The sequence below is a fragment of the Lactuca virosa genome, chromosome 5, assembly GCF_052849685.1.
Source record: "Lactuca virosa cultivar CGN04683 chromosome 5, Lactuca_virosa_CGN04683_v6, whole genome shotgun sequence".
In the NCBI taxonomy this organism is placed as follows: domain Eukaryota; kingdom Viridiplantae; phylum Streptophyta; class Magnoliopsida; order Asterales; family Asteraceae; genus Lactuca; species Lactuca virosa.
The window spans coordinates 168,280,339-168,352,427 of record NC_136430.1 but is presented as its reverse complement, the minus strand read 5'-3'; the positions used below and the strand labels follow the sequence as shown (position 1 = coordinate 168,352,427).

Genomic DNA, 72,089 nt, shown 5'->3' with positions numbered 1-72,089 from the left:
TTCTTTCACAATTTTCGATTTTTCAACCCATTTGCGTTGTGGTTTTTGTCTTTGAAAAACATATGAATTCTTTGTTAGATTATTTTCGACAGTGCTTTGATTTGAAAAGAATCCTTCGTCTGTTGTTTTCTTGTTGTCATCTTTGACCATTTTGTTGAATTCTGGTTTAATGTTCTCAACATTTCCAGTTGTGACAAACACTTGATTTGGAAATACAACATCATCGGTACACTTGAAATTTGGATACACCACTTGATTTGTTTCCAAATAATGGGCTCCTTTTTCAGACAACACTTTATCGAAGTTTTCAGTGTTCCCAAACACTTGATCAACAACAACACGCGAAATTTCAGTTTCTTTCAAATCTTTTTTTGATGAGATCTTTTTGTGCGAATCGTCTTCATCATTTTCATCATCACTGCTATCCGTTTGACTGTCTCGGATATCCACAAACTCGGGATCACAAACTTTCGAAGTTGAAGGTTTGTCAGTGTCAATCTTAACCATCAAATCCTTAAGTTTTTCTTTTCCTTTAGATTTTGATGCAACATTAATGACAGACAACCGAGAACAATCAACATCCTCAATATCACTAATTTCGCTAATATTGTCAGAGTTATCTTCAATATCGGAAAATTTTGATTGAGAATCAGATGTTGAATTCTCAGTCTTTTTCAAAATTTTGATTTGTTCTGATTTTGTCAAAGTATCATTCATAATGTTAACTAATTCACTTGAATCAAGACATTCGTCAATTTTGACAATTCCATAAGCATATCTATCATCAGAAATTTTGTCAAACTCAGCAATATTTTTATCACAATCATACGAAATATTATCAACCTTCACTCTCTCATATGCTAGAAAATGTAATAATTCCCTATGTTGTTCCTTGCTAATTTCACACGAATGATGCAATGCGGTTAACTTTCCATATAGACGTTTAGCAGAATTGCAGTAGATATTTCGTTGAGCTAATAAGAGTTTTACATCACTAGACAACGAATCTCGATCACACATAATGTTTGTTATTTGCAATTCTAAACATTATATCTTGACAACTTTCGAATCTAACTTCTTCTGAGTCTCTAACAATTGATTGCTTAATTTCTTAGCTTCATTGATAGCAGAAACAACCAAATTATCAAAATAAGCAACAGTATCATGAAAAGAAACAATTTCAGAATCATATGCACTCAAAGGAATATTGAAAGATTGAAGAATATTACGTACCTTAGTTGTCATTGGAGACTTATCAGCAGACTTTGACACAAAGCATCGGCCCGTTACCTCTTCGTCCGAATCTTCCTCCAGCTTCGCATATATGGCTCCATGCGTACACACCTCTTCCAATCTCTCCACATAATACGCTTCATCCTTTACTCTATTCTTTTTCTCATCCTTCTTTCGAAGCATGCAATCATTTGCTAGATGATTTGCTCCATTGCAATAATGACAATCCATACCAGAATATCCTTTCAGTTTCTTCTCTTTCTTCTCCTCAGTAATTTTCCCATCATTCTTCTCATACTTCTTCTTCTCCTCTCCAACAGCCTTGTTTACACAACTTCCTTTTCCCACACTTTGCTTCACCTTTAGATTAAACGGTTTCTTGAAAAACTTTTTGACTCGGTTGTTTGAGTAAAAAACTATTGCCTCATCATCCGAATTCATAATAAACCCCTCTTCATCATCAGAATCACCTTTTTCGACTGCTTCCTTTTCAGACACTTTAGAGACAAGTGCTAATGGACCTCCCATACTAAGCTTCGACTCTTCTGCCATTTCGTTCACTTCACTTTCGTGAGTTTTCAGTTGATTGTACAAATCATTTAAAGAAGATGTGTCGAAACTCTGTTGATTTTTCACCATCATGCTAACACTCCTCCATTCTTTACGAAGTCCCATAACAAAGGTGAGATTGAATTTCATGGCAGACCTCGTGATTCCATAACGATTGCATTTGTAAATCAGCTCGTTCAGCCTATCATAGTAACTTTCAATCGTTTCACCATCTTTTTGCTTGAAATCCTTCAATTCAATCAAACAGTGCTTAACTGAATTGATTTTCTTCTTCTCACTACCTTGAAACTTTTCTTTGAGATCATTCCAGATGTATTTTGCAGTTGTACAACTTCTGACATAGTTATACACAACTGGAGGTAATGCACCACGTAACTCCCTTATGCATCGTTTTTCAAGTTTCTTCATTCAACCAGTTTGAGCATCCACACTCGTAATACCAGACGACGATCCAATTGGTTGAAGATTCGTCGGAAGAGTAACATTCCCTGATATGCAAGACCAAAGCTCTTCATCGAGTCCATTCAAGTAATCTTGCATACGATCAGACCACTGATCATAGTATTCCGAAATAAGCATATGAATCTTAGTTGAAGATCCTAGCAGATGAGAGTATGAAGTCATCGAGTTGAGATTGAAGTTCGCCATTGATGTACGGAAGAATATTTTTGATAATTTTTGAGAAATCAAAGAGAATTTGAAAGCAAATTGCTGAATTGAATAGAAATATCAAGTAGAATACTCGATTCAACAAATCAGTTGCAGAATCAAATCACAACTGAAGATCTAGAACACTTTTTCACGTCAAAAGGTGCGGAACATTTTGAACCAGAAATTTGATTCAAAAACCTTTTGAACCAGAGTGAAAATTAGATCTCAGATTATGATTCCTGCTCTGATACCAATTGATGAAGTGTATAATCAAGTATGAATCAAATCAGAGTTAAACAAATGTAGATTGAACACACGATGTAAATATGATCTGGTTGCAGCTCTATTATGCTTTCAACTGTTACAGAGAGTATGTAGACAAGTTCATACAAAGACCCTTTACTAACTCTAAGTAATGTCCCTATTTATAGGAAACATGAAAGCACACAAAAAATTACAAGGACTAGACATCTAAGCTTTGTTACATAAATGCCTTGTAAAATAAACTTATGTCTTCGACATATTACAACAGGTCTTCGACCCTTACACTTTGAGAATGCAAATATCACAATTGCTATCTACTTAAAATCTACTTACTGAAAGCGTTTCCTCACCATCATTTTCATGAATCGAAGAGAAACCTTATGACACTTAGATTTTATGGTGTATGTGTTCCTATCCATGTGAATTTTTCATAACTATAATCACAAGACAAGGTTAGTGACAAATCCAGACTCATATGGATTGAACTTGTTTAATCTTAGTTTTCTTGCCACCCGACAGCACAAGGACATACCATTGCTTCCAAGTAGTTATGCAAACAACTGAGAACTCATAGAACTCACATGCATAGTCAACTTTAACTGGAATGGGCACAGAAACAAGAATATGTCAACACGATAGGCTATAAACCTCAAGTCGTGTGCTAGTGTTTAACAATACCCTTGATTAGTTCTTGAAACTTTTCAAGATCTTTAAGACTCCCACTAACCTCTTGACATATAAGATTATCTTATCAAGAACCATTCCTTGACAAAGAAAATATTCAAAAGTTAGTGCGGATTCTTATCAAGACAAACACTTCATACAATTGGCCTTAGTTGGTCTTTGTTTTATCCAAAACATCACAACTCACCAATTTCAAATGTACAAGAGTAGAAAACATTTTACTCTACATTTGATAATTGTTTTAAACCTTCTTAACACTATGTCACTAAAGGCTCGATCTTGGAGTGTTACTCTAAGACTCAATTTTGGAACGAAGTATGATTCATCTTTTGATTTAACCATTTCAACAATTCACGATTCCTCTTCTTAGTCAAACAAATGCACCAAGATGTCCTTAGAGGATCAATTGTGATATGGTTTTTCCTAATCATTAAGATGATCATAAAACATGATACTGAAGTACTCTCCCATCTTTTCAGATTGGAGAAACTTTTATCTTTCTGCCTAATTTGATTCTACTCATTCGTCCTGTCATACATTGACACTTTTCCGATGTTTCAGAATTACACTTAAACTTGTAAGCATAACCATATTTACTAAACTTTAGTAAATCATGACGAATAGCCTTATCGTTCTTTGTGGTGGACCTGATCAGCGCACAACCAAGTGTACCCGATCTCCTAGTCCTTCACTTGACTCACATATGCATGTGAACAAGGAATTAGTCTTAATTTCCCAAAGATGAAAATTCTCATTCATCACACAACACAAGTTGCATGATTCCAAGTTTCTATCGAACTGAAACGTGGGTGATGAGAATCTTTCCTTATTTGGTAAATTATGACACTACCACAAACGAAAGAATCAAATCTATTTTCCAATATTGCTACCAATGGAATCATATAAACAATAATTTTCACAAATCTCATTGTAAGGATACTTTAAATAAATAAAATCAAAAATTTTCCTTTTATTTTAAAATTGTGGAAAAACTTATCCTTACAATGCAAATACATATGAAAACTATGTTGTTATCCATTCCTAAACAATTTATCATAACTCTTAAGCAACAACTCAAAATTCTGATCTTCGAATCATGAGATCGAAATCCATCTTCACGATCAGATTCAACATACTCTTCTTCTAAGCTTCCTCTCCTTTTTCGATTCTACAAAACATCAAAATGCGACCTAGTCACATCATGTAATACGAATCTCCAAATAGGAACTTAATAGGGTTAGATAGTGGACTTTACCTGACTTTTACCATCCTAGTGAACTTTCAGGTAAATAAGGCAGTTTCGCAACCAATGCCCCTTCCTTTGGCAATAGAAACATATGGACTCTTTAGTAATGGTACATGAGACTATCTCAGACTTAGCCTTTCTCTTTACCATTTGATCAACCGGGTTGACTATGGCCGATCCCTTTCCATTGGGAAGAGAAGACTTTTCTGGACTTCCAATGTTTTCATCCCTACATCCACACAATAATTAATTAGAATACAATAACCTAAGCCTATATATATATATATATATATATATATATATATATATATATATATATATATATATATATATATATATATATATATATATATATATATATATATAAGGCTCTCCAATTAATCGCCGCCAACACCGATTAATCGTTTGGCACCAGACACCAGTCGACTGTTGAGCGTCTGCCGAACGCTTTTTACAACCTTGATATATATATATATATATATATATATATATATATATATATATATATATATATATATATATATATATATATATATATAGAGGGTGAGGTTCAATAGAGAACTATAATTAACCAAGGAACCAATCTTTTTTTCAATTTTTAGAACTTATTTTTTATCAAAAATAAAAACTAAAAATACAGAAATTCATAACTTTTTATCATTTTTCCAATGATATCAAATTCGATTTTTTTTTTTTTTTTTACGTCAAATTCACAATGTGAATCTTTGAAAATTCACAATGTGAATCTGGATTCACAATCTGAATCTGGATTCACACGGTGAATCCGAAAAATATTTTTCACATTCACAATGTTAATATATTAATTTAGATATTTTTAGATTTTTTTTTCGACAAAGAATAAGCTCTAGAAATTGAAAAAAAGATTTGGTTCCTTGAAGAACCAATAATTATGGTTCTCTATTGAACTTTTATATATATATATATATATATATATATATATATATATATATATATATATATATATATATATATATATATATATATATGAGATGGTTTTATGGAAAATGCATGATTAGAGCAACAACTACTAGAATAGATTAATTCATGACAACACATCACAAATACGCACTGATCCATGTGGTTTGATGCAATTTGTCTGGTTCCTAAATTTTTTTTAACATTGAGCAACCCGGAGTATTATTTTTGTTTCACTTTTAGTCATTGGTAGGCGACAATGGACTAATTAAATGGCCGTTCAGAAAAAGTAAAACTCAATGAATTTAGAATGAAAATTCTTGAAATGAAAAGGAGTTTCTCTTTAAAAATTGATAAAAATCATATTCTGTTTTATTAAAATTAAATATTCTATAAAGAATGATACGTAAATCGAAACTTAAATTCTTGGTTGATTATAATTGGATGTTCGTGTCTATAAAAGTTTGCAATTCTCATATAATTAAATGATATGGTTAAATGAAGAGTATACCAAAAAATTAATTAATGTTATAATTTTTAAGCGATTGGAAAAAAAAAATGATATTGAATAAAGAATTGATTAAATATTTAGAAGTTTCGTTTTATGAAGATCCGTGAAAAAAAGTTGGTTGGATATACGGTTATCTATTGAAAATTTGATTTTTTTTGTAGTTTATACAACTTTTCGTCATTCCCTACTCCATCAAATGAATTGTTGTCGGTTGAAACTGATAAACACAATAATACAGTTAACTTATTCATGTTAAATGAAATGCAATTAAGAAATATCTACGATCATCTTTTGCAAAAAAATCACTTGAATCATAACTTATATTCTAATACATGTGTGTGGCACTAAACCACTTATTAACGATGATATTTTAATATCTAATTATAGATCAAGGATAGGACATGCCTTAGACAATCCAAGTGATTTATTGAGTAATTAGTTTATAATCCGTGGTTCATCCAAGTGATTTATTGAGTAATTAGTTTATAATCCGTGGGAACCACGGTTACAAAATTAATTAAACTTTTATAGTAAAAGATTAAAATTATTAATCAATTATTTTAAATAAATTATTTCAAATAAGTTATTAGTTAAGAAATATTTTTTTAGTTATATAAAATTATAATCGTTGATTTAAATAAATACATGACCTTATAATCTGTATTAATTTTATTTTAAATTTTATTCTAATGTTATTAATTTAATATAATTAGAATAAGAAATTTAAAATTTAAAATTTGAAATAAAGAATCAACAGGTAGACAAATAACATGGCATTAATTAGAAGACGTACGATTATAAATGACAAAAAAAGAATAAACTTATTTTTTTATTAGAATAGAGACCTTATTCCCCACATCTACACGAACAACACACAAAAATTGTTTGAGTTTTGCTTGTTTGAAGTTAAAACTACTATGGTATATTCAACGATAAGTTATAACACTTCAAACTGATTATCAAAACCCTGCACGTTATTCTAGAGAATGTTGGCTATTGATTCTTTATTTCTTAAATTTAAGATAAGATCTACAAAACAATATCTCCTTCAAGCAAGTGATTCGTTATTTCATTAGTTAAATGATAATCAAGTCAACTATTTCATTAATTAAGATAATGACATCAGTGGACCAAGTAATTTTTAAGAAGACGCCAAGTGTTGTGTATTGCTACCAGTTTAATAGGGTAGGTAAATCATTATTTCACCAAAGTTAGATTGGTTATAGCCCGGTTAAATCTAAAACCTTATTAAGAAATACTCATTTCCTGAAACACTAAGGAAGCATACTTAAAAGTGGATCTCAAATACAACAAAAAAAATAACAAAACCCAAAAAGGACAAACTAGCAAGGCACTAGTTATGTATCCAGATATGGGTACTATACACCGACTTTAGGACTACTACACTAGCTAGTTTCACCAATTATAGATCCAACCAATTAATCCTTGCAGGTCATATTCTTGATCCACTGAAACGAATACATTTGGATTTCAATAAATAGCTGCTTACTGTTTCGATCAAACTGGTTTGCAAAAGAGATATTTAGATTATTGTTTTTGTACATGATTAATTAATTTCTTAAAATGTGTAAACTTGGACAAAAGAGTGATGGCACACGCCATTATAACTTATACTCGAAATTACTCAATTTGATGAGTTACCTAACTAGTAGGATTTGTCTATTTTACATCATCTTTTAAATGAGGTAGCTTTATTAGAACTAGGCAGATTATGTATACCTGCTGTATATCCATAAAAAATATTGTTTGGACTTCTTGTGCAATCAACTAATAAATATTATACGGACCATTGAGTTTTATGTTTCTTTTATTTCACAACGACTTCAAAGTGGATCGTTTAACAGGAGGCTTTAATCTATACCATGTGTGTCATGAGCATCCTAAAAATATCGACCCAAATCAGTTGACAAAAAGTAGTATGAAACTACCACCAAAGCCCCAACCATACCTTCACAAAACACAAGCTTCACTTTGCTTCTTTCCAAATTCTGGTAGCCATGGGATCGTATGACGCCACATCTCCTCCACCTGCCACTGCCGGACCACCAGGGAAGCAGTCAGAACCACCACCAAAATACAATGTAATTAATTCAAGTCTGGTGGTCGTTGTTGTTGGTTTAAGGATGTTTGTATTCACGACAGCTTTAGTTGCAATCATTGTTATGGTCACTTCTAAACAAACTAAATTGATTCCAGTTGCCCCAGGCGTGGCAATACCATTGTCTGCAGAATTAAATTATGTCCCATCTTTCATGTAAGTATTCAATAAACTTTGTTTGTTGAACCGATGTTTATGAGTTCGAGAATAACAACAGTTAATAGGAAGTGTCGTTATATATGTAACATGTTGCAGATACTTGGTAACAGCGCTCTCAGTTGCTTGCTTATACAGCATCGTCTCAAGTGTGCTATCCGTTTTGGCACTTATGAAGCCAAGAGGAAGCTCCACAAAACTGCAGCTTCATTTTGTGATGATTGATGCTGTAAGTTGACTACAAGTTGTATCAATCTTTCATAAAAATGAATTTTTCTGACTTAAATGTACATAATTGTGAATCCAAACCTCCTTACTTAAGCTTTAGTGAACTAACATAAAATCAATTCTTGTGGTGCAGTTGCTATTAGGGATTCTGGCTTCAGCAACAGGAGCAGCAATTGGAGTCGCATACATTGGATTCAAAGGGAACTCTCATAGCAGATGGAACAAGGTGTGTAATACATATGATTCCTTCTGCTTACGTGGTGCTGTCTCTTTTATTCTATCACTCGTGTCCTCTATAACACTTCTACTACTCGTTTGGCTCTCCATTCAAATGCTTTACAAGAAGACCACAAGGAGATAATTCAATCAACACCAAATATATTTACTTCCCATGTACGTACCAGTTTCATGTTATTTGTTTTGCGTCAATAAAATTCAGTATGTATATGTTTTTCGTTGTGGCCGTTTGGCTTTAGGAAGATGATACGAGACTGTTGATTACTTTTTCATACCAAGGCCTTACATGTCCTATGTCATTGTAGGTAAGCAATGTGAATGCATGTAGAGATGGTCAAATTAAATCTTTTACTTCTTTTATTTACCTATAGGTATTACGTATAATATTTGTTTAACTCCCCTACTTCATATGATAGCTTGAACGGTTATTTTATAACGTAAGCAACTTTAATATATAATCATACTACAAGAAAAGAGGGTATTAGATGATGGGAAAAACGCAGCCACAACGGTAAATAACAATGCGGAATAATACTTCGTTTGACTAAATTATTCCCGTCTTGAATGAACCTTTTAGGATGCAAACAAATATGATAATTTCAATTGCAACAAATCAACCCCAATGCAAGTTATATGATCAATATAATCAACCCAAAACAATAAGTAATCAACCAATAAAGACACCGAAATTTTAGCGTGGAAACCTCTCAAGAAAAGAGAGTAAAACCACGGGACTACTAGAGCTGCTTCAAATCCACTATCACCAATATTAGAGCAATACAAAGTCTTCTCTAGATGTACTAGAGACATACAATAATCATCATATACTTGGAACTAAATCACATCAAGCATATGGAATCCAATAAGCAAAGACAAAGAAGAATATCACCAAAAACGTTACTGATTTCCAGCAGCAAACAGAAGCGACGATTCCTGAGTCTCTGGAGCTGATCTTGACAATCAACCGTTGGATCTGAAGGCTTCGATGTTGGGAAGCTGCTGTCCAAAAATGAGAGAAAACCGACCTCTGGATCTCCGGGAAATTACCAAACAATGCAGGTGTATCTTCAAAAACGGGAATTGAGAAAAAACTCTCTTTTGCTTCTTACTGTTTCTAACTCTCTTGGTGGCTGAAAAATATTGTGTGTTGTTGAAATTAGGGCATGTAACACACACACATACATATATATATATATATATATATATATATATATATATATATATATATATATATATATATATATATATATAATGGGCTAAAGAAGTGGGCTTTCCTCATGGGCTAAAAAACCCAAGAGAAAACCCAACAAATCTCCCCATTTTTGGCCTATGAGGAAGAGTTCGCCATCCCGGCGATTGAGCAACATATCTTCAACTTCTCCCTTGCTAAAGCTTTAGTCAACATATCGGAACCATTATCATCAGTATGAATTTTCTGAAGTTCAAACAAGTTGTCTTCAATAGCATCTCTAATCCAATAATACCTCACATCGATATGTTTTGTTCTTTTGTGAAACATAGAATTCTTAGCAAGGTGAATGACACTTTGATTATCACAAAGAACCACGTAGTGTTTTTGTATAAATCCAAGCTCTTGCATAAATCTTTTTAGCCACAATAACTCTTTGCATGCCTCTGTTGCTGCCATATACTCAACCTCAGTGGTGGACAAGGCAACACACTTTTGGAGTCGTGACTGCCATGACACAGCTCCCCCTGCACAAGTCATCAAATATCCAGAAGTGGATTTCATGTTGTCCTTATTTCCTGCCATATCATAATCTGTATAACCAACAAGCATAGGTGCTCCATTTCCAAATGTTATACCCAATTTTGAAGTACCACGTAGATATCTGAAAATCCACTTAACAGCTTCCCAATGCTTCTTTCCCGGATTTGACAGAAACCGACTAACAACACCAACTGCATGGACAATATCTGGCCTTGTACACACCATGTCATACATCAAACTCCCAATGGATGATGCATATGGAACTCTATCCATCTCTTCAATCTCCTTCTTAGTAGAAGGGCAATCTCTAGCAGTCAACTTAAAGTTGGTAGTTAGAGGCGAACTAACCACTTTAGCTTTATCCATGTTGAATCTGCAAAGCACCTTCTCAATGTATTACTCTTGTGACATATGCAACTTCTTTGAAGCTCTATCTCTAATAATCCGAATGCCAAGAATCTGTTTTGCCGGCCCCAAGTCTTTCATAGCAAAAGACTTGCTCAATTGTTTCTTCAGCTGAACAATTCTCTCCGCATTCTTGCCAACAATCAACATATCATCAACATAAAGCAACAAAATGATGAAATCATCATCACCAAACCTTTGGAAGAAAACACGGTGATCTGAAGTAGTCTTGTGGTAGCCTTGCTCACCCATGACTCACTCAAATTTCTTGTACCATTGTCTTGGTGCTTTTTTTCAACCCATAAAGACTTTTCTGAAGCCTACACACATAGTCTTCTTTGCCTTTAACCTGAAAACCTTCAGGTTGCTCCATATAGATTTCCTTGTCCAAGTCACCATGAAGGAAAGCTGTCTTGCAATCCATTTGCTCAACCTCAAGATCAAGGCTAGCAACCAAACCAAGAATCACCCGAATGGAACCCATCTTCACGACCGGAGAGAAAATCTCATCAAAATCAATACCCTTTCTTTGACTGAACCCTTTGACCACCAATCTAGCCTTGTACCTAGGCCGTGAGGTATGTTCTTCAATCTTCACTTTGTAGACCCACTTGTTCTTCAAATCTCTCTTGCCTTTAGGCAACTTCACCAACTCAAAGGTATTGTTTTCATGCAAGGAATTCATCTCATCTTGCATAGCTTCAACCCACTCTCTTTTATGCTCATCTTCCATAGCTTCTACATAACAATCATGTTCTCCCCCATCAGTGACTAAAACATACTCATCGGCAGAATAACATGTGGAAGGATGACGATCTCTCGTAGACCGCCTGAGTGGGACAAATGGTGGTATATCAGGTACTGGCAACTCTGGATTGAATATCCTCATCCAACTCCGACTGCTCTGGAACATCATTGTCATCAGTACCTTGTTGTTCATCATTCTGAACATCTTCATTAATTTGCTCAAAATGTTGAGGGGGAACCGGATCCAAATCAACACGATCATCATTAGATTGAGGAACTATCTTTGTCTTCTCAATATCTTTTAAACTCTGATCTTCAACAAATACAACATCACGACTCCTTACGAGTTTCTTCAGAACTGGATCATATAACCTGTAACCGAATTCATCTTGACCATAACCAAGGAATATACACAGCTTGGTCTTCACTTCAAGCATTGATCTTTCATCTTTGGGAATATGCACAAAAGCCTTGCATCCAAAGACCCGTAAATGACGATACGAAACATCTTTTCCACTCCAAACCCTATCAGGAACATCAAAAGACAAAGGACACAAGGAGTAATGTAACATCCATAAAATTTAAGCCAATTTAAAACATTTTAAATCCGTTCAAAAACCATTAAGTTAATACAACTTGTTTTCAAAACAGTTTCAAACATCAGAGTATTCCCAGAACCCAATCATAAAATCATGAAATATGAGGAGCGGTACGATCACGCCTTTGCCTTGCCACGATCACCTGATGTACCTGAAACAATAAACTGAAACCGTAAGCTCGAAATCTTAGTGAGTTCCCCCAAAATACCCATACACACATAACCATACACATACAACAATAAACATCATACAATGGGTCCGGTCAACCATCAGGTTGGAATACCCCTGGCCCTCAACCGTCGGGTTGGAATACCAACATACCACGAGTCCAATCATCCTACTAGGATGGCATACTCTCGGCCCACAACCATCGGGTTGGAATGCCCATACTCCTACACATACAACAATCACTATTATTGGTCCAATCATCCCTCAGGATGGAATACCTCAGGCCCTCAACCATCGGGTTGGAATGCCAACCTACTATGAGTCCAATCTTCCTACCGGGATGGAATACTCCTGGCCCACAACCATCAGGTTGGAATGCCCACATACTAACAACATGTGCACTTACCAGATAATCACATAATAGTCCACATAAACTACGTACTAGGGCCCTATCATCCTACCAGGATGGAATACCCTCTACAACTGCTCAAATATGCGCACATAACCCAGGTAATCTCCTACCAGCATACAGACAGTCCGACCAACTACAGGTCACTAAGCATAGCCACATCCAGTCTACCAGGATGCCGATCTAACCAACCATCCTAGCATATAATCATCCATTCTAGCAGAATACCAAACTAACATATCACAACAGCAATTACTCAAATAACAATTCAAAGGGTCGGCCTTGGTGCCTTAGACCCTTGGTATAGTGAGGATAACTCACCTTGCAACTGCCGAAATCCTGCAAATCTCTGACCGCTGACTCACCGGAACTCCCAACTATCACATGATAATCACCGAGTTAGAATCCAACATGACTTTCTAGGCCAAGTGCCCACACCACTCCTTAAATCCATTTTCCTTTTATTGAGCCAAGTCCCACAACCAAGTCCTTATGCAAAGCCCAATATTGGCCCAATTAACTAAATTGGGCCCATCTTTCTAATCGGGCCTAGATCCAAGGTCCATAATAATCATTGGGCCCAAAATACTCCATCTATACTGTTCAGTCACGGCCCAAGCCCAGCTAGCCCTTAAACAGCCCAATACTTCACGACCTAAATTCGAAAACCCAATAGAGGGCGTACGCTGGGCGTACTCCTCTGGTACGCGGGGCGTACGCGCGTCTGTACCAAAATCCTTCCATGTGCTTAATGGCTTAAGCACTTAAGCCCATATGCCAGATCTAGTGACAAAAAGGGCCTAGGACTCATAAAGTCTCAAACTTTATCCTGTTTGACGTCTATAAAGCTCTTAACTCAAGGTCTTAACCCATTAAGACCATCCAACTTCACACATGGGACAACCAAAGCCATTGGGACCTCATTTTTCTCACTCAAGACCTCTCCTATGGTCTGAAAGGACAACTTAACTTAACCAAAACACATCATGCATCATATTGAGGATTTTTGGGACAAGAATGGTATCCAAACTTCACAACACTTAGATCTACACAAAATAGATGTCAAGCAAGAAACTTTATACCTTTAAATAGTTGCAAAAGGTGGTGCTATCTCAGATCTACAAGCTCCAGCCACCAAGGTTCCTTCTTTGCCAACCTCTTCTTTCTTCCTCTAAGCTTTTCTTTGCCAAACTAAGCTCCACAAAGCCAAACACACCCAACAATGGAGGTGGAACGGCTACCTAGGGTTTTTCTGAGGATAAGGGAACAGATAAGGAGGCTGGGGTTGATCCTTTATGTTCTTTATATAGTGGTTGGCCCTAAAATTAGGGTTTAATGACTCTGAGCGTACGCTGGGCGTACGCGTCCTTGCACCCGCAATCCTTTACTCTATTACGTTGGGCCTAACCCAACCTACGCTGGGCGTACCCACGCGTGTCCCAATTGCATGCATGGCCTACCTCGACAACTTTTTCCATTATGGGTCATAAGTATCACTTTCTTTAAAATGTCATAAATCCTTTATTCCAAATCCGTTCCCGGCGAACTTTATATCCACGCAAAGGTGGCGAGAAGCCCTACGCTTCTAGCAACACACCCCGGCCCGAAACCTTCTCGAATGAAACCTATTGCCCACAAAAGACCGAAACGCCCTTACTATTGATATCGGAAATCCATAAATAAATACTTTTAGAACGAGGCGTTACAACTCTCCCCCACTTAAATCTGATTTTGCCCTCGAAATCGCCAATTGTCAATTCTGACTACTCAAAATCCCGAAAGGCACATTCACGCCCCTAAAGCGTGACGACCACCAAGGGAGGCTGACCCCATTGGAACTCCAACTCGAAGAGATACATACTCATTATCATGCAGTATCAAATACCTACCTCTCCGGAATGCCCTTTACTTGGAAAGTTAGATTGGATATGTCTCCCTGACAGGCCGCCCAAACTAACTATCACATGACCTCTTCCCATTACTATAAAAAGGACTACTCAACCCTGGGAACCTGAGTTTCCGACCCGAAAACAGAACCATAGGTCATAATCTACTGCCGGCAACACTTCCTCGCTTCAACTCATACCCAAACGTACATACAACAATCCCTCACATAAACCAACACTCACACCTGGCCCAATCAGCCTCGGGCTGGAATACCAGGCTTGCCTACGACGAGTCCGCTCATCCCTAGGATGGAATACCCTCGTATCCCTACACATATTTGGCCCAATCAACCCTCGGGTTGGAATACCAAACACATCAGGTCCAATCACTCATAGGGTCCAGTCATCCTCATGATGGAATACCCTAGATTTGCATACTACTACACACATACCCCAAGTCTACAATCATACTTGAAGCCCAAGGAACCAACCTTGCAGCTTCCTCAAAACTACTCTGATTCGACTCAACCGAGTGCAACTCACCCAAATCCCGTCATCATGTTTACTCTAAATGTACCACGACAGGGAACGTTACTATCACGATCTCTAGGTACACAACCTACGACTGAAATATCCTCACACGGTCCTCAGCACCGGTCTAGACTGCTCCCGAGTCTATCAACTCCGTTATCTCCAGTTCTTCCGTCCAAATCTCCCATCTGGAGCTACTCACCTTCTCCTCCTCCAAGGAGACCTAAACCATGACTTCGCATCATCAGTCGGTGCCGAAATATCGGAACCTCACTCTATATCATCCACTTGTGGAGCACGTCGCTATCCAATAACATGTATATATACTCAGAAACTGATTGCATAACTTACAATCCATAAAGAGTCTTCCGCATGCCCCTCATCATTTTCGACACTTGGGAACAATCCCACTGATTGCTATAACATAGCAGTATCCCCACTGCTCGCTCAAAGATCCACAATACAAGCAGGGTTCTTACCATAACTAGACCGCCTCATCGTACCACCCCCAAAACGACATCCAAACTGCGTCAGGCGACATCCTTCAAAACAACGCCCCATCCGAGATTTTCCAATTGTCCCCCACTTAGAGCACTAACTACTATCTACCGTCGGCGAAGCTGGTAGGCGACTCAATCGCCCTAATCCGAGACAACGAACTTCAAGGAATCCGAGTTCCTGCTGATGATCCTGGATCCCTGAATCATGACCTTTCCTTCTCTTGAATGCATCACCGGATACTACACCTATATAATCTCTCAATAATAACTTCTCACAAGCATCTACTATACTCTAATAACTCATGCAGGAAACAAACAATCCCATAATAATAACATGATCAAGTTATAAAAGAAAAAGACATACCGGCTGTCATCTCTGGCGCTGACCCGACCTCCTCGGTCACAAGCTGATAGGCACGCCCTGGAGCCTTTGGAGGCTCTGCTCGACCCTGACCCCCGTCAGTAAGTCTCAAAGTGGCTGGTGCTGGGGACTGCACTGGCCTGGCAGCCAGAAGAGGACATTGGGCCTTCATATGGCCCACCTGATCACAATGATAACAAAGTCGAGCTCCGGCAGCTGGAGCCTGCTGCCTGCAGTCCCTGACTATGTGGTCCTCCTTGCCACACTTGTGGCACCCAGAAGAAGAACGACAACTTCCCTCATGCACCTTTCCACACTTCCCACAAGTGCGACCCCTCTGACCTCCCTGTCGATAATTAGTGGCCCTCAACCGTTTCGGCACAGGCTGCGACTGCACCGGGGCCTGTCTCTGCTCTCTCAACTGGAGCTCAATCTCTAACTCGCGCCGCCTGGCGGCCTCCTGCAACTCCAACAAAGTATCACATCTCTGCGTAGACACGAACTGTCGAATATCTGTCTTGAGCATGCTCAGATACCGGGTCATCTGAGCCTTCTCCGAAGCAAACTCGGGGCAAAACATTGCCCTTTCCGTAAACATCCTGGTGATCTCCGTCACCGACTCAGAATCCTGCTTCAACTCCAGAAATTCCTAAGCCAATCTCTCCCGCTCAACCCGCGGAACATAACGAGTACTGAACATGTCTCGGAACTGATCCCAAGTAACCGCAGCCCGCTGCGCATCCGAATATGATCCCGTAGTCAACCTCCACCAATCCTTTGCCCCGAGCCTCAACAAGTTCAGAGCACACCTCACCCTCTGATCAGCTGGGCATGAACAGGTGAAGAAACATCCCTCCACGTCTGACAACCATCTCATAGCAACGATCGGATCCTGAACCCCATCGAAAGTAGGGGGCTTCGTATTATCGAAGTCCCGATACTGAAAGCCCCGACCGGCTCCTCCTCCTACCGCTGCGGCTGCTGTGGCAGCCGTCTCTGCAAGAGCTGCATAGCGCTCATCGAAGTACTCAACCATGGCGGTCATGATCGACCCAAACAACTCTGGCAACTCATCTCGGAACATAGCAACAACCTCATCATGCAGGATATCACAAATCCTAGCATCCAACTCATCCGTCCTCATCTGACCAATGACCTCGGGTGGTACAGATCCATCCTGATCACCCTCTCCTGATCCCGATCCTGAACCGGATCCTGCCCCGAAGCGTCTCGTAATCGCCATACTGCAGTACACCAATAAGATTCTCAGATACGCCTCATAACAACCTGGGAACTAACTGCTAATCAACACTCCAGGGGGTTGTGACTTCCTTGATACGCGTATGGGTCATGTGCTTTCAGTAGTACGTGCCCATACTACCTTCCACACCTACCCATATTTGTCTCAAGTATCACCACAACGCCCTAGACATATACACACATAGCAAGCGCTCAATCCTCACTCCTAGAGGAATACTGAGTATCTCACATAAGGAAACCCTAGGCTAGCAGGCATCACATAATCAGGCAATTCTATCATACAATTCCTGAAGATCCCTAGCCTAGTGCTAGCATGCTGTTCTAACATATCACATAATCAAATAACTTGTATGGTATTTTGGGGTCTACTTACTGGCTCCGGCTGATCGTACCCTCTGCATCCTCCTTTACTTATTTTGAAAACCATTTGAAAACCATTTTAAAAATCTTTCCTTGATTTGATACTGGAGTCACACGAACGTTCCTCCAATTCACTCAAACCAAGGCTCTGATACCAACTTGTAACATCCATAAAATTTAAGCCAATTTAAAACATTTTAAATCCGTTCAAAAACCATTAAGTTAATACAACTTGTTTTCAAAACAGTTTCAAACATCAGAGTATTCCCAGAACCCAATCATAAAATCATGAAATATGAGGAGCGGTACGATCACGCCTTTGCCTTGCCACGATCACCTGATGTACCTGAAACAATAAACTGAAACCGTAAGCTCGAAATCTTAGTGAGTTCCCCCAAAATACCCATACACACATAACCATACACATACAACAATAAACATCATACAATGGGTCCGGTCAACCATCAGGTTGGAATACCCCTGGCCCTCAACCGTCGGGTTGGAATACCAACATACCACGAGTCCAATCATCCTACTAGGATGGCATACTCTCGGCCCACAACCATCGGGTTGGAATGCCCATACTCCTACACATATAACAATCACTATTATTGGTCCAATCATCCCTCAGGATGGAATACCTCAGGCCCTCAACCATCGGGTTGGAATGCCAACCTACTATGAGTCCAATCTTCCTACCGGGATGGAATACTCCTGGCCCACAACCATCAGGTTGGAATGCCCACATACTAACAACATGTGCACTTACCAGATAATCACATAATAGTCCACATAAACTACGTACTAGGGCCCTATCATCCTACCAGGATGGAATACCCTCTACAACTGCTCAAATATGCGCACATAACCTAGGTAATCTCCTACCAGCATACAGACAGTCCGACCAACTACAGGTCACTAAGCATAGCCACATCCAGTCTACCAGGATGCCGATCTAACCATCCATCCTAGCATATAATCATCCATTCTAGCAGAATACCAAACTAACATATCACAACAGCAATTACTCAAATAACAATTCAAAGGGCCGGCCTTGGTGCCTTAGACCCTTGGGATAGTGAGGATAACTCACCTTGCAACTGCGGAAATCCTGCAAATCTCTGACCGCTGACTCACCGGAACTCCTAACTATCACATGATAATCACCGAGTTAGAATCCAACATGACTTTCTAGGCCAAGTGCCCACACCACTCCTTAAATCCATTTTCCTTTTATTGAGCCAAGTCCCAAAACCAAGTCCTTATGCAAAGCCCAATATTGGCCCAATTTACTAAATTGGGCCCATCTTTCTAATCGGGCCTAGATCCAAGGTCCATAATAATTATTGGGCCCAAAATACTCCATCTATATTGTTCAGTCACGGCCCAAGCCCAGCTAGCCCATAAACAGCCCAATACTTCATGGCCCAAATTCGAAAACCCAACAGAGGGCGTACGTTGGGCGTACTCCTCTGGTACGTGGGGCGTACGCGCGTCTGTACCAAAATCCTTCCATGTGCTTAATGGCTTAAGCACTTAAGCCCATATGCCAGATCTAGTGACAAAAAGGGCCTAGGACTCATAAAGTCTCAAACTTTATCCTGTTTGACGTCCATAAAGCTCTTAACTCAAGGTCTTAACCCATTAAGACCTTCCAACTTCACACATGGGACAACCAAAGCCATTGGGACCTCATTTTTCTCACTCAAGACCTCTCCTATGGTCTGAAAGGACAACTTAACTTAACCAAAACACATCATGCATCATATTGAGGATTTTTGGGACAAGAATGGTGTCAAAACTTCACAACATTTAGATCTACACAAAATAGATGTCAAGCAAGAAGCTTTATACCTTTAAATAGTTGCAAAAAGTGGTGCTATCTCAGATCTACAAGCTCCAGCCACCAAGGTTCCTTCTTTGCCAACCTCTTCTTTCTTCCTCTAAGCTTTTCTTTGCCAAACTAAGCTCCACAAAGCCAAACACACCCAACAATGGAGGTGGAACGGCTACCTAGGGTTTTTCTGAGGATAAGGGAACACATAAGGAGGCTGGGGTTGATCCTTTATGTTCTTTATATAGTGGCTGGCCCTAAAATTAGGGTTTAATGACTCTGAGCGTATGCTGGGTGTACCTCTAGTACGCTGGGCGTACACGTCCTTGCACCCGCGATCCTTTACTCTATTACGCTGGGCGTACCCACGCGTGTCCCAATTGCATGCATGGCCTACCTCGACAATTTTTTCCATTATGGGCCATAAATGTCACTTTCTTTAAAATGTCATAACTCCTTTATTCCAAATCCGTTCCCGACGAACTTTATATCCACGTAAAGGTGGCGAGAAGCCCTACGCTTCTAGCAACACACCCCGACCCGAAACCTTCTCGAATGAAACCCATTGCCCACAAAAGACCGAAACGCCCTTACTCTTGATCTCGGAAATCCATAAATAAATACTTTTAGAACGGGGCGTTACAAGTAAGATTAATAACATGTACCGCTGTATTCAAAGATTCTCCCCAAAAAGAATCAGGTAATCCTGCATGTGAAAGCAAACATCTAACTCTTTCACCCAATGTTCTATTCATCCGTTCTGCTAAACCGTTCAACTGTGGTGTCTTTGGAGGAGTCTTTTGGTGCCGAATACCTTGCTCTCTACAATAAGCATCAAAAGGACCAATGTATTCACCGCCATTATCTGTCCGAACACACTTCAATTTCTTCCCAGTTTGTCTCTCAACCAAGGCATGAAACTGCTTAAACACATCCAATACTTGATCTTTAGTCTTCAAAGCATAAACCCATACCTTCCTTGAATAGTCATCGATAAATGTGACAAAATACAAGCAACCCCCAAGTGTCCTAGTCTTCATGGGACCACATACATCGGAATGTACCAGATCAAGTATATTCTCCTTCCTGGAAGGAGGATGGCTCTTAAAGGAAACTCTATTTTGCTTACCTGCCAGACAATGAGAACATCTCTTGAAATTCACATCATGCACAACGGTCAACACATTTTTCTTCAACAACAAAGACATCCCCTTTTCACTCATGTGACCAAGTCTCTTATGCCACAAATCGGTCATGTCACAATATATCGATGCATGGATTGATTCTTTGGAGATCTTCGGATGTGTCATGTATAACTTTGAGCTTCTTTCACCTCTTTCCACAATCAAAGAATCACGAGTGAGTTTCCAAATGCCACCACCAAAGGTACTATGGTAACCGTCATCATCAAGTAAGCCAGCAGAGATCAAACTAAGTATAATATCTGGAACATGTTTCACATTGTGTAAAACCAACTCCAGTCTCAAACTTTAAACAAATATCTCCGACACCAACAATCTTTGATAACCCATTATTACCCATTTTAACATTCCCAAAATCACCAGGAGTGTAAGATGTGTAAAAATCCCTTTGTGATGTCACATAACAAGTAGCACCACTGTCAACAACCCAACTCGAATCATCATGTGCAAGATTAACCATATCATAATCACAACAAATAAAGAACTCTTCGGTAGTAGTGTTAACTTCAGCAGTATCATTACCACCATCATCTTTCTTGTGGTTTTTCTTTTGATTGTTGTAATTTGCCTTCTTGTTCTTCCTTTTCAACTGTCTGCAGAATCGTTTTGTGTGCCCTTTTCTACCACAATGATTGCACTCATAGTCAGCAAACTTTCCTTTAGATTTACTGTGATGCTTCCCTTTGTTATTCGGACCTCTACTTTGACTTCTCCCCCTGCTTTCTGTGACCAAGACATCTGAATGTGAAGAGGAACCTTGTGACTTTCTTCTCATCTCTTCATTTAAAACATCGCATTTAGCCAATTCCATGGTGATAATACCATCTGGTGCAGAGTTGGACAAGGATGTCCTAAAAATTTCCCAAGAATCCGGTAAAGTGCCAAGGAGCCATAAACCTTGTAACTCATCTTCAAACTTGATACCCATTCCTTCAAGCTGATTAATAATTCACTGGAAAGAATTCAAATGATCACTAATAGGATTTACATCATGGTACTTCAAGCCAATCAACTGCTTAATCAAGAAAAATTTATTGTTCCCGATCTTCCGAGCATACAACTGCTCAAGCTTGTTCCGCAAAGTACGAGCATGAGTCTCCGCGCTAATATGGTTCAAATCATTATCATCAACCCATTGTCGAATATACCTACAAACCTTTCTATGCAAAATATTCCACTCTGCATCTGTTTTATCTTCAGTTTTTTCAGTATTAAACACATGCATATAATAATCCTTGACATAAAGAAGGTCTTCCATCTTGCCTCTCCAAACTTGATAATTAGAACCATTCAAGTTCACAATCCTATTTGTATTAGCTTTCATTGTTCAAACAAGTAAGCTAATAACAAGAACCAGGCTCTGATACCAATCTGATGGGAAAAACGCAGCCACAACGGTAAATAACAATGCAGAATAATACTTCGTTTGACTAAACTATTCCCGTCTTGAATGAACCTTTTAGGATGCAAACAAATAGGATAATTTCAATTGCAACAAATCAGCCCCAATGCAAGTTATATGATCAATATAATCAACCCAAAACAATAAGTAATCAACCAATAAAGACACCGGAATTTTAGCGTGGAAACCTCTCAAGAAAAAGAGTAAAACCACATGACTACTAGAGCCGCTTCAAATCCACTATCACCAATATTAGAGCAATACAAAGTCTTCTCTAGATGTACTAGAGGCATACAATAATCATCATATACTTGGAACTAAATCACATCAAGCATATGGAATCCAATAAACAAAGACAAAGAAGAATATCACCAAAAACGTTACTGATTTCCAGCAGCAAACAGAAGCGATGATTCCCGAGTCTCTGGAGCTGATCTCGACAATACAACCGTTGGATCTGAAGGTCTCGATGTTGGGAAGCTGCTGTCCAAAAATGAGAGAAAACGGACCGTTGGATCTCCAGGAAATTACCAAACAATGCAGGTGTATCTTCAAAAACGGGAATTGAGAAAAAAACTCTCTTTTGCTTTTTACTCTTTCTAACTCTCTTGGTGGCTGAAAAGTATTGTGTGTTGTTGAAATTAGGGCATGTAACATACATATATATATATATATATATATATATATATATATATATATATATATATCAAGGTTGCAGAAAACGTTAGACGTTAGCTAGTCGGTGGACTGGGGTCTAGGGATTAATCGGCTAGGCGGAGATTAATCGGGGACCATTAATTATTAAGAAAATTATTTAAAAATTTATAAATCTAAATTTAATCGTAAGAATATAAATAAATAATCATAAAAGTTTAATAATAAGTTTAACAAGCAAAACAATTTATCATCAAATTAATAAGAAAAGTTATTCAAATTTTAATATATCTTAAGAAAAGAATTAAATTTGGGTTTTGTATATTTGAAAACATAGAAATTTTGAAAATTTTGGAGAAAACTTTAAAATATAATTTTTTTAAATTTTTTTATATATTAGTTGAACATTGAAATACTATAAACTTTTGAAATTTTGAAAATTTTGGTTTAATATTGAAAACTTTGAAAATTTGAAAATTTGGCCGATTAGGCCGCCTAGGACCGATTAGGACCGCCTAGGACCGATTAGAACTGTCTAGCTCCGACTTTGACCCCCTTTGACCAAAACCGATTAAGTCGACCGATTAGCCTTAATCCTATTCGGTTGAAGACCGTCTAGCGATTAATCCCCGATTAATCGGCCGCCTAGACCGATTTTTACAACACTGATATATATATATATATATATATATATATATATATATATATATATATATATATATATATATATATATATATATATATATATATATATATATATACATGGGCTAAAGAAGTGGGCTTTCCTCATGGGCTAAAAAACCCAAGAGAAAACCCAACATTATATATATATATATATATATATATATATATATATATATATATATATATATATATATATGGGCTAAAGAAGTGGGCTTTCCTCATGGGCTAAAAAACCCAAGAGAAAACCCAACATTAGAGGCCACAAAAATCACCCCTAATACTTTTACCGACAACAACGCTAATGCTCTAAATCGCTGTTAATGCATTTGTCGCCAGTTTTGCCCTAAATCGCTACTAATTCTCATGGCGTCGGTATTGCCTCCTGTCACCACTAATGGTTGTAACACCCATTTCACGATTCCCGGTTTGTATTTCTTTTTAATGTTTAAAAAGAATAAATAAATAATAATAATAATAATTAAAATAAATAAAATTTAAATAATATAAACTAGTAGGGTTTCCCTTGCGTTGCACGGGGCGAAAGGTGTTCGTTTTGTGGGTATGTTCATGTGTTTCATACATTGTTGTTATCTGAAGTACATTGCCTGAATTGCTAATAAGAAATGTAAAGATATATCATCATAGTAATTAAAAACTACAATGCTATATTTGAATAGATTTTAAAAAAAGATGAAAATACAATCCTATATTAGAGTAGTTTTAAATGAAAGTACCATGCACTCTACAACAAACTAAGAAAGAACATCTTGATAATTTACCCCATACCTCACCCCTCTTCTCTGATTTCATTTCTTTGAATGATCAAATCATGCACCTAAAGCATTATGATTCTTTGATTACAAATATATAAAATGTATCTATTACGCATAATTAGAATAAAAGTAAAATGCTATATCTGGCATTAAAGGGATGCCACTTTACCTCATTAACGATACTTAGTTGAGGAGGATAACCATAATCATACTAAATTCAAATGTCTGACTCCTAAACTTGAAAATCGATCAATAAAACAGCAGCAACCAGAAAATACGTTTATATACGTTATTTTCCAGGTCTTTTCTAGGTCTAAACAACATGGCCTTTATTCAAAAAATCACAAAAACACTTCTCCCTCACTCAATATTCCAAATCAACCTCTGGGCAGTTGATTTTGATCATTTGTAAGCGAACTTTGATAAGAATAAAATAAAAAAGGTAAATTGGACATAACATTGAAAAAAGTTGAATTGAAAGTGAGTTGTAAAGAAATTATTGTTATTTCTTTCATTTAAGCCTCTAAAAGACATTATGCATCCACTTAAAATAGGTTTAAATGCCAATTAAGGGCTAAATGCAAAAATAACAATATACGTTGTTACTTCAAATCTACTCTAATTTTTTTTCTCATTAAAGCATTGTACCTTGAAAGTGCAATACTATAACTGGTTGTATTATGAAATCAACCACCAATTACAACCTTGTGCTTTCAATATTATGCTTTAATTAGGTAAAAATAAAATAAATTTTGTAGAAATAGAAAAGAAACTAAGATTAAAAAAATTACCAATAAAATTATAGTATTGTACATTTAACGGCTATTTGAACGGTAAAATGATCCAGATTCCCCCTTACAACTCACTCTTGTCATTGAAAGAGCAGCACATATTAATATTTATCAATATTAATTTTACAAAGCCATGCCCCAACAAAAACTACCCGACATTTCACATTTGAGACAAACAATCTAAAGATTTTTTATATGAAATATGGAAATTTTCTTAAAGCAACATATATTATAATTCTATGAAAAAACTTACAAATGAAATCCAAAATAATGGTTTGATTTCTTTGACTTCTCATGAAAAGAAAATAAGTTGAATATAAAAAGAACATGAAGAACTATACATGAACTTTGCACTTGCGTGGTTGAAATTAGAGAGTATTTAACATCTGTTCAGATTTAATCCATGACTGTTTTAATTATCATTCATAAATAAACTGAAATCAACTTTCTTGAATTATATGAAATGAATCTCTTCAAATCCAGCACTTGCTTAAACAAAAAATATTATATTTTTGTAACAAATGGTTGTCAATCATAAGGTCGTCAAACTTCTTAAACTTCTCCTGTTCACTGCAAAAATTCTTTCCAAAATTACCCTCCATATTCTTGACTTTAAAAATACATAAACATATAATAAAGATAATATTATTTTGTTATTTAAATGTCAAATCCATAAAAACCACTTTAGTTGGGTACTTTAGTAACCGGAAGAATTTGTTTATGGTTTAACCACTGAGAGTTTGTTCTTTCCGGTAAGCAATTGAAAAAACAATGAGAAGAACATTTTTCTGGTTAAAGTTGTTTTCTTCTCATTATTATTATTTTTTTAAAATTAAAATGGCTTTCATGGAATCTGGTCTTATTTAAAAAAAGGTGAAATTGTAATTAGGTTGTTTATATTGCTACTTGATACTGGTATAAATTGGGTAGATAACTCCACCCCCGATTCCTCTTCAGCCAAAGCTTGAGAAATACAAACAATTAATAAAAAGGGTATATACAAACAACATGAAAAAAAAAACCGAAATTGCACATACCTAACCTATGTAGACTTTTCATTTCTGGTTAAAGTTGTTTTCTTCTCATTATTATTATTTTGAAGTCAGATCTCACGTTCTGTTTAGTAGTGCTCTTCTAAGCTTCTTTTGGAGCTCTCTTGTACTGTTTTTTTTTTTTTTTTTTTCAATTCCCATGCGAACCTCATTTATTTAGAGTGAAAGAAAAACATCTTTATGGTTCTATTCGAACATTGTTTTAGAATGGTTTTATTTAGTATTTTAAAACCTCTAGACCACAATAGACTTATCAGCCGAAGGATTGAAACCTCTATGATTGAGCTCCATGTATTCTTGACAAAGTGCACAATACTCACAACACAAGTGAGTTAGGCACTCAGATGCAGGCTCTTCCATGAGTCTGAAACGACCTCTTACTTTGGTTCGATAATTGCATGAAACAATACATGGCATCCCAATAATCAACGCCACTACTGTGTAAATCAAGCCACTCATTTCGCAAGCTGTAAAAAAAGTTAAAATATTCAGATTCTAGAAAACAGTGTAATTATATTTAATATGGCTATTTCATTTTCAAATATTTACAAGTTCCACCATTGTCGATGGTTGCTGCAAGTTGTCCGAATGACACACATGGACAAAACAGTATAATGATAGCTGAAAACCAAAAAAAAAACGATCATAAAGTATAGGCATTTCCTTAATACACCATCACAATCTACCTAATTGTATTACCTAAAAAGGAAGATCAATTCCAAGACAAAACTAAATACCACTTTCAGGATCATCCATGCAGTCAAACAGTAATGGAAATAACGAACCATTTATACAACTGCAATTGATGTTCACCAAATTTAAAATCAAATAATGAGATACAATTAACAGTAAATTTGAATTACTATACCGATTAGCAAATGCTTTTAATCGGAAATCGTAATTGAATCAACAGAAAATGAACCTAAAAAGTTAAGAGTTTTTACCTCAAGGATGGGGAATAAGAGAAATAGGAAGCATCGATTGCCATCATCGGACCAATTTCAGTCACAATAACCACCACCACCCTCCATTCCAACCATCCCCATTATAGCAGGCAGTGGCGCTGCCTGCGTCTCCTCCACTAAGTCGGACAACAGCAACGATTGTGCAGCCACCGGACCGATTTCACAAAGGAATCAAACTTTCACGTAAGTGGAGAATCTCGCAACGGAAAATTTTAGGGTCCGTTTGGTTGTGAAAAACTGTTTTCATTTTCTAACAAAATGTTTTCAGAAAATAGAGTTGAGTTTTCATTTTCAATTTTCAGTGAAAATTTTAGAAAACGCATTTGGTTGGAAGCGGTGGAGTTTTCATTTTCCATCTTAAAAATTTGGAAAATTTTGAAAAACTATAAAAATCACTTTTCAAATTTACATACAATTTGGAAAACTGAAAATTTTCATTTTCTTAGAAAAATTTGAAAAACTGAACGAACCAAACGCGTTTTCAAAATTTCCGTTTTTCTTGGAAAATTTTCCTAGAAAACTGGAAAATTTTCCACAACCAAACGCACCCTTACGTTTTCAATTTTGGAAGGACCTTTCATTTTTACCAGATTGAGAGAAGCATAGAAGGGAAATCTAGTAGAGAAGTAGAGCAGTGGGGAATGCGAGCGATAGAGGGAACGGAAGGAATTAGTAAGCCGGTGAACCTTTCAAAGAAGCAAATAAGCAAACCTTTAAATTTAAGGGGTTAAACCTGCAAAGTAGTAGGCCCAATGTCCAAAGTAGAAGAAAGTAATATTAGAAGGACCAAAAGTGACTACAAACCAAAAGGCCTTTGACCTAGTGTAATGTCATTGGTTCAAGTCTTTTAGGAGACATATGTGGTATTTTAGGAATATGTTTAGTCCCGTTTCATATATATATATATATATATATATATATATATATATATATATATATATATATATATATATATATATATATTCAATCCAGAATATTTTTTATTGTGAGATGAGAACAAATATGGACCACACAAATTTTCTTAATTAAAATTATAAAATAATATTCATATAAATAAAAAAATAGTGAAATACAATTAAATAAGTCGTTAACCAACATCACCCACCATCATCACCACCCACCACCACTTATCACCACTACCTACAACCTACCACCCACTAACCACTAACCACCAACCACCAACCACCACCATCCACCCATCACCACCATCCACCAACCACCACAACCCACCACTCACCACCTACCACCACCATCTACCCACCACTCACCACCTCTACCAACTACCCATCACCACAACCTACAACCCACTACCACCACCCACCATCCGCCATACTACCCACCTCCTCCACCTGTCACCACCCATCATCACCACCATCACCCGCCACCACCACCCCCACCCCCACCACCACCACATCACCCACCACCACTTGCAATAACCACCACCCCCACCACCATCACCCACCCATCACCACAACCCGCTTCCACACCCCCCCTCATCAACTTCACCATCACCACCACTCGCTACCACCACCCACTACCACCACCCGTTGCCACCACCAACCACCAACCATGTGACATCCCCATTTTCACGGTCAGAAAAGACCGATTTTGTTTATGGTTTATAAAAATCAGAGTTACCTTTTAATAAAAATGTTACGGAATTTGTTCCTAGAAAATACATGATAAATACTTTATCAAAGCATTTCCGAAGAAATGTATTTTATTCATTTAAAACATTTGGGATGTCGTCGTCAATACAGGAACATAAGCATAAACAGAACTTGCATTCATTTACACTAGTGATCTACATCTCTTTTAAATCTCTCAGTGTAAAGTAGCTTCATATCGACACCTGTGATACAAATAAGCTTGAGTGGGTCAGGTTGGGAAACCTGGTGAGTACATAGGGTTTTCAACCCACAATAATACAATTATTATGTTTGAACATCGAAGAATCAACCCATTTACCCATCCCCATTATCTCCTTTACTCTTAAGGATCTACCCTAAGAATCGGCTATTCCTCGTTCATTCATTCCGAAGTCCATCGTCACCACGGTTTACATAATAGGCACTAAGACCATAGTCGCTAGGTTTATATAGCAGACACTAAATCCATAGATGTCAATGCTCGCTCGTAAAGCACTAATTCCATAGCTGCATTCATTAGGCACTAAGTACATAGCTACCAACGTTTATCTAATAGGTACTAAGTCCATAGCTACCATCGTTTATCTAACAGACACTAAGTCCATAGTTGCCGATGTTATTTATTAAGCACTAAGTCTATAGTTGCCAATGTTCACTTATATCATCTTTCATCTCTCATCATTCATCTACCCATGTTTTACTCAACATATTCGTAGATATAAAATACATATACATTTTAAATTATTTAAAAAATGTATAAAATCGTTCATCCAGCATAGATAGCAACTATACTGGTTATATGCACACATAGCACGTAATTTATATAAAATACTTCATATCTATGGGTAAGATGAAAGTAACTATACACTCACTTTTTAAAGTGATGATTCCAAACTCGGACAGCGCTTTGCTTCTAACGATTCTAATTTCCTTCGATGGAACCTATCATTATTATTGCTAAATTTTAGTCTAATATTTATTGCGACTAATTATCAAGTAAGGAACAACCAGGTAGGATCATATCAGAGGTAGGGTCCGTTTGGTATACGAAGTATAATGTTTGGAAATCCCACTTTAAAAACCTCACTAAATCACAGCCTAGACATCATTCCCGTAAGTAGATCAATCAGTATAACGAATTTGAATCACTGATAGATCTTATTTATAGGTTCATAATAACGGTAATATATTTAAATATAAGCTATATTTAAAGTAGCGTAGGCGTATCTCACTTACAGCTGGTTTTGCTAAAAACCGGCCTTCGCTGAAGTAGAGTTTCTGAGCTGAAAGCTCTTCTTCTCGGAGCCTTCGGGCGCCCCGAGGCTTTCCTCTAGTGACTTGAGGCTACTAGGGCTTTTAGGAGGGTTTTTGGGAGTCTAGAGAGAAGTTATAGAGAGAAAGAAAGGCTTATGGTGTGAAGAAAATATGAAGAATTCATCCTTTATTTATAGGGGTTTGATCATAGAGTAGGTCCTAAGTTTCGTCTGTATCTTCCGCATACGAGATATGTTTTCTATGTTCTTTATATACACGTGTTGGTATTTATGAGTACTACAACTTTCATTTAGACCCCGTCGGCTAATTCTCATTCTATCTCCAATTTGCAAAACTGTATCGAATTTATCACGCTCGAAGAGTATGGATTAAGTTTCGTCCATATCTTTAACATACGAGCTCTATTATCGATGTTCTTTATATCCAAGCGTTGGTATTTACGAGTACTACAACTTTTATTTAGATCCCGTCGGCTAATTCTCATTCTATCTCAGAGTTACAAAACTGTATCGAATTTGTCGCGCTCGAAGAGTAGGGACTAAGTTTTGTCCATATCTTTCGCATACGAGCTCCGTTTTTCGACTGTCTTTTTATCGCTGAAATCCTATTAACGATATCTTCATTTTTTTAAGATTATTTTGGCTAAAAATCGACCGATCTAAAATTCGAATTCCGGGCTACACACTGTTATGCCAAATCTTAGAAAATTCATAACTTCCTCATACGAAGTCAGATTTGGGCGTTCTTTTTATGTATGATCTCATTTTAACGTATACTACAACTTTCGTTTAGATCTCTAAGGCTAAAAAGTATTTTATCAAAAATTCACTTTTTACGATTCCCGGTGTCGTGCCGGTTTTGCCGTAAAACTTCGACAAGTCATAACTTCTTCGTTATAACTCGGATTTCGGCGTTCTTTATATGTACGGAACCCTTGTAACATATACTATAACTTGGTTAATATTATTCATTGTAAATAATCTTCCATAAAAAAGTCATATTTTCACGTTTATTGTCTCTAAATTGACTTAGCCCGAATCTGCGGGCGTTACAATTATCTCCCCCTTAGGATGATTACGTCCCAGAATCATCAACGAAACAGGGCTTGTATAATGACTCCATACGTTATCTTTTCATCCTAGGTAATAATCATAAATATTACGTCCTTTCAAATGAGTATCTAACTCTTGGACTTCTTGACTACTGGCGGTGCTCAATCTTGCACCCGCTCTTCACACTATGTTGGACTTTCAATTGTAACCTTCGAGTTACAATCTTGACCCTTATTGGAAACTCCTGATCCTTTGTAAACAGACTTTACTTCGATTATCGTAACAGACCGATGGGTCATGTTTTAATGACCTCTCGTCGTATGATGCAACGCTTAGACTCAGGTCTTTTAGAGTCAAATTCCAGGATGGAATATACCTTCCTTCGTGTTCTAATGTGATATAATCACATTTTAGCATGTAGCATCTCTTTCTATCAGCTTCTTACTTTAATAACGATCGCGATACTTCTATTGATCGCTTTGATTATCTTTCACTTCAATTTTCTAGATGTTACATCGAACTTGGTTCTCAGAACCATGTAACATACTCATTTTAGTCAGACTCAATTTGATATGACCACTAGGGTCGGAATAACAATCATTTTCTTAGACATTACCGAAACGATGGTAACAACATAATTGAACAAAACGGAATCAATTACTAGCTTCTTGTTAACCTTGTGACTTTCCCTGATCCAAGTGTGAGTCTTGTGCTTCCGGTAGTATAGGCCTCTACTACCATTCACACCTACCCATACTCGTCCCAAGTATTGTCTCGCAGTTGTCCAAGTCATTATAAAAAAAAAAAAAAAAATTAACACATACAAATGTGCCCAAACAATCATATAATTTTCCCTAGACTCTACTAGGACTTCTTCCGTGTGTATCTTCAATCATCAATTCTGGTTCAACTCGGTTGGTGATGGAAATGTCAGACGATGGGATAACTTCATGGATTATACCAAAAATCTTTCTTTTTGCTAATCGAAAGTGTGTTTCTCCCGTACTAGACGTATTATTTATTAGACGCATTCTAAAGGCAAGATATCACACTTACGATATCTTCCGATAGGTACCATTCGGTATCATAAGCCTTCTCATTTCCTCCATTTACTCAATTCACTACGAGTCTTCACCATGATGTTCTGCACGCCAAAGCAGTCGTTTGATGTGTCGAGACGAGAATATAGATAGAGGAAGGTTTAGACGTGCAATACTTCTTATTACTCCAAAAGTTACATGCCAGTTCTAATACCGTAATTAAACGTTTAGAAATCTAAACACATAAAATTTCCATATCTGGCCGGCAACAGACCATATATCCGATCAAATAATGACATCATAAAGCATCATAAATCATGTAGCACATAAAACCAATTTAGGCATCTTTTCTAAAATAAGCTAGTGCTCGTGTCTATTTAGGCATACTTCCTAAATATAAACGACACTCATCTCACAATCATCGCTTAGCATTTCTAAGTTTAAGTCTAGAATTTTCCTTCAAATTCCTAGTTCGCTTAAACTAATGCTCTGACACCAACTGTGACATCCCCATTTTCACGACCAGAAAAGACCGATTTTTTTTATGCTTTAAAAATATCAGAGTTCCCTTTTAATAAAAATGTTGCGAAATTTGTTCCCAGAAAATACATGATAAATACTTTATCAAAGCATTTCCGAAGAAATGTATTTTATTTATTTAAAACATTTGGGATGTCATCGTCAATACAGATACATAAGCATAAACATAACTTACATTCATTTACACTAGTGATCTACATCTCTTTTAAATATCTCAGTGTAAAGTAGCTTCATATCGACACCTGTGATACAAATAAGCTTTAGTGGGTCAGGTTAGGAAACCTGGTGAGTACATAGGGTTTTCAACCCACAATAATATAATTATTATGTTTGAACATCGAAGAATCAACCCATTTACCCATCCCCATTATCTCCTTTACTCTTAAGGATCTACCCTAAGCATCAGCTATTCCTCGTTCATTCATTCCGAAGTCCATCGTCGCCACATTTTACACAATAGGCACTAAGTCCATAGTCGCCAGGGTTTATACAACAAATACTAAATCCATAGCTGCCAATGCTCATTCGTAAAGCACTAATTCCATAGTTTCATTCATTGGGTACTAATTCCATAGCTACCAACGTTTATCTAATAGGTACTAAGTCCATAGCTACCATCGTTTATCTAACAGGCACTGCATCCATAGTTGCCGATATTATTTATTAGGCACTAAGTCTATAGCTGCCAATGTTCACTCATATCATCTTTCATCTCTCATCATTCATCTACCCATGTTTTACCCAACATATTCGTAGATATAAAATACATATACATTTTAAATTATTTAAAAAATGTATAAAATCGTTCATCCAGCATAGATAGCAACTATACATGTTATATGCACACATAGCACGTAATTTATATAAAATACTTCATATCTATGGGTAAGATGAAAGTAACTATACACTCACTTTTTAAAGTGATGATTCCAAACTCGGGCAGCGCTTTGCTTCTAACGATTCTAATTTCCTTCGACGAAACCTATCATTATTATCGCTAAATTTTAGTCTAATATTTATTGCAACTAATTATCAAGTAAGGAACAACCAAGTAGGATCATATCGGAGGTAGGGTCCGTTTGGTATACGAAGTACACTGTTTGGAAATCCCACTTTAAAAACCTCACTAAATCACAGCCTAGACATCATTCCCGTAAGTAGATCAATCAGTATAACGAATTTGAATCACTGATAGATCTTATTTATAGGTTCATAATAACGGTAATATATTTAAATATAAGCTATATTTAAAGTAGTGTAGGCGTATCTCACTTACAGTTGGTTTTGTTAAAAACCGGGCTTCGCTGAAGCAGAGTTTCTAAGCTGAAAGCTCTTCTTGTCGGAGCCTTCGGGCGCTCCGAGGCTTTCCTCTAGTGACTTGAGGCTACTAGGGCTTTTAGGAGGGTTTTTGGGAGTCTAGAGAGAAGTTAGAGAGAGAAAGAAAGGCTTATGGTGTGAAGAAAATATGAAGAATTCATCCTTTATTTATAGGGGTTTGATCATAGAGTAGGCCCTAAGTTTCGTCTGTATCTTCCGCGTACGAGATCTGTTTTCTATGTTCTTTATATCCACACATTGATATTTATGAGTACTACAACTTTCATTTAGACCCCGTCGGCTAATTCTCATTCTATCTCCGATTTGCAAAACTTTATCAAATTTATCGCGCTCGAAGAGTAGGGATTACGTTTCGTCCATATCTTTAACATACGAGCTCTATTATCGACGTTATTTATATCCACGCGTTGGTATTTATGAGTACTACAACTTTCATTTAGGTCCTGTCGGCTAATTCTCATTCTATCTCAGATTTACTCAACTGTATCGAATTCGCCGCGCTCGAAGAGTAGGGCCTAAGTTTCGTCCATATCTTTCGCATACGAGCTCCTTTTTTCGACTGTCTTTTTATCGTTGAACTCCCATTAAAGATATCTTCATTTCTCGTTTAGATTATTTTGGCTAAAAATCGACCAATCTAAAATTCGAATTTCGGGCTGCACACTAGTATGTCAAATCTTAGAAAATTCATAACTTCCTCATACGAAGTCAGATTTGGGCGTTATTTTTATGTATGTTTTCGGTTTAATGTATACTACAACTTTAATTTAGATCTATAAGGCTAAAAAGTAGTTTATCAAAAATTTATTTTTTACGATTCCCGGTGTCGTGCCGGTTTTGCCGTAAAACTTCGACAAGTCATAACTTCTTCGTTATAACTCGGATTTCGGCGTTCTTTATATGTACGGAACCCTTGTAATATATACTATAATTTGGTTAAGAGTATTCATTCTAAATAATATTCCATCAAAAAGTCATATTTTCACGTTTATTATCTCTAAATTTACTAGCACGAATCTATGGGCGTTGCAAACCACCACCACCAATCACCACCACATGTGATTATATGTATCTAATTACATCTGTTGATATTATTCGTTTTCGCGTTATCTATTCCATAGTTTTTCTAATGCATTTAATCACATGTGATTGCATATATTTAATCACATATGATTTATGTGGATATGATTTGTTTTCGTGTTTTCAATTTAATAGTGTAACACCCCGTTTAATAAATAAATAAATAAATTAATGAATGTATAATAGCCCTAAAATCAATAATTATATAGCAAGGTGTTGGTTTTGGGAAGCCAAATGTCATAAGTTGGATTATTCGGGGGTTAAAGTATAAACTCAAGATTTATTTTGTAAAGATTTTAGAAGGCGGGGGAATATTTGGTAAGTATTAGACTTAATTTGTAAAGGATTTCAGGAGGCAGGGTTAAAAAGGTAAAATATGGACTCACTTTGAAAGAAAAAGGGAAGGGAGGGACTAAAGATGGTATTATGGAAAGTAGTTAATGGGACCGGGTATATAAAACCGTCACCCATTCTGGAACCCTAACCCTAGCCGCCTTTATCAGCCGCCACCCTCTCTTTGACCACCTCCGGACGCCGCTGCATAGTCAAGTTCCATAGCCACCTGCTACTTCGCAAACGGAGCGCCACTACCACTGCAATATCTTCCTTTGTCGACGACGGCGAGGCCGCCGCCTGCTGCCTCCCCGATGAACGCCTTCGAGACGTGGTTGTCGGAGACATAAGCGAACCGTGGAGTAGCCGCCGCAAATGGCTTTCTTCACTCCACTGCATTCCTTCGTTGCTCCGCCGGTGCCACCTTCCATCTCATCCGCCAACTATTACGTCGTCGATATGTGACTCTCCACCCGCCAGATACCGTATTGCATCGTTCTATCGCCGCCGTACACCGCTAGGTCGATGGCTAGATCCACCTTGCAATCAGAAGCATGTATGTGTGTTTATTTCAGTGGAGAGGAGTGTGGGTGTTTATTTGGCCGGAAAAGCCACCACCACCACCGTGAGGTGGTGGCTGCCGCCATGCACCACCGCCGGCCACCATTAGATGGCTGTGTGTGTGTTTACCTTTTAGTGTGTTTATTTTTTTGGATTAAAACATTGTAATTGTAATTAGCAAAAAGAATAATGAAAAGAAACTCAAAACCACCACCGTGAGGTGGTGGCTGCCGCCTCTTGCCGCCACCGACCACCGTGTTGGGTGGCAGTGTGCTTAGTTGTCTTTGGATTGCTTTTGGAGTGCTTGGACAAAATGGACTAGAAACCCTAACCACCACCGTGAGGTGGTGGCCACCGCCGTGAGCCACCGTTGACCACCACTACCCGAGGTGGTAGTGGGTGGTGCTCGACTAGTGAAACCCTAATGGGCCTAGTGAAACCCTAATGGATCTAAGGACTTAGCTATTGGGCCTATTGGGTTGGATTTGGGTTGGAACCCCTAATTAGGGTTTAGAAAACCCTAATTTAGGTATATGGGCCTTGGACTTATCGGGACCCACATTTAGGCCATTGGAATGGAATGGTGAATTACACCCAATCACACCATATGACTTATCTAGTAGAGTAATGGACTTAATGGATTAACTTCTTAATGGGTTAAGTGAGAAACACTTAACCCAAATTGTCATTTTATGTGAAACCCTAATTTCACTTGGAGTTTGAGTTGGGTCTTCCTATTGGGCTTTGCTGATTGGGCTATTAATGGGCCATCCAAGAACAAGCAAGTGGACTAGGGTAATTTAATGGGCTTTAGGGTAAGGCCCATGTGAGGGGTTTGGGCCCAATTTGGAAAATTGGGCCATAATGGGCCAAATTTTATAAAACATTATTTAATAAAGCATCGTCAATTTCTTAGAAAAAATATTTATGGCACGTTTTTAATTGATTTAATTGAAAAAATCAATCGGAGCTCCCCATGGCGAGAAGCTGGGTCTGATGAATCCTTTATTCAGGAGTTCGCTTAGTTGGCTTCATAATTTTTGCATTTCAGCAGGAGCCAACCTATAGGGTGATTTGGCGATTGGAGTGGCTCCAGGCACTAGGTCGATTCGAAATTTGATTTGTCGCTCTGGGGGTATTCCCGGAAGATCTTCTGGAAACACATCCGGGAAGTCACACGCCACTGGGATGTTGTGAATGCTTGCTTCCTCTTTGGTTTTATCCACCACATGAGCAAGGAATGCGTAGTTCTTCTTTTGTAGACACTTTTGTGCCTTGATACATGAGATAAGGCGAAGGTTTGCGCCGGGTTTATCTCCGTAGATTATTAGGGTTTCGTGACTGTGAAGATGAAGGCGAACGGTCTTGTCGTGACACATAATATCGGCATGATGGGGGCTTAACCAATCCATGCCGATGATCACATCAAAACTCCTAATATTTACTGGCATCAAATTTATTTGGAAAGAGTGGTTGTTTAATGCTAACGTACATCCTATATAGATATCTGTGGTTGTTTCCATTTTCCCATTAGCCATTTCCACCGTAAAGGCTTCGTTGAGCTTCTGGGGTTGTTGATTTAGCAAGTATTTGAATTTATTACTAACGAAACTTCGTTCCGCCCCACTATCAAATAAGATGCATGCATACGAGTTGTTAAGTAGGAACGTACCGGTGACAACGACTGGGTCCTGCATTGCTTCACCCTGACCCATTGTAAGCACTCTCCCTGCTGCTCCTGCCCCTTGATTGTTTGCGTTGGGGCAGTTTTGCCTGAAATGCCCGGTTTTCCCACATCCGTAACAGGTATAACTGGCTCCAGCATTGGTGTTGTTGTTATTGTTGTTGTTGTTGTTGTTGTTGTTGTTGTTGTTGTTGTTGTTGTGTGTCATCTGGTTCTGTTGAAGCTGAGCCCTACAATACTTTGTTGTATGGCCCTTCCGGTTGCACCTTGTGCAATTCATCTCTCTACACTCCCCGTGATGGTGGAAGTTTCATTTGTTACACTTGGGGAGATTTCCTGAATACTGCCTTGGAGCATTTGGCGTGGATGAGGCTGGAGCATGTGGTGTGGTGGTAGCTCGAGTTGCAGCATGGACAGTCACAATTTGTTGCTTCTTAGATGATTCCGAGTTCTGCTTTCCCTTTCGCTTGTTGTTTTTCCCCTTCTTGCTCTCACCTTCTTTCTTGACCCCCACTTCTGCTGTTTTGGCACCCTTCTTGTTTCCATGATCATACAATTTCTTTTCCAGTCTCTTGGCGCTATCAAACGTCTCAGGGTTTGCCGTAATGACATTCCCTTGGATAGGTGCAGTCAATCCCCAGATAAACCTCTCAATCTTTTTCCCTTCTGAGGTGATCATTTCGGGACACATGAGAGATAGCTCACTAAACGTAGATATGTATGCGTCGATATCGGAGTTTTGAACGGTGAGGTTCCACAACTCCTGTTCCATCTTCTGGATTTCGCCTCTTGATCAGTATGCAGCCAACATCATTTCCTTAAGCTCTTCCCAGTGCATCGCGTTCACCACCGGGAGTGTCATGGCCTCTATGGGGCCATTCCACCAGGAGAGGGCTTGATCAATGAAGGTGCAGGCTGCAAACTTGAACTTACACTCATCCGGACACCCGCAGATTTCAAAAACGGATTCTACTTTCTCAATCCATCGCTTCAGGGCTATTGCGCCTCCTGTCCCATTAAAGGTTCGAGGTTTGGCGTTGGTGAAGTCCTTGTAGGTGCATGTTCGAGCGGCTCCGTGGTTCGTTCCTTGATTTGTGCTTCCGACTCCCTGCCCGTTGCCTTCTTCGTTGTTTCCATTGCGAATCTGCGCAAGTGATGCAGTGACCGCAGCGGACACTGCTTCCTGGAATGCAACCGAGTTTATCTCAGGTGGGGTTGGTGTTGCGTTGTTTCCACGGTTGGGTCTTTGAGGCATCTTTCTGTCATGGAACGGAAAGATGTTGAGTGCCTATTGTTTTGCGAGTTTGGAATCCCATAGACTATAGTGTGTGTATTTAAGTAATTACATGCATTAACATAAAACAAGGAAGTAAAACACATAGCAGATGACAACGTCATGATAAAACATAAAGCATTTTCATTAATACTAATTGTTTTGATGCATGAAAATTTGCCAGAACGCATGCAGTACATGGGGAAATATATAAAATTGTTAGTAATAAAACCCTAATTGCGATTTGATGAACAAGATGCGGAAAATAAGAACAAACACAAATAAAGAAGATATGTCGAATGATCACTCGATTTATTCAAAACTTGAGGAATAGATTACACTTTCAGAATAGACTAAATAATCTAACTCTACATAAGAAACCTCACAACGTGGCGGCTACATTTTGTCTCACTCTTAACCCTAATAATGAATAATACATGACTATTTATAGGGAAAAGACAAGTCTCGGGCTTTTAACCTACACTTTATCAAGGGGGGCCCATTGCTATAATCCATGGAGTACTTTGAAACCCTACAATCTCCCCCTCAAAGTATGGAATGGATGACAATGCTTCAACTTCCAAAAAAAGCATCTAGCAAATAAGAAATGATCTCGCAATGAGGAATATTTGAAGCAATCCACGAATATTGATTCTTCAATAGTCTTCAAAACCGGGTTCTAGGATATATAAACCAAGCACTGAAGTAATGTCTTTAAACTTCATTTTCTAATGTAATCCCAAAGATCTTCAAGAAAGCTAAACCCGCCATAAAATCCCATTTCAGAATTAAGAAACCGAATCAATTCTTGTCTTTGAAGAACGCCCCCTCCAAGTCACAATGATCTTCAAATAAGCTAATAATATAAGTGTGACAACCGTCAAAATTGAGTCAAGTCAAATTCAAACAAAGTCAACAAGTCAAAACCAATCGACTCAATTAACCCTTGTATATTAGGGTTTACACTATGTAATTACTGTACAATGCAATATCTTAATGAGAGAAACATCATTTGGAAAGTTCGTGTGTTGAATTTCCTAAGTAAACATTGAACCAAAACGATAAAACATTATTGCACACTCATCGGGAGTGTGTACGACACTAAAACACGGTTTAACGGGGTTTACGAACCTTGCGTTGTGAAGCCGGACACTCAAATTAATCCCAAACGAAACCTCTCTAAATTGTTTTCACTCTATCTCTTTCTATTTGAAATCTCTCCCAAATCTCTCCCAAATCTCTCTCAAAAGTTACTTTAACTTTTTGTAATCATTTGGGTCATATCGACCCTTAACCGGGTCAAAAATCGCTTGAAACGGGGTAAAAACGGGTAAAATAGCCTTAAGGACCTGGAACTGAAGCTTCAGGACCGAAGCCTCTCATCCGAGGCCTCGGATCCGAAGCCTCTCATCAGGACTGAAGCTGAAGCCTCTCAGGAGAACGAATCCGAAGCCATCAGACAGCAGCCTCGCATGCGAGGGTCCGAAGTCTCGGCCCCCATCCGAGTGGTCTCGCAGACGGCCCCTTTTTACCGGTTTTTCGACTACGACTTCGTTTTAACTCCGTTTTTCATTATTTTAACGTGAGATTTTCACCCAAAACTTTATTTTATAAACTAAGGCCCCAAAATATATAAATCTCCAGGGTTTTTATAAAAATGTATTAAAAGAATTGGTGGTTGGACTAATTATTGAGGGAATATTTGCTTTTCCTTATTTTATGACAAAAGCAAGCCACCACCACCTCACTCTATGATCAGCCACTCCTTCCCACTACCCCTTGTCTCCTTGGGGGACCTTTACACCCTATCTCCAGCTCTTCCCACGTTCTAAGAGCTGGAGGATTGGTCCTCTCTCCTCATTCTCCTTAAAAGCCCTTTCATTCTACACTTAGCAACCAAGAACACTCTCCAAAATTCTCTCATCTTTTCTCTCAACTTCAAGAACTTCAAGGCTTTCTCCAGGGATTTCTTTCTTCAATTAGTAAGTATCTTCATCATTCACATAATTATTAAACTCCATTCTACTCAAATCATTGATATCTTACACAAATTCCATCTTATTCGGTGTTAGATTCTCGAATCATCAAGACATCTTCTTAGTGTTCTTGGGTTGAACACTTCCTCTCTCTCACTTTCATCTACTGAAACCACATAAGGTGAGTTCATACCCCTACATTTACATGTTTTTCTTAAGTTTTAAGGGGGGAATACAAGTAAAATCATCAAGAACACAATTAAACTTTTTCTATCAGATTACATCAGAAAAGATGAACTTCGATCACGGACTGTTTTGGTCAACTTAAATATTTTAGTTTTCAAAACTGTTCCAGGTGCAAGTAGTTCAAACTCTTAGCTTTAAAATGGCTACTTGCACATCTCCATATGATTTTTCTACAATTTATGGTGATTTTTACAAAACTGCCTATCATTTCAGAGGCAAACCCGGACCAGTCTGTGATTATGAACATTTTCACCTCTGTTAGAGATCACTAAAAATCATGATAAAATTTACGAACAAACTAGACTCATATTCCAAACTCTCAGAATTTGCGGATTTGGATTTAGAGCTTTGATGATTTTTCTATAAATTTTCTAAGTACAGTAACAGAAACTGTATACAACAAAAAGTTGCTGTCAATTTCATTTCACCTTGTAACATGTTGAGCAAGGTGTATATCTTTATGTGATTATATGTTATTGCAATATATGACATTTTATCTTAATATTTAGACACACATCAGTTTACAAATGGATTTGGACATATAAAATATAAAGAATAACAAGTGATTATAATCAAAGTACAACCGATACATTCAAACATTTAATAAACTATTTTGAATATAGTTTGCATACATTACTACGTACTACCCTTGGTTGATAAACTATAATAGGTATAGTTTATGATACATTACATAAGACATACATTTAAAAAGGGTACATTTATACAAAGGATATTTTCATTAAGCAAGGTACGGCCATACGGTACCAAGTTTTCATAACACGTAATTCCGTTAATGACTTTATGAAACATTACATAACACATACATTTAAAAAGGGTACATTTATACAAATGATATTTTCATTAAGCAAGGTACGGCCATACGGTACCAAGTTTTCATTACACTACACGTAAATTCGTTAATGACTTCTGTGAGACATTCGATTCAATTTACAAATAAGTCCTGTATTATAACCAGAGTCTCCTCGAGGGAGAGCGTGATACTTGTGTATAGATCTATATTGGGTCTGACAAACCCACACCTTAGCTGCATGCAACAGCTAGACCGACAGGTCTGGGGTGACAAATGTCATAACATTTCCGACGCCTGAAGAACGTCGTTTCAGGCCAACTAGGTCATAGCATGGTTATAATAACTCACATGTGGTATTAACAAACATAGAATTTACGGGGATTTCACTAAAATCAAACGAGTTTATGTCGATTTAAACTTGCATTGTTTTACTATAAGGAACGAACACTACTTGTACATTTCGGTCTTTGGGTTTTAAGACTACATTTACACATTAAGGAAAATATTGGATTTTCTGGAACGAACACTACTTTTACAAGAAAAGGCTTTAATAAACTCACATAAAGTATAAATGAATATTGGAATTTACGGGAACTTCATTAAAATTAAACGAGTTTATGTCGATTTAAACTTACATTATTTATTATAAGTAAGAAAAGTTTACTTATACATTTCGGTCTTTGGATTTAAGACTACATATACATTTTAAGGAAAATATTGGATTTTTCTAAAACAAATACTACTTTTACAAACGAAAGGTTTTTAATAATACCAAACAAAAGCTTATGAACTCACCAACCTTTGTGTTGACACTTTTTCAAACAACTTGTATTCTCAAGAAATCATTAAACAGGTAACCAAGTGCTTTTGAGGATGGGACGCTAAGGCGTCTACTATTTCATATTTTGTCAACATATTGTAATTGATTCGTAAACATGTAATTCATACAATGATGTAACTTTTTCAATTATATATATGTTGGTTGTGTTTGCTTGAATTACTATTACAATTGTTGTTATGATACTATACATGAAGTCCTCCACCCCCGGACATTTCCGCCATCCTTGGTTTGGGGGTGTGACAATAAGCCACCAAAAATTATCATGTAACAACCCAAATTTTAATATTCGTAACGCCACTTGATCGAGAAAATACTAGAAGTCGGAGATATAACAAGTCCTTAGAAGATCTCGATGAAGAACTGCTACTGTAAAGGATACTTCTCTGTAAAAGCTTTAGAAGAGCTCGATGAAGAACTGCTACTGTAAAAGCTACCTTCATAATTCTAACACAAGCTTTATCAAAAATCTTCAAACTTGAAAAGTCACAAATCCAATTTCGAATGACCATACCAAATTCTCCCCTGATTTATAATCAAAAACATGATTATAAAGCCTTCTAACGGTCATGAGAATGATCTTGAATGGATAAAAAATTACTATGCTCCCCCGTAACAAAACGATATAAACAATGAAGTATAAAATCCGAAAAAGTCGAGAAAATTTGACGTTATTGCGGAAAACGACTTTCCGAACCGCCAAGACTTGATGAAATCCTTATTTTTCTGTTCACGAAAAAAATATGTGCGATAAAAAATCCAAAACTATTCACCAGCCCTTAAATTTGCCAACTTTTCGAAAAATGGGTTGAAACTGTCACTTTGCTGAAATTCTGGGACTGAAAATGTAACTCTGTATCAACTTCCCCCTTTAATTTGTAACAGATTCTGGAAATGGTCCATAATCACCAAGCCATGAAAAATAAAGGGACCAGAGTTGTCTAAACGCTGAAGTTGTAGGGACCAAATATGAAACATTAAGTTATCTTCCCCATTTAGACGCCTGATTAAGAGAATACGACTGGAACGACAATTTCAAACGGATGTTCGCATACGAAACCACAAATCCTATTCCGATCAACCCTTCATATTGAGCACCGAGTTCCGAACGCCAAGTATCACACCCAAAGCGAACGTTCGAAGGTGAACCAATTTTCACTTTTCGTTGGTCAACCCATTCGTTCCGAATCAATTTTACCGATGTTCAATGTGAACCAATGTCAAACACGAATCACAGGATTAAACTCCGAACGATGAATGCGAACCCGGAAAAACAAACTTCGATCGTTCGCAGGTAAGGTTCTTCAAACTAATTTTGACTTTTGCATTGACCACTGTCCTTCCCGATTATCCATGGTCCAGTTACGAATCTGATTCTAAACACCAGTGAACTCCGAACAACACTCAATCCGTCATGAGAGTTACGATCCCGAGATCAACTTCCGATTCTTAGACTCCTTTCGTTCCGAATCAACCCATCACAAACACGATGCGAATCAAAACCGAATCCAATCACAGGTTCTTGAGACGAATCCGAACACAGGTTCGCTGTGAGTCGCGGACAACAAACGTTCGCAAGTAAGCTCACAATTTTAACTTTTTCTGTTGACTAACAATTGCGAATAAGCACACAACCACCCCGATTTCGTTCGTTCACATGCCACTTCCGATTACAATTTCAATTATGAACGTAGAGAGTCTGTTTGCCTCAATTTTGACTTTTTAGATTGAATTGCAAGAACATATGCTTATTCCGATAAAATCCAATCCCGATTTCATTGGTTCTTAACATTACACTGCATAATCTGTAATCTTGATTCTCAACATATGTTTAAATCATAGAGTCTCCAATTTTAACTTCACAAAATCGATATAATCAAGAAACAAAACTGACACACGATGAATGAGCGGATTGATTTTGTACGAATCACAAAATCAAGTAATAAGATCAAAATCAATTTTGATTACAGTATCGTTAAAATAAAATCGATTGAAGAATAGAAGAACTAACGATTTTTCAGATTTACAGATGAGATGAATTGCAATAAACGATTTCAAGGAATGCCAAATCGATGAACAAAAATCAATATGGGCGACTCAAAAAACGTGAGAACAGTGGATGCAATTATGGGCCAAAATAAATGGATCATGAATAGTATAGGACCAATCAATGAAAACGATTAATCAATTGATTTTGGATTGAATCAATAATCGGATGTAATCAAAAAAATACTAACAGAATACCAATCAGATTAAAAAATACCAGACAAACAGCAGAAGAACACCATAATCTTCATGAACAGTAACTTGAACAGAATTTTGATTCCAAAACGCCAAAACACCAATAATCTTCAATAACTTGTGCAGAAAATCATCAAATCAAGAACCGATACTTCAACAATCAATCAGATATTCAAAGACCCGCTCTGATACCACTTGTTAGGAATAAAACCCTAATTGTGATTTGATGAACAAGATGCAGAAAATAAGAACAAACACAAATAAAGAAGATATGTCGAATGATCACTCGATTTATTCAAAACATGAGGAATAGATTACACTTTAAGAATAGACTAAATGATCTAACTCTACATAAGAAACCTCACAACGTGGCGGCTACATTTTGTCTCACTCTTAACCCTAATAATGAATAATACATGACTATTTATAAGGAAAAGACAAGTCTCGGGCTTTTAACCTACACTTCATCAAGGGGGCCCATTGCTATAATCCATGGAGTACTTTGAAACCCTATAAAAATCCGGCAGCATGATGACCCTATGAGTAGTGTGGTTACTTAAACATAGAGTCGATAGTACATAACATAGTACACCTAAGAGAAACCTAATACTAATAAGATATACTACTGATCCTGATCATACTGAGAAGTGCCTAATGGTGGTAGAGAAATCATATCCCAAAATGCTGTGCCAACAACTGAGCCATCTCGGTCATTTCTCCGATGACCTCATCCCTTTCCTGCTCAACTTGTACGGCTCGTGCCTCCATAGCAAATAGTTGCTGCCGAAGTGTGGCAACCTCTGCTTCCAGAGAACGATCCTCACCAACGGGATCCTTTGGTGGAGCAGGGTGGTCCTGGTGTGCCTCATCGGTAGGTGGTTCGACGGGGGCTTCATTTGTGTCCCTATCCTCCTCCATGTCTCCGTCAGTCCCATTAAACTCATAGTCTGTATCAGTGTACTCGTCGGGCCCAATGCCAGGGGCTCCCCCTTGTTCTTCTTCGGGATCCTCCTCAAGCATCCCCTGAGCCACTAGGGCTTGATAAAAATGTACTCCTTGTTGATCATCATCCATGGTGACTGCATGGGGGCGAAGGAATAAGTCATGTTTTGATTATTCCTATAGTATATTTTAATTATTTAAGTTTGGGTTCCCTAGAGTTATTGAAGAATGAGGTAGGCTTTTGGATTCATTTCCCACTATGATTACTCCCGAACACATATTGATCATATTCTGAATAAGTATAGTTGATCAGGCTATATTTATCCCTAATATGACTACATAACTGCCCAGGTTTAATCATAGTGTTCAATTTCCTCCAGAAGCTTTTATTAAATATTGGTAGGTTATTATTCTAATATGCGCACATAAGTGACAAATTTTGTTTTGTTCAGAGTTATTTTGTCCCATTGTGTTTATAGTTGCATATCATGTATGGTTAGATATGCTAGTTCACTATAAACATTGCTCTGATACCAACCTGTCACACCCCCGAACCAGACGACGGAAACGTCCGGGGGCTCGTGTGACTAACAATTGAATTATCATCACAATGAATATACATGAAACATAACACATTCATCACCAACATTACATATAACAACCAACATTGTTCACATCAAGTACATTGTTATAAATTACATAAGTTCAAAGTATTAATAGTACGTTGAGTGATGTTACACAAAATAAATCCATACATACTTGAAAATCTTCCTTCTTAACGATTACCTGAGAATACAAGTTATTTTGAAAACGGTCAACATATATAATGTTGGTGAGTTCATAAGTATGTTTAGATAAAAGTCTTTGTAACTTTTGTAAAAACCCAGAAAATCCGATATTTTCTGTAAAGTGTCTGAAAATGATGTGAAAATCAAGTATAGATGCATGTGTGAATTTCATTGTAGTAATATATATGAATGTAGTTTAGATTTCTTTGTATTGTAAGTAAATGATAACTGAATATTAATATTTCCCCAGAAAATCCGATATTTTCTGAATTATAATAATGTCAAGGTTCTTGTATCGTTAAATAAGTTGTTTTGTATTGACACAATCGAAGGGTTAACCTCCGAAATGTTAAATTGGTATTGGATCTCTATATGAGCCGTTATAACCATACATGATAATGACTAGGTTGCCTATCTTGGCATTTTTCCAAATGCCGGTATTTGCTCACGGTTTTGTCGCCCTAGACTGGCCTAGTCTAGCTGTAGCGAACAACTAAGGCGTGGGGGGTCACCCCGTATAGATCTATACACAAACTCCCGCTCTCCCTCCAAGAAACTCTGCTTATAACTACAGGCTACGATTGTACACTCAAAGGTGCCAACCGACACGTCTCACTAGATTCTCAACCTTTCGTACTATGTTTAATGTTTACGTGTATGTTGTATGTTATCAAATCCAAAGGTACATATATAAGTATACGAAGTTCAATAAGTATGTAAAGGTATAGTTACGATCTACTAAGCATGTGAATTTCAGTTCAAGCCCAATTAGCATGTACATGGACCACAAAGGCCGAATAACATGTAAGAGGGTAATTTGGGCCCAATAGGCATGTAAATGGACCACCAAGGCCCAACAAACATATGACCCATAGCTCAGGCCCAAATTAACATGTAAATGGGTCGCAAGGCCCAAGAAACATGTCATGGAAGATATTGGGCTCAATATACACTTGAATGGGCCCTTAAGGCCCATTGGCCATGTAATGTGAATATTAGGCCCAATAAAATTGTTATCGACGTATTTCGTTCATTCGTTATTGTTTTCTTGTTTGTTTTAGCTCAAAGTTTATCAAATTGATTATAAAAAGTCCTATTTTTGTAAAAACGACGTTCTTGGCCAATAAGCCTCAAATTTTCAATTAAAGCCCAAAGTTTTGTAAAAATAACACTTTAGTCCATAATTTATAAAAATTTGTAATTTTGTCCCAAAGGTTTAGAAATTCACGGATTTAGTCCAAAAATTTATATTTTTACATTTATGGCCCAGTTTTGCAGAAAAATGCATTTTCAGCCCCTTGTTTGTAAAAATTGATACTTTTGGCCCAATTTTGATAAAAGTTACATTTTTGGTCCAATTTGGAAATAAATGTTATTTTCGCCCCTAAATTTGGTTTATTTACATTTATGACTCAAACTTTGCTCAAATAACATTTTTAGTCCCAAAACTTTCATTTTTTCACAAATCTGGGCCCAAAATCCTGAGGCCCAAATGTTTGGCCCATTAAGCTAAAATTTACATTTTTGCCCCTTCGGAAAACATGTTTATCAAAAAAATTCATTTTTATACAAGTAGGACCTGTTTGATCCTTATAACAACATAAATGTCACTTTTTAACCTTATCTTTTGTTTTCTTGGCAATTTTGACCCTTAACAAGGTTTTTGCCTTAGATTTTTATATCTTAAAAATATAACACTTTTAACTCGATAATATGATGTATAAGGTGTCTTAGTTCATAGATCTTAACTCCATGTTACTTAAGATGTCGAGATTTGTTAAGATCTAACACATTTTTACAAAATAAACTAAGAAATCACACAACACATGCATATAACACATAGTGTAACGTCGTGATTTTTACCATGATTTTTTTTTCCTTTTTAAAACATTTATTTAACAGAATACGTTAGCGGAAGACTTAGTTTTTTTAAAACAAAACATTTTCAAAACCACAACGTTACTTCAAAAATTCAACATAATTCCAAACCATTAAACTGTAAACAAAAGTGTTTTTAAAGTAAATAATCAAAAATGTGTCCAAGAGTGGTATCGTTAATACAAATCTACTACCCATAAGAACCCCTCTCACCAAGGCCAATCTTCTAAACTGCCTGTACCAATCATAAGACACAAAAGAGAAAAGATACAAGTGTCAAATACCACTTAGAAAACAACCGCATATCATAATTATTCAACCGCAAATATGCATATATGTTTAATCACAATTCTACCACATAACATATATGATCAACCAAATACCACATAAGCAACCGCATAGCATATAATTAATCACATTTCATATATAAGCAACCTTTAAATGTTCAACCTTTTATTAATAAGCAACCTTTGATATATATTCAACCTTTTAATATGCAACCAACCGTTTGTCACATGTTCAACCTTTTATTATATCTATCCAACCGATTGATAGAAAAGTGTCTCTTAGTGCTACCTAACCTAAGAGAAACACCCCGTTCACTACTTGTGTGCACGGCCAGTCGAATGCTCTAAGTGACTTATGACTTCCACCCGAAACACCAACTCCGTGACTCCACTTTCGCTACTCCGACTTTGCAAAGTACAAGTACCCCGCGGTGTCGTTCAGGATCGGTACAAACGGTGCTAATTCCAACGATACACCTCCCGATTCCCACGTAATGTTTGCGCTGGCCGCGAACGAGGGACCAACATCACTCCAGCCCACGAACACCGAAGTACCTGCAAACCATGTGTCACACGGTCATCTAGAAAGACCGGCAACTAATCACCGTTGTGGCTATAGCTCTTCCTATAGGTACTCTTTCAACCTAGTAGGCACCCTCAATGGTCCGGATAAGGTTTTAGGCAAAGGTCATCAAAACACCCAAACCCACTACGCATAACCCCGCAATGTCCTTTATACATTAATTAAAGCATGTAATGCATACCATATAAATGTGTATTAAACATGCAATGTATTCATAACCAACACATCAAAACATAACCATACATCATATTTCAAGCAACTTAAGCTAGCATGTCGTATTCATCAAGTACATCAAAGTGTAAGCAACATAGCAATTAGGTCATATCATGGCATTAGCACAAAGCGTATATTAGCATCACAAATATCATATCATCATCAAGCACAAGTAATGACATGGTCATCTTAAAGTGAATCAAATCACCATCTACGGATTGCACGTTTCAATAATGCAACCTTAGTGAGTTAAAACTATGAACTCACCTTTAGCCTTGATGAAATCTTCCTTCTATTCCAAGTCTTGAACTTACTTGAAGTTCTCAAGGCACCACCTAAACATCACACATAACATTCAATTAACAAATAAAGTATTTGGTTCAAAAATACAACTTTATTCTAACTTTTATATTAATTTTTTATAATTTCCCAACCCGACCCCCATTCAGTGTTTTAAACATAAAACAGAATCTGTAGCTCTAATTAGGATGAGATCGGACTTTCTGGAAACTAGACTCGATTTCCTAAAACTTCATGAGAGAGGAGCATATTACAATTCTGCCCAGATTAGCAGCTATTGCTCTCGCAAGATGGGGGAAAAGTTGCTGTGCAGAATTCCAACATTCACCAAAAATCACCATATGCTTCAAAACTTTTAGGTAAAGGATTATAGTCACTCAATTTTACACACAAAAGGCTTGAATGAGACTTAAATTTGTGCTTTACATCTTTTTCATTCCTAGTTGTGTTTACCCAACTTCTTTTATGTTCAAACACACACACACATAACATACACAAGACACATGGATATAAAGGGATATCTGTATAGTCTTTCCACAAATACATACTCATACATATATTTACATATATTATTCTTTTCAATCTTTTTAAACCATTTATTAATATTTTTAAATCGTTATTTTAGCACCTATATATTTTCATGTATGCATTGACCCATCATTAGTCATTTATTACCTACACACCCACTTACGTATACTTACAAAATTACCACATTCCTTGGGTTTTATTGCATTACTTTCCAGCAATTAACAATACTTATTTGTCCTCAAATGTTTGAAGATACATGGTTGTTAATACGGTATTAGGGCAGTAGGTCACGAGCAAAAGAAAGAAAAATAAGATTTAAATTCATGGCAAAAAGGCCAAGCAATAAGGATGTATAATCATGAACTAATAAACCATTCTTGGTATTAAGATTGTGTATCAAAGCAAGGGTAACATGCGCCCATAAAACAAGTAGCATGGCTATTAAATCAAGCATCAAAAGGCAATATTTGGGCAGCAATATTATTGGGAAGAAAAGAAAACAAGTAACATGAAATTTTCAAGTTTCACTAATTGTCCCTCATCTTCCTTCAATTAATCCAGAATCTCCCATCCTTATTAAATTCTGAATTTTCATATATCTCCAAAAGTTAAATTCCACCCCTCAACTTTTATAACTTTTTAAATGAATCATATTTACCCTAAATATTCCCATAAATTAACTAATTAGATTTATACATCGTTTTTATTTTATTTATTTTATTTTTATAACCCTAAAATCGAAATAATCCTCTGAAAACAAATATTTGTCTAACAGGAGTGGACATCACTGACGACAGTAAATTTGGGTCGTTACAATTCTCCCCTCCTTAAAATGATTCCGTCATCGGAATCTCTTAGTCATTGGTACAAACAACTTAGGGTGGCAAACATTCATGTCTTCTTTAACCACCTATGTCATTTCTGACCTGCACATGTTCTCCCATTAGAACTTAATGAGCTTGACTCATTTCATCCCATGCTGCTTGGTCTTTCTCTAACCATGTTATCTACCACCTCTTCCATCATCAAGTCACTCGGCTCTTGACTTGCTGCGATTGCCAAAATGAATAATTCTCAACCAAGGAGAGTCTTTCAGTAACATTGTTTGTCCACTGCGGAGCATACACAATCACTTCCCCTCGCTGCACCTTCTCACTCCCTAACCAAAGTAGGATGTAGATTCCTATTTGCCTTCATCATGATCGCGTACAATCTTAGACAATTGATACCCAACCGCATGCATCGTCTTTTGTTTAACGAGTTGGACTAGCACTCCATAAAATAAGGAACTTGGTCGAATAATTCACACTCAAACAAATCATGAATCTACGTCACCATGTACTTCATTACCGAATGAACCAATTGAAAAGATACTTTGGCTTTGGAGCCATACAAAAAGTATGGTCAAAAGAGATCTCTAACTAACGTGGTGTTTATACACGCGACACCTCATCAGGGAAAAACATCGCTACATTCATTAGCAAGCTACGTATCAAAGAGACTTACCATCTTCCTTGAACTCTCAATCGCACGAGTCAAGAAGACCTCACGTCACCGCGCTAGGAACTTGAGTGCCATCATCATAAGAATTGTAGGAGAAAGAATACACAATAGAATTTTCTCACAAGACATACCCTCTCTCGACAAGCAAAATACGCGTATGTTTTTCAACTAAGGGAATTTCAGTCCGGTTGGCGGAAAACCAAACCATACTGAGAACAACACCGAACAAGTAGATTCCATAAAGAAGACAATGTTAGGGAAAAATGTGGTCATCTGCAAAGATTTCACACACGTCAAACATCTTACTACACAGAGGCTAGATTCCCTACAGTCGCATTACTATCTCGTCGAAGTCAACAGACTCTAAGTTACATCAAAACGAGCACAAAAGAGACCAATGACACAAAAAGGTCTACCAAACATACATCCATTCTAACTCTGAGTACTGATCACCAGGTCCTTGGGTTTCTTCGTGGTTCCTCCAGTCCCAAATATATATCATGTGCTTATGATAGTACGGGCCCAATACTAACGTTCACACATATGTATATTTGCTTCTGAATTACCACGAAGTTATTTGTGTCACTTGTTTAGATTAAAGATCGGTACACCTATTTTGCTTTATGGATTCCATAACCCTTGAGAATCCATAGACTACGATAAAACATCTCTTCCTGTTCTGCCACCGACCAACGATAAAAAAACAACTTGCGAGGCTTGTTGAATATATGCAGTCCAATCATCACTACAAGATCATCTTCCATTTCCTCGATACACGAAACACTATTCGAACTATGAATGCTTTAGGATAACTAATCTTATGGGTCACGAGCAATTCCCCCAACGTCGAGAGATATTAACGATTACAGGATCCGCGAGAAAGAAGAGAAGATGTTTCGAAAGCGAAAATAAATAAATAAATAAATGTCCTAAATGCATATAGAAAATAACATATAACTCTCAGCACACACCCTCCCCCCTTAAGAATCCTAGAGCACCTAACTGAGCCAGTCTACACTGTGAGTCTGAACACTGGCATATGTATTCAGTTCACTCACAGCATGCCTCTGATACCAACTTGTAACGTCGTGATTTTTACCATGATTTTTTTTCCTTTTTAAAATATTTATTTAACAGAATACGTTAGCGGAAGACTTAGTTTTTTTAAAACAAAACATTTTCAAAACCACAACGTTACTTCAAAAATTCAACATAATTCCAAACCATTAAACTGTAAACAAAAGTGTTTTTAAAGTAAATAATCAAAAACGTGTCCAAGAGTGGTATCGTTAATACAAATCTACTACCCATAAGAACCCCTCTTACCAAGGCCAATCTTCTAAACTACCTATACCAATCATAAGACACAAAAGAGAAAAGATACAAGTGTCAGCCCCTGCTGAGTGAGTTCATAAAGTTCCACATAAAACATACAAACCCCAAATGGGTCAATCATTCATTTTATGATGAAGCATAAAAATGATAGACAAATACCACTTAGAAAACAACCGCATATCATAATTATTCAACCGCAAATATGCATATATGTTTAATCACAATTCTACCACATAACATATATGATCAACCAAATACCACATAAGCAACCGCATAGCATATAATTAATCATATTTCATATATAAGCAACCTTTAAATGTTCAACCTTTTATTAATAAGCAACCTTTGATATATATTCAACCTTTTAATATGCAACCAACCGTTTGTCACATGTTCAACCTTTTATTATATCTATCCAACCGATTGATAGAAAAGTGTCTCTTAGTGCTACCTAACCTAAGAGAAACACCCCGTTCACTACTTGTGTGCACGGCCAGTCGAATGCTCTAAGTGGCTCATGACTTCCACCCGAAACACCAACCCCGTGACTCCACTTTCGCTACTCCGACTTTGCAAAGTACAAGTACCCCGCGGTGTCGTTCAGGATCGGTACAAACGGTGCCAATTCCAACGATACACCTCCCGATTCCCACATGATGTTTGCGCTGGCCGCGAACGAGGGACCAACATCACTCCAGCCCACGAACACCGAAGTGCCCGCAAACAATGTGTCACACGGTCATCTAGAAAGACCGGCAACTAATCACCGTTGTGGCTATAGCTCTTCCTATAGGTACTCTTTCAACCTAGTAGGCACCCTCAATGGTCTGGATAAGGTTTTAGGCAAAGGTCATCAAACTACCCAAACCCACTACGTGTAACCCCGCAATGTCCTTTATACATTAATTAAAGCATGTAATGCATACCATATAAATGTGTATTAAACATGCAATGTATTCATAACCAACACATCAAAACATAACCATACATCATATTTCAAGCAACTTAAGCTAGCATGTCGTATTCATCAAGTACATCAAAGTGTAAGCAACATAGCAATTAGGTCATATCATGGCATTAGCACAAAGCGTATATTAGCATCACAAATATCATATCATCATCAAGCACAAGTAATGACATGGTCATCTTAAAGTGAATCAAATCACCATCTACGGATTGCACGTTTCAATAATGCAACCTTAGTGAGTTAAAACTATGAACTCACCTTTAGCCTTGATGAAATCTTCCTTCTATTCCAAGTCTTGAACTTACTTGAAGTTCTCAAGGCACCACCTAAACATCACACATAACATTCAATTAACAAATAAAGTATTTGGTTCAAAAATACAACTTTATTCTAACTTTTATATTAATTTTTTATAATTTCCCAACCCGACCCCCATTCAGTGTTTTAAACATAAAACAAAATCTGTAGCTCTAATTAGGATGAGATCGGACTTTCTGGAAACTAGACTCGATTTCCTAAAACTTCATGAGAGAGGAGCATTTTACAATTCTGCCCAGATTAGCAGCTATAGCTCTCGCAAGATGGGGAAAAGTTGCTGTGCAGAATTCCAACATTCACCAAAAATCACCATATGCTTCAAAACTTTTAGGTAAAGGATTATAGTCACTCAATTTTACACACAAAAGGCTTGAATGAGACTTAAATTTGTGCTTTACATCTTTTTCATTCCTAGTTGTGTTTACCCAACTTCTTTTATGTTCAAACACACACACACACATAACATACACAAGACACATGGATATAAAGGGATATCTGTATAGTCTTTCCACAAATACATACTCATACATATATTTACATATATTATTCTTTTCAATCTTTTTAAACCATTTATTAATATTTTTAAATCGTTATTTTAGCACCTATATATTTTCATATATGCATTGACCCATCATTAGTCATTTATTACCTACACACACCCACTTACGTATACTTACAAAATTACCACATTCCTTGGGTTTTATTGCATTACTTTCCAGCAATTAACAATACTTATTTGTCCTCAAATGTTTGAAGATACATGGTTGTTAATACGGTATTAGGGCAGTAGGTCACGAGCAAAAGAAAGAAAAATAAGATTTAAATTCATGGCAAAAAGGCCAAGCAATAAGGATGTATAATCATGAACTAATAAACCATTCTTGGTATTAAGATTGTGTATCAAAGCAAGGGTAACATGCGCCCATAAAACAAGTAGCATGGCTATTAAATCAAGCATCAAAAGGCAATATTTGGGCAGCAATATTATTGAGAAGAAAAGAAAACAAGTAACATGAAATTTTCAAGTTTCACTAATTGTCCCTCATCTTCCTTCAATTAATCCAGAATCTCCCATCCTTCTTAAATTCTGAATTTTCATATATCTCCAAAAGTTAAATTCCACCCCTCAACTTTTATAACTTTTTAAATGAATCATATTTACCCTAAATATTCCCATAAATTAACTAATTAGATTTATACATCGTTTTTATTTTATTTATTTTATTTTTATAACCCTAAAATCGAAATAATCCTCTGAAAACAAATATTTGTCTAACAGGAGTGGATATCACTGACGACAGTAAATTTGGGTCGTTACACATAGATCTACACATTTTACTTGTATTCTCCCCCAAAAATCATGTAAAAACCGAAAACAAGGGGGTACGAACTCACCTTTGCTTTGATGTTTCGGTTTTGAAGAAGAGATGAAGAGATTTTTGGTCCTAGCAACACCTTGATGTAGTTTTCGAGCTTATGAAGTTTCTAAGGTGTGATCATGGAATAAAGCTATATAAAAAGAAGTTTTTTTTTCATGTTAAAATGAAAGGAGATGTTTGTGTTTGATAATAACTTACCAAAGATTGGAAATACTTGATGAAGATCCTTAGAACTCAAGCAAAAATTTCGAGATCTTAGAGGAAGAAGGATGATCTTTGAGAGTGTTTGGAGAGGATTTGAAAGAGTGTGTGTGTGTGTGTGTGTTTAGCTCTCGGCCAAGAGATAAAGGGAAGAGAGTGTGAGAGAAGCTTGCATGGAAACATGAGAAATTCCTAGTTATATGTTGAATATAATGCTTTGTTATCCTTTAAACAAAAGTGATGTGTCATGGTTTGGATTAATTAGCCATTTCTCTCTCTTTTTTTTTTTACTCATTGGACGAGAATTAACTTAAGAAGGAGGAGATGAATTATTTTGGCCCAATCTTGATCCTTACTCGAAATCATGAGGCCCATAGAGAAGTTTTCGGCCCATTGGGCCTTTAGGGTAGTTCACGGCCCAAAATGGCATAAAAGAATGGATTTATGGCTTTCTAGGGTTAATTGGATTAGCTATGGCCCAATAAGGTTTATTAGGGTTAGAATGAATCATTCTAGGCCCAAATGGTCCAAAATGTTATAGATTTGTGAATTGGGTCCATTTAGAATCCAAATAGGGTTTCCAAGCCCAAAATAGTTGAATTGAATGCTTATTAGTCCATTAGGCCCAATAAGGAAATCCTAGTCCAATATGGACTTAAACCGGGATTCTTAGGGTTTTCAGACTCTTTGTTGAACATGAGAGGTGAATTTAAATGAGCACTGAATGATATTTACTTAGAGTATATGTTTTACAATGGTTGAATGATTACACAAGAATAGAATTTCCTAGCTAAAATGCTAGTTGTGACATTCTAGGTGCAAATAACTCATGAAACTCTTTCATAATTCCTTATATAATCGATAATTTTTTGGTTCAGCTGCTTGCTATCCCTACTAGATTTGGGTATCTCAACTTATTTCCCAGTTGATTATTAACTTCGTTTTATGGGAGCTCTAAACACCTGAAAGATTCCAAACTTATGTTTTTTCATATAAACACATTCATACCTTTTGAAGGTAATGATGTTAGTCTTGCACTCTTACAATGTATTGTGGTTAATCAGAACGGTCCATTAGATGTGTACTAATTCCAACAAATATTGACATCACAAAGTGACTTGTTCATCATCTATATTAATAAACAAAATTTGCATTTTTCATAAGACTTATGGTCAAGTTATTTCCAAAATTCTATCCACCTGGATACTTGGTAATGCATTTCTCATTTATATGTCCAATACTATGATTCCAATAATACATTTCATCAAACTTTTGGATATGTTCGAATTAGCATGTATTATGGTTAATTTGAGCGGTCCATTAGTTAAATGAGTTCCAAAATCCTATCCAACTGTATATTTGGTAATGCAGGCCTCATTTACATGTCTAACAAGATGATTACACAACAATACATGCCATTCAAATATTCGAATCAACTTTGAACTTTTTTTACAATACTAGTTTCATATATTTCATGACTTGTTTTAAGCACGTTAAAAATGTTCTACATTTAAATAAGTACGAACGATCTCATAAAAATTTGAACAAATTATATGAATTATTAGACTATTACTGGACATTTGGGGAGAACAATTTGTCTTTTGATCCTGTGAATAGCAGCAAGGGCTCGATATTCATGATCACATTATCATCTATGTGGTTCAATCTTCTTAATACATTTTAGTCGCGGCATATTCTTGCAAATGACAGTACTTTATCCTTAGTATAATACTCAAGGATTAGAAGTAATAATACAATGACATTATGAATTCATACATTTAATTGTAGACTAAACATTTTGAGAAAACGAGTTGTCTTTTGATCCTATGGATAGTAGCAGGGGATCGTAATCCATGATCACATTATATTCTTTATGTTTCAATCTTTTATTTCCCTTCAAATATAATGGGCATGTATGCTTTCTTGGTCATTTTCTTGTTATGGAAACGAATAACTTATCAGAATTTGTTTAAGAATAAGCCTTCTTATTATCCTTGGCGTGTGGGGTTGGATTAGTAACACCAACACTAACTGTATAAAAACCATATACTCACAACATGAAACATATGAAAATCATGTATTTACAACTTAAAAACTTGTAGAGAAAAAATAAGAGAGATAGAGAGGAAGGGAGGGAGGCGGTGGTGGTTTCATCATCCTAATCATTTCTTCTCAGATATGGGTATTGATCATGTAGTTGTGGTTTTGCATCAAATCTAGTTGTTGTAGGAGGGAGGTGGCGGTAGGGTTCATGTTTTCATCACTTTTCATCAGATCATACCAAAAACATAACTAAGGAAGGGATGAAGAGGAGGTAGTGGAACATATCTGATGTGGTGGTGGAACCACCGTTTGCCACCATAAAATGAACCACACACTCCAGATCTAGACCTGAAATGCATTAAACACATCAGATCTGATGCATATATAATGGTGTTTCACCGGATATCAGAGAGAAGGAGATAGAGGTGATCTGAAGGTTTTTCAAAGGAGCAGCGACGGAGACGAAGAAGCAGTAGTTGCGGTCTACAATGGTGGTGGCGATCGCCGGTGGTAGTAGGTAGAGGTGGTGCTGTTACGTTTTGAGTGTTCTTGAGATGGTTTGAAACTTTTGGATATGAGATATGATTTTGCAAGTGTTTAAGATCTGATTAAATGATAAAAAGTTTTACATCTTTAGTGACCTGTTGGAATTCCTATTGATCTTTTACTCATATCGATATGCATCTTTAGTTAGATAGATATTTCCAGTTTTATGTTATCTTCCTTATTTTGTTTACCCTTTGTTTATGTTCGGACGTTGAAAAAATAATAAAAGTCTAGCCATCGGTGTTAGAATGACATTGTCCAAGGCTTTTGTATGAATTTGGCATCCTTATTAGTTATTTCATAAAACATTGTTTACTTCTCTTAGAATGAATGACATTGACTAAGGCTTTTGTATGACAGAGTTATCAAAAGCAATTTTTTGTGATATTCCTAAACAAAATGGGCACAATGAAAAATACAAATAGACAGTAATTTTATGACATAGAAACTTGTAGAAGTGAACATCTTAAGTGTTGATTGAACTATCGCCTTGTGGTCTTCTTGTAAAGCATGTGAGTGGAGAGCAGAACCAGTAGTAGAATTGTTATGGAGGATATGAGCGATAGAAGAATAGAGGCTGCAGCACGGAAGCAGAATGAATCATACGTAGTACACATCTTGTTCCATCCGGTATGAGAATTTCCTTTAATTCCAGTGTATGAGACTCCTGTTGCTGCTCCTGTTGCTGAAGCCATAATACCCAATAGCAACTGCACCATACCAATTGATTTTATGTTAATTCGAATATAAGACTAGCGACATTTGAGTTTCCATCTTTACAAATTTAACTCCAAAACAAATTCATTCTTATAAGAATAGAACTCAAAACCTCTCGCTTCATTCAGCAAAATCCGGCCTATTATGATCAAACCTTAATTTACAGACCTTGGATTTTTAACCTGTGTATATGAGCTACTTTTGCAAAAACATTTCGGATAGTGTTTTTACATTTTTCTTACGGATTAATAATTCTTGGAAAGATAGAAAATATTGCATTTACTTTGTATTATTACAATAAAAAATGTTTTCTTTTTATGTGAGATGTAGGTTTTCAAGTTATAATTAAGGGATGTATGAACTTACAGCATCAAACATCACAAAATGAAACTGCAATTTTGTGGAGATTCCTCCCGGTTTCATAAGTGCCAAAACCGATAGTGCCCCAGTGATAATGCTGTACAAGCAAACCAGAGAGAGTGCTGTAATCAAGTATCTGCACCATAACATCACATTCGTTAATAGAAACTCTCGAACTCATATATACAATGGTTAAAAGAACACAGGTTATTAAGATTTTTGTTCAAGTAATGAAACTTACATGAAAGATGGGATATAACTGAATTTTCCAGTCAATAGTATTGCGTGGCCTGGGGTAACTTGAATCAGCTTGGTTTGTTTAGAAATTAGCATAACAATGATTGCAACCAAGGATGTTGTGAATAGAAACGCCCTTAAGGCCAAATCAACCACCGGATGTGAATTATTCTTGTATTGTGATGACAGTGCTGATTGCTTCACTGGTTGCTGGGCGGCAGCAGGTGGAGGAGATGTGGTGACACTGACACGGGATCCCATGGCCACCAGAATTTGGACAGGAGAAAACGGAAACTTGTATTTTTGTAGTTTTGTGAAAGTGTGGTTGGATGTTAGCTAGAAAGTGCAGTTTTATACTACGTAGTACGTACCATCTTTTTGTCAACTGATTTGTGTCGATGTTAGTAGGATGCTCATGGCACATGTTTATGTGAACTTGACATTGATTAATTTGATTTGACAACCCAAAAACCGAAACATTCTACAATAATGGAATATTTTACATGACCATTTTGCAAAAGGATTTCCATGGCTGATTGTGTAGCAAAGATTTTATTTACAAATGGTATGTTCATTTATTGGTCGACAGATCGATAGTTAATCCCATCATCACTCATGCGTCGGTTTCATCCTAATTTCTAATACGTGATATATGCGCCGTTACCTTTTTCTACAATTTACACGTATTACGAATATGTAATATGTAATAAATAAATAAAGTACACAAACTAAAAATTCGAAAGATTAATCTATTTATTTCTTTATTAAGCCTTGATTAATAGGTTGAAAGCATTTTAGTATGCTAAATACTATATAATATATCAACATAAAATAAGAAGGTTTAAGTATATTTGTGGTGGCTTCCCTTAGTAAGCTATGTAGTCAATCGCGGCGCTATAGCTATACTATAGCGGTTAGCGGAGGTAAGGAAACGTTATTTCAAAATAGCAGTTTAGAATAGCAGTGTTTTTGGCTATTTTATATAAAAAAAATGTTTTTTTGTGTCATTCTATTGAATAAGATTGTTTTTTTTAATCCAAATCAAAACTTTTGTGTCATTCCATTGAATAAAATTATGATTTTGTAACTATCATGACTTCCATTGAAACCATATATATGTGTTGCCTTGCTAATTGTGTTCAAGACTTCAAGTACTAAATTATGATTAACTAACAAATTATTTAATCATTTTATTTGCTAACTGGGATTGTGTTGAAGTATCATAAAAGGATAAATATTGTTTATGTTTTCTTGTTGATTGTTTTAAAATATGATTAACTGTGACATTGATAACCGGTCTGTAAAGTATGATTAACTAATTATGAATTTATGATATGTAAAATATGATTAACTAAATATGATATATGAAGTATGATCTACTGATTAACTAATTAACTGGATTAGATTGAACTTTGAAGTATGATTTACTGATTAATACTCTAAAACGTAGTATAATAGCGGCCGATGACTGATATTATATTTTTTACCGCGATAACTGTTTAGGTACGTATTAAGAGAATAATAATTTATAAATTAGCATTTTTATTTAAACTTGATATTATCAGGCTCGTCATTCTGGGGAGGGTATAATTTACCTCTTGTACTGATATTGATGAAAATGTTGAGGATATATATTTATGTCGAAAATTCGAATATTATAAATCTAATAAAAAAAATCCTTCTGTTGAAATTTAAATGGTCTACGGATGTTATATTTGACATTATATATCTCAATATTGAAATAGTCGTTGACTGTTTTATCATTTAATTAACGAATTGACGAATATTTGCTAACTGTATATTACTTTGTATATCTTGTATATCATTAAAAAAATTTAAATACTACGTCTCCACAATCTTATGAACAGCGTGGATTGGTGATCTGTGACCTTTATAAAGTTATATTGAACTAATTACCATAGTAGTTTTACCCGTCGACAACGATAACCTCAGTTTTTTTCTTATGTTTTGAAAAAAATTTAAATTATGTAAATCTATGATAAACACGTATGAACTACTAAACTACTAACATTCTGCAGAATATGAAGAGAAAATAGTTTTGTGGATCAAGCAGTGACTAAATCATTTGCCTTCTATGGAGTCGGGTGCTAATTAAACATATAGTTTGCATGGTTTATTAATCGATATGCTCTCTCTCTCTCTCTCTCTCTCTCTCTCTCTCTCTCTCTCTCTCTCTATATATATATATATATATATATATATATATATATATATATATATATATATATATATATATATAGGTTCAAATGTTTCATACAAATATTGTATGTATGTATGTATGTATGGACCAATGAGAATTTAGCAATAATTTAATAATTAAATAAATTAATAAGGGTAAACTAGTAAATCATGACTCTAAAATTATGGTAATTGAGATAAATGGGGGAATGATTTAAAATCACCAAAATAAATATGTTGATCTAATCATCAAACCTTCAAATTTCTTCCATCCGTTCGTCCTCAGAAACCTTCTTCCCCCTGATTAACCCTCCGACACGTTCATCATCATCCCTCAGACCCTCACAACAGATCACCATTTTCTGTTCTTCTTCCTACCTCTTCACTGTCGGACTCGATCATTATTGACAAAGGTCGAAAGGCACCTTCGGCAGCTCCCTGCCACCCGAGCATCGCCATTGAATCTCCGTGAAACCCCAACACATACTCCGGCAGCCTTCTGCCACTTTGACGGTAACTTTTCAATTTTATCAAAATATGTTTAGGGTTTTGTGTGTTTCATTTGAGCCGTCATTAGCTTAGATACTCGATGAGTATATATTTTTGTTTATTTTGAACGCAGCATTACAGAATCATGTAAATTAGATTCATTTTTTTAATATATTTACATTATCTAAATCGGGGATTATCAAATTACATAAAAAATATGTAAGTTGTTTTTTTGGTATTTGTGAGCAATGTGAAAATTTGTGCCTTTTGTCGAAAAGATAATGGAAAGTCGATGTTTAATTTTTTTTTTATATTACTTATCGCTTCAATTAAATTACATTTATTATTAATTGTTTTATTTAGATTTTTAAATTGTTCATGTATGTGGTTGTAATATGCATGTGTTGTATCAAATGAATTCTATTACAATATGTATCAAATGTGCCTAGCTGTGCATGCACAAACATTTATGTTCTTTGGTTCTTTATATGTATTTTATTTTATTTTATACTAATTTCAAACTTTTTGATCATATTCAGTTTTATAATTCGCAAAAACATTTATGTTCTTTGGTTCTTTATATGTATTTCATTCCATTTTTTATACTAATTACAAACTTTTTGATCATATTCAGTTTTATAGTTTCCAGTGTGGTAGATACCCATTAACTGTATATTCCTTGTCATTTGGGGCTTCTTGATATTCTTGTAGCTACAAGCTACCAAAGTTGAATCTCTTCTTTCCACTTACTCCTTGTCCTACATGGTGATAGGGGAAACCTGATTGCAAATGTTACTGATGGAAATCTTAAAATTATGTTCTATCCGTCGGATGTGTAAGTAAATTACATTTGTTTTACCATTATTTTGTTCTAATATTTGCCCAGTTCATGCTTATTTCAGTTATATATCTTATCTTCCTACTAAATAAATTCCTTACTCTAATCTATAGCCGAATTTGATATTTTTTTTAGTGTTTCTTAAGTGTTTTTTTAGTGTTTTTAATACTATTCTGACAAAATATGATATCAAGAACACATGTTTTATGTAATACTTATATTCTGACAGAATGGACAAGTTCATTCTCATAATTTTTATGATTAACAAATCAATGCTTACCATTTGGCTTTGTTTTATGGTAATGGCTAACAAGTGTTTGTTGAAATGCTAAAAAAAATCAAAGAATCTAAACCATGTGGTAATCATGACGAACGATAGTGTAATATAGCAAAATGTATTTTATGTATAAACATTCTAAAGCATAGACTGCATAAATTCATTCTGGCAGAATGTCTTTAAGAATGTATGTGAACAACAAGTATATCTGTTTAACCGGTAATCTGCTAGAATAAATTAAAAGTCTTTAATTTGTAATACATTCTATAAGAATTTATAGTTTTATTCTTTTAGAATATACTAAAAGTTTTAATATTTTAAAGTTGATTATGTTTTCTTTATGGATATAGATTTTGAAGAGGCTGCCATTGATGTGGAAAAAGAAGAAAACATGGAGAACGAGAGTATTCTAGCAGAATGTATTATGCCAGAATATATAAAGTGTTTTTGTTAGATTTTGATGTTTTTATTTTTATTTTTTTAACCATTCTTAGTTTTAATCTTTAAGAATAAATGTAATTCTTAAACCATTATTAATCTTTTTTTTTTCAGAATGAATGTAATAATTTTTTAGTCATATTCTTTACGAATTAATGTAATTAGTGATTCTTAATAAATAAAATCCGTATTCTTTAGAAAATGTTATTCTTGATAATATGTTGTATAATTCTTTAAGCATGTTAATTATAAAAAATATATTGAATGAACCATATTCTGCAAAAATAAAATCGAGAATATATTTACTACTTTATATTTGACTCTATGTCATTCTGACAGAATAAAATCGGTTAGTATTATAAATTATAATAGAATTAAATTTGAATTAATTTAAAAAATTCAGATTTAAAAAAGGAAATTAATTATCCCTTAACATCTACAAATTTCCTTTTTTAATGTAGGTTAATTGACCAAAACACCTTTCTGCTGAAATTTGTGTGATTATATGATACATGTTACCCTATTGTAATATCGTAAACCCTCAGATCATGACCATTGAGTTTATCCATCCATTGGTCCGGAATTGTGCTTACGGACACACAATAGATATAAGAAACAAAATAACCTAGCCCTATATATATATATATATATATATATATATATATATATATATATATATATATATATATATATATATATATATATATATATATATATATAGGGAAAAGGGAATATACATTACAGCCCCACCTAAGCTTAGGTACTAAACCTCTTGAAAATACATTGTTTTACTATATAAAGATTACGGTTAATGGATTCACGATTAATACTTCAAGATGTAAATTCAAGATCGACACAATATGGTTTAGGGTTTATGGTTTATGGTTTATGGTTTAGGGTTTAGGGTTTAGGTTTAGGTTTAGGTTTAGGGTTTAGGTTTAGGTTTAGGGTTTAGGGTTTAGGGTTTAGGGTTTAGGTTTAGGGTTTAGGGTTTATGGGTTTAAGGTTTAGGGGTTTAGGGTTTAGGGTTTAGGTTTAGGGTTTAGTAATGTTCACTTGGGTGAAGTAATAAACGATAATGGAGGAAAGAAAACAGAGATGGTAAAACGATAATGAAAGAAAGAAATGTTATGGAGGATGGTATATGTACCAAGTGAAGCCAAACCGGGTATATTTAGCAAGTTAAAACAATATATTTTAGAGGTTTAGTACCTAAGCTTAGGTGGGGCTGTAATGTATATTCCCTATCCCCATATATATATATATATATATATATATATATATATATATATATATATATATATATATATATATATATATATATATTGTTATTTTTATCTATATCGGGTAATTTCTAGTTTTTGTGCTTGTCTTCGTCGTTGGGTTTTTGTGAACGTCTACCGCCTTTGGTTTCTGTGCCGTTGGGTACAGATATTCGTCCGTTCACCGCCTCCTTCGCCCAATTACACGCTGCCGCTCTTCTCGTCCAATAATATCCTCCACCGCCATTGACCGACGTCTTCCTATTCTCAATTGACCATAAAAGAATCACAGACCCACCGTCTCTACATCGATTTCACTATTCATCGTTATCTTCTCCATTTCTTCCATATTTTCCCCGATTTAGACACCACCTGCTTCCCTTATTTTGCATCATACCTGCAACGTCTTCATCCCAGGGTTCCTATGAATTGATCGATGTTTACATGAGGAAGAACCGTAAATTGATTGATACCTCACCTCCGATTAGAAGTAGTCCCGACATCAGACGAAGGTAATGACAAGCAACAGTTGAAAAGAAGCCTTGCTTCTACTTCTCCTTCTATTATTGAGGAAATCCAAGCTAAGCTTCACTGTGCAAATCGACGCGGATAGGTAATTGAGTCCATTACTTCTTCATGTATTATTTCTGTTCGATTTGTTGTTTATATGATGAGTTTGACAATTTGATATGGTTTTATTGCAACTGATTGGTTCTTTTGTATTAATAGTGGTTAAGGAATGAAGAATCAAAATATGAATTGGACATGTATTGCAATTTCATCCAACTTTATTTTAAGGTCGATTTCGCATACCATGTGTTAGATGAAATGTTTAACAGAATTAGTTCTTGATTAAACTCAGTTGATTATGAGGGATTGAAATTATGTTGTTTTAGTGTGATCATGTTGTAATCTACTTATATGTTTTTTGAATTTTTATCCACGTACACATTTGAAGTGCTTCATTTACTACTTGATGGGGTGCTTAAGATAATAATGAATATTTCATGATTGGTTCATGTAATCGATTTTGGTTGGTCTACCCCCATGGAATTTGGTATCAACAATAAGATATGTTTCATTATAAACCAAAAAACCAAATGGTAAGAATTTAAAATTTTGCTTATTTTCCAGGCTTTGGGTCTAATAAAAGAAGTTGTGCATGTCCAATTCAACAGAAAAAATACTTTATTGCAGCAGAGTTTGGTTAGTCTAATTTTCATTTAAGAAATAATAACCACTTTTGATTGTGTTGAAAGTTCATCTATTAATGGGGGAAAATTATAGGTAGATGTCCGGGACCAGGTTATTATTATTTCTTTTTCTGCTTTTGTGTTAAGCTTATTTATTTTTTTAAATAAATTATTCGCTACAAACGGATTTCTAGTATTAGAAGATTCCAATTGAATTGTATAGTAACTTAGAGGCTATGTGAAGGAAACAAGTCCTCGACACGATATTAACTTCCCCGTGGCACGGTGGTGTATTATTTGGAACCTTTATAAATATGACTCTAAGTCGGATTTTGAATAGAGCTGCAATTTTCTACGACTAGTTGTGACCAAAAACCTCTTAGAAACCATAAAAAGGATAGAGATTGATTGAGGAGTGAGTTTTGAAGAGATCAAAAGACGAAAAGCGATAAATCATTCGGTTTGCTCCATTTAAACATATTTAATCTAGTTTACTTGATGTTAATTCATGTATATGATTCAGTTATGGGATAAAACCCCTAGACTTTCATTTAACATAGATGATCCTTGATACTATGTGTTCATTTCGATTAAATTTTGATTATTTATTTTGGGTTTTACCTGTGTTTGATATATCGATTACCTAACATGTTAAAGTTCTAATTTTTATCTCTTATATCTATGAGTTATATGTAGTTGGATGATCATTCCAATTGCATTAACTTGATATTTAACTATTTATGACCATTAGATGGTTAGATCTAGAGATTAAACAAATCATAGGGTTAGATTAAATTAATTAGTAACTTTGATTGTGTTAGAGAGCATTAGATATCCAAGTTATGTACTTAATTGATTGTCTTAATCATAAATAAGAAATCGTTGGATCATATCATTAATAGTCATTGGATCATATCATAGATAAGAAATCGTTGGATCATATCATTAATACATAGAATCAATTAAGTGTTCACTTGTTACATGATCATTGTAAAAGTTGTCCATAAATTGTTAAACACTAGGAAATCGGAACAAGATAACTAGTAATATTAGAAATTGGTAATCAACTAAATATTCCATTGCATTGAAGAAATCAACCATAAGGAAGAGGTGATTCAAAGCTAAATTTAATATTGATTGAAATCGTTGTCTATTTTGCTTGCTTTAGTTAAAGTAATCATGTTAGTTTAATTACTTTTAATTGATGATTTAAGTTTTCTGAACTTGTAAAATCGGAAAACCCTCCCTTTTACAATATTTGCTTAGTTTAATTAGTATCAGTAGTTTTTCATTACAATAATACATGTTCCCTAATGTTAAATACCATTTCTTACCTTAAACTTTATTATTTCATGACTAGGTACACTGCTTATTTATGTTTTAAAATGGTTTTGATTTGATAGGTTTTTATAAATTTAAAACTGGTAGTAAAATACACAACAAGATTTTGGCGACGTTGTAGGTGAGTTGGTTTTACTTTAGTAAAATTATTTGCCATCAGTTAATCGATCCTTTTTGTGAGGTAAAAATCATAAAAATATATTATTCTTTTCATTTAATTTTAGTTTTCTTTCCACGATGCTGTGAATACCTTTCCGAGCCACGGAGACAAGGTTTTCAGTTTTTTTTATTTTAGTTTTTGTTCGTTTTATGCGTTTCCTTTTGTTTTATTTCAGTAGTACATGACCAAGAGATCTTAATCAAATATAGTTACTATTTTCAATGATCTGGAATCATAGTTTCATAAGCGAAAGAAGGACAAGAAAGAAGTGGGATGCGATACAAATAAGACACATTTAAAACCCGATTCTGAAACCAAAGCGAGGAAGAAAGCAAACCAAAAAAACAACATGGATGATATAGAAAATATGACCATGGAAGAGTATAACCAACGTATGCAAGAAGACAGCAGACTTGGTCTCGTGCGACTGGCCATCCCGAACGAAAAAAAATTCGAGCTAAAAGGGCAATTTCTCAACATGCTCCAAAAACAATCCATTCTATAAGAAAAGACCATGAAGAAGTTTATCAACACATAGTTACAGTTAAAGAAATCATGATTACTTTCATATCGTTAGTTTCAGAAAAGATGCAGTCATGCTAAGAGTGTTCCATCACGTTCAAGGATAAGGCAAAAACATGGTTAAAATCACTACCATCAGGCACGATTACTACATGGGACCAAGTGAAGAGTAAACTCATTGAGCAGTTTAGCCCACCATCAAATATTGCCAAGCTAAAGAAGAACACCCATAATTTCCAACAAATTTATGGGGAGTTAGTATATGAGGCATGGGAACGTTACAAAGAAAAGTTACCAAAATTGTCCTCAACACAACCTTAATGTGCAACATGAAATGTCGACTTTTTACAATGGCGTCAATATTTGCACAAGAAATCTTCTAGATTCCCAAGGGCCACTCATGAAAAAAAATATATGTGACTAACAAGGAGATAATCGAGGGATTTGCGAAACACTCACGTGAATATCACAATCCAAGAGATCATGTCATGTGAGGAATATCAAATGGAGATTGAGCATCTGATGGATTAGCTGCTATAAATTCCATACTTGACACGATGTATCGTAGCATTAAGAAGATAACTCAAGACATGCATGCCATTCAAGTTGGGTATGATAATTATAGCAGGCCTCACTTGACGAAAGATTGTGATCTAGATGAAAATGGGAACAAAAAATCTGAATTTTGCTACTCGGGTGGAGATCGATATGACAAGGATTACAGGAAACCCAAGAGAGAATGGAATCCATACAATGAGTACAAGAAAAAGAGGAAGAGAAGTTTAGGCAAAAAGGTCAAGAATTTTATTAAAATGATCAACCGGCTCACGAAAAGAAACACGACCTCGAATCTATTTAGCTCGTTTTGCCGAGGCATTTAAGAAACAGCACAATGCCACAGAAGATGTCATCAGAGAACAACAATGAACACTATGAAATCAACAACCTCCATTTTTAATATCGAGAAGTAATTATGGCAACTTTGGAGGCTTTTACAAGAGAAATTACCAGACACTTTACCAAGCAACCACAAAGACCTACCCGAAAGCCCATGTCTTAGCCGTCACAACTAAAGGAGGAGAGAAATATAAGCCCTTGGTGCTCCTACACACCACTTATACACCTAACGATTAGCAGCCCGAAGAAGCAGCCAAAAAGCAAAAGGAAAACGTCACTGCCAAGTTACCAGTCGTGGTGAGCATAATGCCATGTCGCGGTCAACTTCAAAGACTTCTAAAGCTCCATTTTTCAATCCATAACAATGAATACTTCCATATCTAAAACGAAAGAAGATGCTTGAGTTAGAATAGGAGCATAAAAAGTTCATGAAAAAGGTCAAGTCACTCTCAATCAATATGCCATTCATAGAAGCCATCGCTCAAATGCTAAATTATGCTAAATTTCTCAAAGATCTTATTAGAAATAGGAAGGAGTTCGAGCAAGCTTGAAAGGTGGTTCTTAATGAGAAATGTTCAGTATCAGTTATGCAAGCGCTTCCAATGAAAATGAGAGATCTGGGAAGGTTAACTATACCTTGTGAATTTGGAAATTCCACGAAGACGAATGGAGTAGCCGACTCAGGAGCTAGCATCAACCTGATGCCATTTTCATTTTAAAAGAAACTTAATCTGCAGGACCAAGAGTTGACTCAGATGGCTATCCATATGGCAGACGGATCCATCATCTACCCTCAAGGAATTATAGAAAATTTGTTTGTTAAAATTAGGATGTTCTTCTTTCCGGGTGATTTCATTTTTTTTAGATATGAAAGAAGATGAAGAAGTACTAATCATCATTAGGAGAAATTTTTTGTACTGCTACAGCTTTAGTTGACATCTATGACTCCAATCTTACATTGAAAGTGGGGTCGGAAAAAATTACTTTTAGAGTTGGTAAAGCCAATGAGTATTCACAAGCCAACAATGAGAAAGTGTTTTACATGGATAATTATGAAGAAACAATGCAAGAAGATGCTAAGGTGGTACAATAGGACAATAAATATTTTGATTACCTTATGGAGTTGAAAACGATGATAGAGGACGAGATGCAAGTGTGGAGTGAGCCAAGAAATGAGGAAAAATGCACTACTTCACGAGCTTTGGTTCCAATCATTTTGGGATGCCAAGTTTTCACATTTTCGAAACCTAATTTGGAATTAGAAGAGCCACATGAGGATTAAGAGTCTGATAATGAAAAGGAGGTGAATGTGAGAAACAAGACAAAACTTGACAAGGGGAATGAAGAGATCGAAGAAAATGGAAAGAGAATAAAGAAAAGAAAACGGGTAAAGTTGGTGCGAGTTTAGGAGTGAAGTGAAAGCATGAGGAAAGTACGAACTCGAAGAAAAAATAGAACACGAATAAAGCTTACAAAATGTGAGTTGTATCTTACAAAAGGAAAAGGCTCGAGATAAAGTTGAACAATGAGATTCAGCTCCAAACTACAACAACATAGAGCAGGATGGAGTCCAGCTCATGATTCCCTCAAAAGAAGAGTTTCTGGGAGGCAACCAGTGGTGTGGTTTTCGTTTCCTTTTATTTTTCGTCTTTATTTTGTTTTTTGTTCCTTTTTCATTTTTATGAGGAAATTTCACTCATTTTGAATTTTTTTCTGAAGTCGTTCCTATAAAGGCAAGGCTTGGGAGGATCAGAGAGGCCAAGACGCGCGCGACCAAGGACAGAGGAGTCAGCCCCCGATGTACCAATGGGTGGTGGCCCTTCTCGTGATGACGCCATGACTACTTATTAGGATAACATGTGAGTTATCATGAATAGGATTGGGGGAGCATTAGAAAACATGGTGCAAATTTAAAATCTCGCAATCGCTAGACTTGGGACTAAGTTACCCCTCCTGGTATGGAGCGAGATGTGGGCACCTATAGATAATAGTGCCGTAACTTCAGGATCTCGTGACGATGACGATGAATGAAGCTATCCTTTTTTTTCGTTTGGTTTGTTTAAAACTATTTTTATTTTGTTTGTTTTGGTGTGTTTTACTTTTTAGTTAGCGTCTATAACCGATATTTTTCCTTTTTATTATGCTTCATTCTGATTTTGATCTCGTAGAATAAGTAATAGAAAGTTGGCAGTAAGTTTAGCATTTGGGTCGTAAGAGTTTGAGAACGAGATAACCGAGAGTCGTGACAATTAACAAGTTTG

General features: G+C 36.1%; 2 protein-coding genes, 1 long non-coding RNA gene and 1 other non-coding gene across 5 annotated transcripts; 2 read left to right on the top strand and 2 right to left on the bottom strand.

Annotated features, from left to right (window-relative positions):
- The first annotated feature begins 7,943 nt into the window (after nt 1–7,943).
- LOC145117011 (CASP-like protein 1) lies at nt 7,944–9,199 on the top strand. The gene is made up of 3 exons (XM_079053313.1): nt 7,944–8,370; nt 8,470–8,599; nt 8,732–9,199. Exons 1-3 carry the CDS (start codon nt 8,114–8,116, stop codon nt 8,957–8,959), a joined length of 615 nt encoding a protein of 204 aa, XP_078909439.1. The 5' UTR covers nt 7,944–8,113; the 3' UTR covers nt 8,960–9,199.
- Nucleotides 9,200–43,882: 34,683 nt separating this feature from the next.
- Nucleotides 43,883–56,545, top strand: LOC145115866 (uncharacterized). 2 transcript variants are annotated; one of them, XR_013711747.1, is made up of 3 exons: nt 43,883–44,140; nt 44,234–44,424; nt 56,009–56,545. It is a non-coding gene; the product is annotated as an uncharacterized LOC145115866 (long non-coding RNA). The 2 variants fall into 2 exon arrangements; XR_013711746.1 differs by lacking the exon at nt 56,009–56,545 and adding an exon at nt 44,868–46,423.
- A 2,715-nt stretch (nt 56,546–59,260) lies between these two features.
- Nucleotides 59,261–60,520, bottom strand: LOC145115865 (CASP-like protein 1). The gene is made up of 3 exons (XM_079052223.1): nt 60,217–60,520; nt 59,982–60,111; nt 59,261–59,608 (listed from the first exon to the last, which is right to left on the bottom strand). Exons 1-3 carry the CDS (start codon nt 60,471–60,473, stop codon nt 59,381–59,383), a joined length of 615 nt encoding a protein of 204 aa, XP_078908349.1. The 5' UTR covers nt 60,474–60,520; the 3' UTR covers nt 59,261–59,380.
- Nucleotides 60,521–69,141: 8,621 nt separating this feature from the next.
- LOC145118119 (small nucleolar RNA R71) lies at nt 69,142–69,249 on the bottom strand. The gene has a single exon (XR_013713099.1). It is a non-coding gene; the product is annotated as a small nucleolar RNA R71 (small nucleolar RNA).
- Between the last annotated feature and the right edge of the window lie 2,840 nt (nt 69,250–72,089).

Bases quoted from the DNA above. Each gene is read 5' to 3' on its own strand.
- LOC145117011 (XM_079053313.1), top strand. From the start codon at position 8,114: ATGGGATCGTATGACGCCACATCTCCTCCACCTGCCACTGCCGGACCA. The intron at 8,371-8,469 runs GTAAGTATTCAA...AACATGTTGCAG, and splicing joins AATTATGTCCCATCTTTCAT to ATACTTGGTAACAGCGCTCT. The intron at 8,600-8,731 runs GTAAGTTGACTA...CTTGTGGTGCAG, and splicing joins ATTTTGTGATGATTGATGCT to TTGCTATTAGGGATTCTGGC.
- LOC145115865 (XM_079052223.1), bottom strand. From the start codon at position 60,473: ATGGGATCCCGTGTCAGTGTCACCACATCTCCTCCACCTGCTGCCGCC. The intron at 60,112-60,216 runs GTAAGTTTCATT...GTTATGGTGCAG, and splicing joins AGTTATATCCCATCTTTCAT to ATACTTGATTACAGCACTCT. The intron at 59,609-59,981 runs GTAAGTTCATAC...GGTATGGTGCAG, and splicing joins ATTTTGTGATGTTTGATGCT to TTGCTATTGGGTATTATGGC.